The sequence below is a fragment of the Scyliorhinus torazame genome, chromosome 10 (genome assembly GCF_047496885.1).
Source record: "Scyliorhinus torazame isolate Kashiwa2021f chromosome 10, sScyTor2.1, whole genome shotgun sequence".
Lineage (NCBI taxonomy): Eukaryota > Metazoa > Chordata > Chondrichthyes > Carcharhiniformes > Scyliorhinidae > Scyliorhinus > Scyliorhinus torazame.
The window spans coordinates 57,188,638-57,242,663 of NC_092716.1; the positions used below are offsets into that span (position 1 = coordinate 57,188,638).

The window sequence follows — 54,026 nt, forward strand, 5'->3', positions numbered from 1 at the left end:
CGGGGAAAAAGTCTCTGACTGTCTACTCTATCTATTCCCCTGATCATCTTATAAACCTCTATCAAGTCGCCCCTCATCCTTCTCCGTTCTAATGAGAAAAGGCCTAGCACCCTCAACCTTTCCTCGTAAGACCTACTCTCCATTCCAGGCAACATCCTGGTAAATCTTCTTTGCACCTTTTCCAGAGCTTCCACATCCTTCCTAAAATGAGGCGACCAGAACTGTACACAGTACTCCAATGTGGCCTTACCAAAGTTTTGTACAGCTGCATCATCACCTCACGGTTCTTAAATTCAATCCCTCTGTTAATGAACGCGAGCAGACCATAGGCCTTCTTCACAGCTCTATCCACTTGAGTGGCAACTTTCAAAGATGTATGAACATAGACCCCAAGATCTCTCTGCTCCTCCACATTGCCAAGAACTCTACCGTTAACCCTGTATTCCGCATTCATATTTGTCCTCCCAAAATGGACAACCTCACACTTTTCAGGGTTAAACTCCATCTGCCACTTCTCAGCCCAGCTCTGCATCCTATCTATGTCTCTTTGCAGCCGACAACAGCCCTCCTTACTATCCACAACTCCACCAATCTCCGTATTGTCTGCAAATTTACTGACCCACCCTTCAACTCCCTCATCCAAGTCATTAATGAAAATCACAAACAGCAGAGGACCCAGAACTGATCCCTGCGGTACGCCACTGGTAACTGGGATCCAGGCTGAATATTTGCCATCCACCACCACTCTCTGACTTCTATCGGTTAGCCAGTTCGTTATCCAACTGGCCAAATTTCCCACTATCCCATGCCTCCTTACTTTCTGCATAAGCCTACCATGGGGAACCTTATCAAATGCCTTACTAAAATCCATGTACACTACATCCACTGCTTTACCTTCATCCAAATGCTTGATCACCTCCTCAAAGAATTCAATAAGACTTGTAAGGCAAGACCTACCCCTCACAAATCCGTGCTGACTATCCCTAATCAAGCAGTGTCTTTCCAGATGCTCAGAAATCCTATCCTTCAGTACCCTTTCCATTACTTTGCCTACCACCGAAGTAAGACTAACTGGCCTGTAATTCCCAGGGTTATCCCTAGTTCCTTTTTTGAACAGGGGCACGACATTCGCCACTCTCCAATCCCCTGGTACCACCCCTGTTGACAGCGAGGACGAAAAGATCATTGCCAACGGCTCTGCAATTTCATCTCTTGCTTCCCATAGAATCCTTGGATATATCCTGTCAGGCCCGGGGGACTTGTCTGTCCTCAAGTTTTTCAAAATGCCCAACACATCTTCCTTCCTAACAAGTATTTCCTCGAGCTTACCAATCTGTTTCACACTGTCCTCTCCAACAATATCGCCCCTCTCATTTGTAAATACAGAAGAAAAGTACTCGTTCAAGACCTCTCCTATCTCTTCAGACTCAATACACAATCTCCCGCTACTGTCCTTGATCGGACCTACCCTCGCTCTAGTCATTCTCATATTTCTCACATATGTGTAAAGGGCCTTGGGGTTTTCCTTGATCCTACCCGCCAAAGATTGTTCATGCCCTCTCTTAGCTCTCCTAATCCCTTTCTTCAGTTCCTTCCTGGCTATCATGTATCCCTCCAATGCCCTGTCTGAACCTTGTTTCCTCAGCCTTACATAAGTCACCTTTTTCCTCTTAACAAGACATTCAACCTCTCTTGTCAACCATGGTTCCCTCACTCGACCATCTCTTCCCTGCCTGACAGGGACATACATATCAAGGACACGTAGCACCTGTTCCTTGAACAAGTTCCACATTTCACTTGTGTCCTTCCCTGCCAGCCTATGTTCCCAACTTATGCACTTCAATTCTTGTCTGACAACATCGTATTTACCCTTCCCCCAATTGTAAACCTTGCCCTGTTGCACGTACCTATCCCTCTCCATTACTAAAGTGAAAGTCACAGAATTGTGGTCACTATCTCCAAAATGCTCCCCCACTAACAAATCTATCACTTGCCCTGGTTCATTACCCAGTACTAAATCCAATATTGCCCCTCCTCTGGTCGGACAATCTACATACTGTGTTAGAAAAGCTTCCTGGACACACTGCACAAACACCACCCCATCCAAACTATTTGATCTAAAGAGTTTCCACTCAATATTTGGGAAGTTAAAGTCGCCCATGACTACTACCCTATGACTTCTGCACCTTTCCAAAATCTGTTTCCCAATCTGTTCCTCCACATCTCTGTTACTATTGGGGGGCCTATAGAAAACTCCTAACAAGGTGACTGCTCCTTTCCTATTTCTGACTTCAACCCATACTACCTCAATAGGGTGATACTCCTCGAACTGCCTTTCTGCAGCTGTTATACTATCTCTAATTAATAATGCCACCCACCCACCTCTTTTACCACCCTCCCTAATCTTATTAAAACATCTATAACCAGGGACCTCCAACAACCATTTCTGCCCATCTTCTATCCAAGTTTCCGTGATGGCCACCACATCGTAGTCCCAAGTACCGATCCATGCCTTAAGTTCACCCACCTTATTCCTGATGCTTCTTGCGTTGAAGTATACACACTTCAACCCATCTCCGTGCCTGCAAGTACTCTCCTTTGTCAGTGTTCCCTTCCCCACTGCCTCATTACACGCTTTGGCGTCCTGAATATCGGCTACCTTAGTTGCTGGACTACAAATCCGGTTCCCATTCCCCTGCCAAATTAGTTTAAACCCTCCCGAAGAGTACTAGAAAACCTCCCTCCCAGGATATTGGTGCCCCTCTGGTTCAGATGCAACCCGTCCTGCTTGTACAGGTCCCACCTTCCCCAGAATGCGCTCCAATAATCCAAATACCTGAAGCCCTCCATCCGACACCATTCCTGCATCAACTGCACTCTCTCCCTATTCCTAGCCTCGCTATCACGTGGCACCGGCAACAAACCAGAGATGACAACTCTGTCTGTCCTGGCTTTCAACTTCCAGCCTAACTCCCTAAACTTGTTTATTACCTCCACACCCCTTTTCCTACCTATGTCGTTGGTACCAATGTGCACCACGACTTCTGGCTGCTCACCCTCTCCCTTAAGGATCCTGAAGACACGATCCGAGACATCCCTGGCCCTGGCACCCGGGAGGCAACATACCCTCCGGGAGTCTCGCCCGCGACCACAGAATCTCCTATCTATTCCCCTAACCATTGAATCTCCTACAACTATTGCTTTTCTATTCTCCCCCCTTCCCTTCTGAGCCCCAGAGCCAAACTCAGTGCCAGAGACCTGGCCGCTAGGGCCTTCCCCCGGTAGGTCATCCCCCCCAACAGCATCCAAAATGGTATACTTGTTTTGAAGGGGAACGGCCACGAGGGATCCCTGCACTGTCTGCCTGTTTGTTTTTTTCCCCCTGACTTTAACCCAGCTATTCTTGTCCTGTACCTTGGGTGTGGTTACCTCCCTGTAACTCTTCTCAATCACCCCCTCTGCATCCCGGATGATCCGAAGTTCATCCAGCTTCATCTCCAGTTCCCTAACACGGTCTTTGAGGAACTGAAGTTGGGTGCACTTCCCGCAGGTATAGTCAGTGGGGACACCGGTGGTATCCCTCACCACCCACATCCTACAGGAGGAGCATGTAACTGGCCTAGCTTCCATCCCCTCTTACCTTACAGAATATAGCTGCCGTGTGGACTAACTAGATCTCCGCCCTCCGACTCTGCTCCCAGTCAGCTACACTTCCTGTAAACTCCTGGCTCTCTTCGCACTCTTTGCGGAAATGTCAGAAACAAAATGAAAGGAGCACCTTACTCCCTCCTCACCTAACTCCCTCGGTCACCAAACTCTCACTATCGCACTCAAAAAGCACCAAATTCAGCACTCAGTGCAAAACTGAGTCCATTAAATATTTTGCATGGTTTGTTTTGTGAACATCTTACCCTCCAAAGATTATAAATTCTGTGATGGGTTTCAGATTTGAAAACCATACCCAGAGGCTGGAGAAGTTATACATAAAACACGTACAAGTTATTTTTGTTTCCTGAATGCAGAGGTCAGGATAAAGGGAATTTTCAGCACCAGGATTTCCACTGCTACTGTGGGCAGGGGTGTGAGGAGAATTCAGTTTTGAACTAAATCCGCATGTGGGAAAGTTATGAACTGGTTGACTGTGGCAGACAATGCCTCATTCACTTGCTCAGTCTGAGCTGGCATGTGACCTCATGAAAGGACGTTGCAGTGCAAAAGCTTAAGGCAGTTTTGACTTTCATTGCCACAGGAAGGGTAGTCCCGGCCTTGGAGAAGACTGGAGCCCTGCTACACTGCTGGAGCATGCGGGAACACATTGTACACCACCAGTTTGTGAATTTTCATCCAATCAGTTCGAATGGATAGAAAATCATGGGTTGATTGCTTGGAGGGCAGAAGCTCACTCTGTCTACAGCAATGACTGTACTTCTAAAGCAATTGTTTGTTTGTAAAGTACTTTCAGACATTTTGAGGGTGTATGTGATGTTGTATACATTCAAAACCTCTCTTTTCTATTCCTGGAGCATGCAAGGCACATATGGTAATCTCAACTCAAATGAGTTGTGGTGTAGAGATATTTTGGGGATATATCGACTATCAGATATCCAACTCAAGTTCTTTCTCTGCTAAGTGGTCTGCCCTAACCCTGAGGTCAGTGTGGGAAGTAATGGGACGCACTAGTGAAATTAATGAGGCTAAAAGCTGACAAATCGCCGAGACCGGATGGATGAATTGGTTTTGCTTTTCTGGAATCTCCTTGATTATAGAATGGTCCTCCTGGATTGGAAATGGTAACATCACCCTCCTATTCAAGAAAGGAGGTAGACAGATAAAACAGGAAACTACACGCCAGTTAGTCTAACATCAATAGTACAGAAAATATTAGAATATATGACTGAGGATTGGTAATCTGGCACTTGGAAAATGACAATATGATTCGGCAAAGTTAACATGTTTTAATGGAATTCATTCACAAAATCCACAGATCAATGAAAGAGGCTTTGAGGATGTAATTGGCAGGGTAGATAAGGGGAAAGAAGTGGATATAGTATGGGCAGGATGATCGGACCGTTCACATTGGCGGGATCTAATGGTCCGGTTGATGGTGCACCCCGCCGCAGGTTTCCCGGCGTCAAGGGGTGCATTCAATGGGAAGCCCCATTGACAACAGCGGGACCAGACAATCCTGCCGCTGGCCACTGGTGAGCCGCCCTCCACCACTGTAGAACATGTCGTGAAGGGGGAGGAAAATCCTGTCTTATATTTATATTACCAGAAGTCATTTGTTAAGGCACCGCATACAAGATCATGGCCCATTGGTAATTCATATACTGAGGATGGGTTAATGGACAGAAAACAGATAGTAGGAATAAACAGATCATTTTTGAGACAGCGGCGTCTATATACTGGAGTGCCAATAGGGTCAATGCTGTGCCTCAGCTATTTACAATCTCTTACAGTAGTTTAGGTGAAGAAACTGCATGTTAAAAATCCAAGTTTGCTGACGAGACAAACCTGGGTGAGAAAGTAAGCTGTGAGGAGGATTTAAAGCAGGTGCAAGGATAAACAATTGGGCAAAGGGAGGATAATGTAGGGAAGTGTGAAATTATCCACTTTAGATAAGAAGGATGGAAAAAACAGAATATTCATTAATAGGTGAAAGATGAGCAAAAGTTTGTATTTAGAGAATTTGGATGTCTGTGAACATGAAGAACAGAAAATCAGTGCGCCAGCACAGCAAGAAGTTAGGGAGGCAAACGGTATGTCAGCTCTTATTTCAAGGGGCTTGGAGAGTAAGAATGAAGAGATGTTGCTGCAATTATTTGGGGCTTTGATGAGACTGTGTACCGCACTGTAATGGACTCCTTACCCAAGGAAGGATATACGCGCCTTGGAGGAAGTGCAACACAGGCTCGCAAGATTGGTGCTGGGATGAGAGGACTGAAATTATGAGGAGAGATTTTGAAGAATGGAAGTATATTATTTGGAGTTTAGAAAAATGAGTAGTGATCCCATTGAAACTTTTAAAATTCATAGGGGGCTTGAAATGGTAAATGTTGCAAAACTCTTTCCCCAATGGAGAATGTAGAAGAAGAGATCTTAGTCTTAGAATGTAGGGTTGGCTATTTAGAACTCAAATGAGGAGAGGTTTGTCAGAATCTTTGAAATCCTCTATGCTAGAGAGCTGTGGATACTCAGTTGATAAGTATATTCCAAAAGGATATTGATATGATTTTGGGCACCAAAAGAAATCAAGGGATATGGGGATATGGAGGATAAATGGAGTTGGTGGAGGAGTACAGCTATGATCCTATTGCATGGTTGAGAAAGCTCGATGGACCATATAGCCTAGCCCCATTCCTAGATCCTCTGCTATCTAGTGCAAAAATCCAAAACAATGATGGGTTATAGGTTGATGGGATCATTAAATATTTAATAGATCTAGAAAGCTACTTTATGGTCAAGGGAAAAGGAAGATAAACAAAAAGGAAAAGTAAATTATGATTCAAAAGACTGTGATTTTAGATCCCTTGCTTAGGCTGGTAATATATTGCTTTCCTGAAGTAATCCTGCATTGTTAGAGGCACCATCCTTTTGGTGAGGCATTTAGGTAGATGTTAACAATTGCTTGCCAATATTGAAAGAAGAGCAGTGAGTTCTCAGTATCTTGACCATATTCTTTCCTCACCAAAGAAAAGCAGATCAATGCCAATCATTTTGTCTGTGAAAGCTTACTGTTCATTTGGAGTTATGTTTGCTGGAATCAAAACAGTCTGAAAATAATTTGGGTAAATCACTTTAAGGGACATTTCTGAGACACTTTGGGTGTGATTCTCCGAGCCCCGTGCCGGGCCGGAGAATCGCCGCAACTGCGCCACAACACCGGTGCGCGATTCTCCGAGGTGCGGAGAATCGTCACCATTTGCGCCGGCACATTTGACGCGGCACCAGCCTCGGGACACTGGAATTGGCGGGGCCGCTGATTCTCCGGCCCGGATGGGCCGAGCAGCCACGCGGAAACGGCAGAGTCCCATCGGCGTCGTTCACCCTGGTCGCTGCCAGCGGGAACTCTGCGCGAAGAGTCGGGGGGCGACCTGTGGGGTGGGGAAAAGCGTTCCTTCACTGGGGGGGGGCTACGATGGGGTCTAGCCTGTGATCGGGGCCCACCGATCGGCAGGCCGGCCTCTCCCCCTCCGGGCCTACTTTGTTGCGCGGCCGGCCCCTGAACCCCCACGCATGTTACGTAGGGACCGGCGCGCTGAAGAAGTCCCCCGCGCATGCGCAGGTTGGCGCGGCCCAACTGCGCATGCACAGGTTGGCACGGCGCCCATTTGGTGCCAGGAAGGGAGGTTGGAGTGGCATGAAGCGCTACAGTGCCGTGCTGGCCCCTTGTGGGGGACAGAATCGGTCGTCCCCGTGCCCGTTTCGCACTGTTGTGAAACGCAACGGCATTCACGACGAAGCGAACACTTTGTCTCCATTTTGGAGAATCGCCCCCTATAAGGCTCCAGAAAAATGAAAATGTTTCTTTTTTCTGCACATTTCCAGCTTTTTAACATGTCACCAGTCACAAATGCAGTTTTTTTGTATTAATAAAGATTTGAATTCAGAAGCAAGAATTTGATTATTCAATGCGACTTCCAGTGATCAAAATGTCCATCCTAGTGTGTGAATACAGTGAATCAGTACTGGATCAATTCCTGATTGGTGATTCACACATTGACTTTGGTGTTTCATAGAACACTGTGTCAAAGTTGGTGCTTTTGAATCTTGCAGTGCTGATTGAGCTATTTAGGTTGAAAGTAATCTTTGCTAAATAATGTTTGAAAAATAACTTCCCCCCGCCCCCCCCCCCCAGGTTGATTGTGAGGCTAATGCAAGCTCCAGTGAATGTAAATTGATCCAGAATGACCTGAATAGTGTCCTCACAGTCCATTGTCTTCAGTGAATAGCAGTTCACAAATAACGGGCGGGATTCTCCACTCCCACGTCGAAGTGGCCGCGCCGTCGTGAACGTCGTCGAGGTTCACGACGGTACGGAACGGCCCCTGTCCCGACCGATTCAGGCCCTGACAATGGGCCAGGATCGGGGCCACGTCATCTACATGCGCCAGGCCTTGTCGCCCGCGTAAAAGCGGCGCCGCATAGATGACGCGGCCGGCGCCGCATAACGGGCGTCATCCGCGCATGCGCGGGTCGGCCGGCGCCAACCCGCGCATGCGTGGTTGCCGTCCTCTCTACGTCCGCCCCGCAAGAAGATGGGGGACGGATCTTGCGGGGCCGTGGAAGGAAGGAGGTCCTCCTTCAGAGAGGACGGCCCGACGATCGGTGGGCACCGATCGCGGGCCACCCCACATTCCAAGTAAAGCCCGGTGCAGGATCCCCCCTCGCCCCCCCACAGGCCGCCCCCCCCAGCGTTCACGCACCGCCCACGACTGCAGCTACTAGGTGTGGACGGCGCCGGGGGGACCCGCCGTTTTGGCCTGGCCGCTCGGCCCATCCGGGCCTCAGAATAGCAGGGGTGCCGGAGAATCGCCATTTTCGGTGTCTCCGGCGATTCTACGGCCTGCGGCCCGCGAAACGCGACCGGGCCATTCCCGCCTCTTGGGAGAATCGCGGGAGGGCGTCAGACGGGCGTCCCCGGAAATTTTGGCGGCCCAGGCAATTCTCCCAACCGGCGTGGGAGTGGAGAATCGCGCCCTACAGTCTTGTAAGATAATGAAGGTAATGAACCCGCAACAACTGAGGATTGAACAACCTGCTGTCAATACTGAATTAGAGGTAATTTTCATGGCCACAGGTATCATGCAAAAAAAATACTGACTAAATTCTGGCCAGCCATACCATTACTTAATGCAGTTAAGTTGTGGTGCAGTTTTCAGAAACATTATCATTTATCTGGAAACAGTCAGGATGCCCCCTGACTCATTGCATCATTACCACAGAGGAACACACTGTTGAATATTTACCCTGAAACTGCAGCTTCCCTAACTTTCTTTTCTCTCAGCATGATATAATACACTGTGCTGTTATTTAACAGTGTGAGCAGTCTCCTTTGCAGAAGTGAGACAGGGGGCCGGAGAATCCACATGTTTCTCAGCAGTGTGCCATTCGCTGGAGGCCGTATTCTCTCTTCTTGCCGCTTGTCATTGGGATTTCCCATTGAAGTCACCCCATGCTGCCAGGAATCCCCATGAGCGGGGGGGTGTTGTCAGGGGGAAAGGTGAATCACAACGGCTGGAGAATTCCAGGCAGGATCTTTTCCAACTGAGTTGATCAGTTTACTACATGATGTTTACTACAATCTGTTTACTGCATTTCTAAGATATATATATAATGCACACAATTTTATCAGAATCATAGCATCTCTACAGTGCAGAAGGAGGTCATTCGGCCCATCGAGTCTGTACTGACTCTCTGAAAGAGAACCCGACCTTGGCCCACGTCCCCACCCTATCCCTGTAACCCACCTAACTTTTTGGACATTAAGGAACAATTTAGCATGGCCAATCCACCTAACCTGCATATCTTTGGACTGTGGGAGGAATCCGGAGCACCCAGAGGAAACCCACGCAGATACAGGGGGAATGTGCAGACTCCACACAGTCACCGAAGGTAGGAATCGACCCCGGGTTCCTGCCGCTGTGAGGCAGCAGTGGTAACTGTTAAGGGAAATTTACATTAGAGGTTATTCATTAAGAATCTCTCTATTTTTATTATGTTTAATTATTAGCTTATGCCTGCAATAGTGAGTCATTCTATACTAGCTTACTCACCACGGCAATCTAATTCTGCTATGACTTGATAAGTACGGTTACTGGCGAGTCATTCTCTAACTGACATACTAACATCTGCAATGTTCCGATTAATTGCTGAGTCATTCTGTTTCTTACAAACGGACCGTTAACTATTGAGACACCTGTTATCCTTGTAATTGTGGACAAGGAGTTTGATGTGTTGGGTGTTCTGGATCACAAACAGGTCACCAACACTTGAAGTGGTGCAACTCTATTTTATTACAAGGTTACCTATTTAAACATATATTCGAGGAAGAGCTGGAAAGCTGTTTGAAAATCTTCCAGTTGGCCCCGAGGTTGCCGGTGATGCGGAGCGGTGGCAGCGGGCTGATGTTGTCCATGTTGCAGGATGACGGAATGCTGGCGGAAGGCAGATCACTTGCAGGTAGGTCTCAGAAGTGCTAGTACGCAACCACTCATGGTACCATGATGTGTTGGGTGTTCTGGATCACAAACAGGTCACCACAACTTGAAGTGGTGCAACTCTATTTTATTACAAGGTTAACTATTTAAACATACTTGAACTGTGGGTAAATACAATACCAGCTTTAACTATAAACCTTTGCCTATTCCTAACCAGTTGATGCACTCAGCACATGGTGAATGTCTGTGTTGCAGGCTGCGAGCTCTGTGCTCCTTGTTGGCAGCTACTCCCAAGAGCGGGAACTCTGATGTCCCCTGTCTTTATAGTGCGTGTGCTCTCACTGGTGATTGGCTGCGGTGTTGTGTGTGTTGATTGGTCCCACTGTGTGCCAATCAGTGTGTGTCTGCACCATGACTTACTGGTGTATATTATGACAGAGTTGTGCAGGATAGTTAACAGATAGTTTCAGAGGAATGTGATTAGAAGCTAATTGTTGCTAGGGGGACTTAATTGGTTGTGTATGTAACCCCCCAAGCTAATGAGGAACTAACCAAGTGTGTGAATGTATAAAAGAGGCTAACTGCCATTGGACAACTGAGAAGGTGACCACGAGCACTGCGGAGTGCCTGGCTTTCTCCCAAAAGCTTTTGCCAATAAATTGACTTGACTCAACTCTTTGGTGTGAAGAAGTTATTTACGACTTCAGTAACTGTGTCAAAATTTCTGTTGTTATACATGTTGCCACCATTTAGTGATCCTTTTGCAGCATTAGTAATGTCTAAGGTGAAAGCTGAACTGTAATTGTAGCACCCACTTTTATTACTTTAAGTAGCTCATGCTGCAAGATATGTAATGCAGTACTTCCACCACAGCCAGTGTAATGAATCAACTTTATCCACCTGCCATATTCCCCACCTAATTAAAGCCATGCCTTTTCCTCTAACTTACTAGCAACACATTATAAGTTTTGCATTTAGCATAAACTTCCTGTGACACTTTCCGGTCACACTTTTCCCATCACACTTTGTTCATAATGACCCTATTGTTGTGAAACAGCATATCGCACATATTAGAAAATAAATGTTCATCTATATAGATTTTAGCATTAAACAATGATAAAATGTCTAACATGGGCAACATGGGAAAACAAAGTTAGTTTGCTTTTGGATGCGTGGTCAGTCTGATGTCTAACAGACATTACCTAACAGTGCAAAGATGTGCAGGTTAGGTGAATTGGCCATGCTAAATTACCCCTTAGCATCCAAAGATGTGCAGATTAGATTACGGGGATATTTTGGGTGCTCTTTCAGAAGGTAGGTGCAGACTTGATGGCCTCCATTTCTACTGTAGGAATATAACCAGATGTATCCCAAATATTTTTAGTTCCAATGCAAGAAAAGGGCGGCACTGCTATCTTACAGCGCCAGGGACCTGGATTCGATTCCGGCCTTGAGTGATTGTCCGTTGGAGTTCGCACATTCTCCCTGTGTCAGCGTGGGTTTCCTCTGGGTGTCCTGGTTTCCTCCCACAGTTCAAAGATGTGCAGGCTAAGTGGATTGGCCATCATCAATTGTCCCTTAGCGTCCAGGGATGTGTAAGTTAGGTTGCGGGTTACGAGGATAGGGGGGCATGTGGGCCTAGGTAGGGTGCTCTTTCAGAGTGTCAGTGCAGACCCAATGGGCCAAATGGCCTCCTTTGCACTGCAGGAATTCTAAAGTGAAGAGGAGAAGAGGGGCAATAGAAAACTCTGGACAAAGGAAGGAATTAATTCAGTCTACAATCGTCAAAGTTTAGGTAAGAATGAGCTATATTGCAGCAGCTATAGCTATATGAATGAGCTACATTGCAGCAGCTATGGCTATATGAATGAGCTATATTGCAGCAGCTATAGCTATATGAATGAGCTATATTGCAGCAGCTAAAGCTATATGAATGACCTATATTGCAGCAGCTATAGCTATATGAATGAGCTATATTGCAGCAGCTATGGCTATATGAATGACCTATATTGCAGCAGCTATGGCTATATGAATGACCTATATTGCAGCAGCTATAGCTATATGAATGAGCTACATTGCAGCAGCTATAGCTATATGAATGACCTATATTGCAGCAGCTATAGCTATATGAATGAGCTATATTGCAGCAGCTAAAGCTATATGAATGACCTATATTGCAGCAGCTATGGCTATATGAATGACCTATATTGCAGCAGCTATAGCTATATGAATGAGCTATATTGCAGCAGCTATAGCTATATGAATGACCTATATTGCAGCAGATATAGCTATATGAATGAGCTATATTGCAGCAGCTAAAGCTATATGAATGACCTATATTGCAGCAGCTATAGCTATATGAATGACCTATATTGCAGCAGCTATAGCTATATGAATGAGCTATATTGCAGCAGCTATAGCTATATGAATGACCTATATTGCAGCAGCTATAGCTATATGAATGAGCTATATTGCAGCAGCTATAGCTATATGAATGACCTATATTGCAGCAGCTATAGCTATATGAATGAGCTATATTGCAGCAGCTATGGTTCTACTCTCAACTGGAAGTTTAATTACTGCACTCTCCTAAAAAAGTGAAAAACAAAAATGATTTGTCAGGGAGTAAGCTGGCATTTTGAGAGAATATGACCTTGTTGATCCAACTTTAACTCTGTGTATGTGAATGGCTTTTAAATGAGTTAAAATCTGACCCAAGGGGCGCGATTCTCCCAGCCCCACACCGGGCTGGAGAATCACCGCAACCGCGCCACGCTGCCCTGATGCCGGTGCGTGATTCTCTGAGGTGCGGAGAATCGGCGCCATTTGCGGCGGCGTGTTTGGCGCAGCGCCGGTTGCGGGCCGCTGTACGAGGCCGGGCCACCAATTCTCCGGCCCGTATGTGCCGCGCGGCCACGCGGAAAAAGCAGAATCCCGCTGGCGCCATCCACACCTGGTCGCTGCCTGCGGGAACTCTGCGCGAAGGGTCGGGGGCGGCCTGTGGGGAGTGGGGGAGGAGGGCTCCGTCCCCAGGGGGGGTCCTCCGATGGGGCCCACCGATCGGCGGGCCGGCCTCTCCCCCCACCGGGCTTACTTTGTTGCGCGCGGCCCCAGAACCCCCGTGCCATGTTGCATCAGGATTGGCGCGTTCCGTAAAGCTTGTGCGGGTTGGCGCGTCATCACTGCGCACGCGCGGGTTGGCGGCGCACCCAGTGCGCGCCAGGAAGTGAGGCGGCGTGAACTGCTCCAGCACCGTCCTGGCCCCCTGTGGGGGACAGAATCGCTAGTGCCGGAGCCCATTTCGCGCCGTCGTGAAACGTGACGGCGTTCAGAACGGCGCGGACACTCTGTCCCACAATCAGAGAATCGCGCCCAAGGTTTCTCAGTTTCTGATGATAAAATAGCTTACATAACACTCATAGCCTACAATCGTTCAATCTATGCATTAAGATCAATTTATGAAAGTGTTGCTTACTTAAATGCAGGTAGAATTTGGAATTAATAAAGTTATACACTGTTCTTTTAAAGGATAGGCTTGCAGACCATGAAGGTACAAACAAAAGCTTTATTGGAAAGGTGTTTACTCAACAGACTGTAAAGGTTGAGGGTGTAATCTTCCCAAAAGGGAACAAAGTCCCCTAGTGAACACGTCTGGTTCCCGGCACTCAGTGCTGAGAAACACATGACCATTCAATGCGACTTGCATTGACTAAGGGGGCTGCACGGGACACGTGCGGCCGGGGCTGCACATAACCCCGTTTTTTACAATGGGGAGCTCCACTGCGTTGAATGTCGCGAGCTGAGTAGATACTGGGAGCGGGGTCTCCCGGCTTTCACCGTAGAATCACGCCACGACTGACTGTTAGCCCGCCCAAGTTTCCAATGATGTCACCAATACGGACTCTTAAAGTGACCTTGTTCCAACGAGGAACATACATGAATACACAACACTTTCCTCCTCCTTTATATAGAGGTTCCTGCAAAGAAGCACAAAATAACGTTAACAATTATAATTTACAATATGAACAATTAACAAACACAACAATCAACAAACTTTCTCGGGAAACTAAGGAAATTCGGTATGGCCACACTGACTCTTACCAACTTTTACAGATGCACCATAGAAAGCATCCTATCAGGCTGCATCACAGCCTGGTATGGCAACTACTCGGCTGTTTAGACGGCAAGTAACATCAGAGAGTCGTGAACATCCCCCAGTCCATCACACAAACCAGCCCCCCATCCATTGACTCTATCTACACCACCCGCTGCCTTGGGAAAGCGGGCAGCATAATCAAAGACCCCTCCCACCCAGCTTACTCACTCTTCCGACTTCTTCCATTGGGCTGGAGATACAAATGTCTGAGAACACACACGATCAGATTCAAAACCTGCTTCTTCCCCGCTGTTACCAGACTCCTAAACGACCCTCTTATGGACTGACCTGATTAATACTACACTCCTGTATGCTTCACCCGATGCCAATGTCGATGTATTTACATTGTGAAGCTTGTGTTGCCCTATTATGTATTTTCTTTTCTTTTCACATACTAAATGATCTGTTTGAGCTGCTTGCAGAAAAATACTTTTCACTGTACCTCGGTACACGTGACAAGAAACAAATCCAATCCAAGTTAGATGTTTCAGAGGATGTTGATTTATGTGGTTGCTGGCAAACCTCTGGCTTATGCTTTTTTGTGTTTATGGTAACCTTTGGTATTTTTTGGTGTAGTTTGGATATCGCCCATTGTTGCCTCAACCAGAGTCGTCGTACGATTTGGAGTTTGACTCGGTGTCGAAATGTCCTCAACTGAGGAATTGCCTTCCACTGTTATTTCTGGTATTGTCAGGTTCTCAGGTCTTCACTTTGCACAGTTTTTTGTGGACTCTTAGTTGACTCTGTCCAGTGGAGGAGATTGGTCTTGCCTGTGCCAAGACAATGGCAGATATCCACTTCTCACTGGTGGTGTGGTTCCGTACCAATACTTCTTGACCTTTATGAAAAGCACAATATTTGGCCCTGTTCTCATGTCGCAAAACCTGACTTTGCTGTTTCCTCTCAACAATTGCTCTCGTCTTAGGCAGCATCAGCAGACCAAACACTCTGCGTAACTGATGTTTTATGAGTTGTTGAATGTATTGTATTCCTGTGTGTCATCAGGAATTGGCTTAGTCGTTTTGACAATGATCCATGCTCATGAGTTATCTACAATGAATGCTTCATTGGCTGAACCAACCTTTCAGCCAGCCCATTTGTGGCAGATTAATAAGGAGGGGATCGGATGTGTTGGATTCCACTCTCCTTTAGATAATCTGTGAACTCATGCAAAATGAACTGTGGCCCATTGTTGCTAACAGGTTGTTCAGGGTAACTGAATCTTGCAAAAATCTCACCCAGTCTTTATTGTTCTCTCTGAGGATGTAGCCTTCAGAATGGCAACTTGAGGCCATATTGAGTGCACATCGACCACAATGAAAAACATTTGGCCTTCGAATGGTCCAGCATAATCCATATGAAACATTTGCCATGGTCCACTGGCCATCCCTATCGGTGTAATAGTGCTAGTGGCAGCAGGTTTTGAACCTTTGCACAAGCCAAACACATACCCGCCTTCTCCTCGATTTTGCGATTGAGGCTTGGCCTCCAAAAATAGGCTATCTCCTTCATTCTTACTATCCCAGAATAACATTCATGAAGTTGGTTTAGGACATGTTTCCTTAACAATGGCAGAATGATGACCCTCATTCCCCAGAGGAGACAACCAGCATGGACGGATAGTTCAAGTCTTCGGGTAATATTTGACTTCAACTCCGGGTTTGCCGCCGCGGTCTTGTCACGAAGCACCGTGTCCATAACTTCTAACAGTAGTGGATGATTTCTGGTGTGATTCTGAACTTGTCCTGCGGTTACAAGAGTGTTATCGACTTCTTCAACAAAAATATTACCAAACTATTCACTGACGACTCATTAGGTAAAGGTAATCTAGGTCCATCAGTGTTCCCAAGGAGATTTGATTGACGATATTTTATATGTCTATGTGCTGACAACAGCAATTCCCATTTCTGCATCCAGTTCACTGCAAGAGATGGGATACTGATGCGCAGCCCCAATATTGTTGCCAGTGGTCAATGGTACATTAGTAAATTTTTGTGTCCATAAAGATACTGGTCAAAACGTTTGATTCTGAGAATGATGCCATGAGCTTTCTTCTCTATCTTTACATAGTACTTTCCTGCTTTCTTCATGAATCTTGATGCAAACGCTATTAGCTTCCCTCCACCATTGGACATTATATGGGAAACTACTGCTCCCACCCCATTTGATGACGCATCACAAGCCAATTGCAATGGTAACTTTGCATCAAAGTGTGTCAGGACTTCGGACTTTAATAATGCCTCCTTAGCTTGTACAAAAGCCGACTCGCACTGATCCACCCATTTCCATTTCCTGCTTTGACACAATAAGTTGTGCAAAGACTTGAGAATAGTTACTAGATTAGGGAAAAACCTGCCATAATAGTTGAATAAGCCCAAAAATGAACAAAGTTGGGTTACTTTTTGAGGTGCACGTATCTCAGTTATGACTTTTACTTTTGAAGGCAATTTGTGCAATTCTTTTGCTTCTATTGCATGCCACAGGTATTCAATAGAAGATTTGAAGAATTCACATTTATCCTTTCGTACTCGTGGGTCTTAATCTCTAGTCTCTGGAGTGTAGCATCTACATTTTGAAGGTGCTCTTCTTCATTCTTTCCAAAAACTAGCACTGGACTCTTCTAATCTGCTTAGAATTTGATTCATGGCATTTTGTAATAATGCCGGTGCAGACATGATGCTAAATGGAAGTCTTTTATATTTGAATAGCCCTTCGTTTGTCACGATTGTTAAATATTGTTGTGAATCTGGATCCACATTTATCTGGAGATAAGCTTGACTAAGGTCATCTTTATTGAAATGTTGGCCTTCAGCCAACCCAGCAAATAACGCATCAATTCAGGGCCGAGGGTACTGCTCTACACAAAGTACCGGATTAATAGTGACTTTAAAATCGGTACATATGCGTACCGGACCATATTTCTTCATCACGGGTACAATGGGCATGGCCCAATCACTTACATTAACAGGTTTGAGGACCCCTGTCTTGGCAAGCCTCGCTAATTCTACCTCGACCTTAGGCCTGATAGTGAACGGTACTGGCCTAGCCTTTCAGCACCTTGCTTGGTTTCCATACTTAATTTTTAGCTTGACAGAGATATCCTTTATGCTTCCCAGCTCTCCGTTAAAGACAATGGCATGTTTCTTTAAAATCTTCGGTAGACCTGCTTCTGACTCCTACATGAGATTCACCTCGGCCCAGTTTAGCTGATTCTCTCCAGGCAGGTTCTCCCCATTAGGGCTGTGTTATAACCTGCCTACTTACCATTGGCTGGGGACTAATGACTATCCCACAATCCTGTGGGAGTATGAGCTTCCCCAATGAGGGGGGCGGAGAAACTCCTAGTATAAATAAGCTGGCCAGTTCAGGAACCAGGAGGAAGGAGTAGGTAGCAAGGGAAGTTGCTGCTACTGTTATGTATATATGTTATAGTAAATAAATGTTATTACTTTGTATCCTTCAAACTCGTGCTGGATTCTTCGTGGCCCTTACAAAACTGGCGACAAAGGTAAAAGTGAATAGCTGTCTACACTGCTGAAGCCACCTCCCTGGATTTTTGTTGGATACAGGTTGGAAGTTGTTTTCTATTATACCGTGCCTCTGTACGGCCGTTTGGATGTTTTTGATGCTGCGCTGGAAAGCTGGAACCAGTACACACAACGGATGCATTACTATTTCCGGGCAAACAATATCACCGGAAACGAGCGCCAGGTGGTCATATTGCTCACCGCCTGCGGCCCGCATACGTTTGGGGTGATTAGGAGCCTTACGTACCCAGCTGCGCCGGACACCAAAACGTTTGATGAACTTGTGAATATAGTGGGGCAACACTTTAACCCAACCCCATCCACGATAGTCCAGCGTTACCGGTTTAATACCGCTGAGAGGACCCCTGGAGAATCCCTTGTCGATTTTCTATCCAGGCTACGCAGGATTGCGGAGTACTGTGACTATGGTGAGACCTTGTCAGAAATGTTACGCGACTGTTTGGTTTGCGGTATTAACGATGCAGCCACCCAGAGAAAGTTGTTAGCGGAGCCAACATTGACTTTTCAACAGGCCATTCAAATAGTCTTGTCCCGAGAGAGCGCAGAGCGAGGAGTACAGGAGCTACAGGGAATGGAAGTGCATGCCTTGGGGCGCAACCCTTTCCGTCCAAAAACTTCCCCCCGCACTCCTGCGGTACCTTGGGCGAGGCAACGTCCGGACCGACGCCAGTGGCCATCGGACATTCCTCCCCGAAGGGAGCCTTCTCCAGAGCCAATGGATGAGGAGCCATGTCCGTTTCAGACTTGTAGGCGCCGACCCCGTCGCGGACGGTGGTCCTGGGGACGCCAGAGGCGCCGTCGTTCCGACCGAAACTGGGACCAGCCCAGGGGCCGTAACTGGGACCAGCCCAGAGGCCGTACCTTCCATGTGGATGAACCTGTGGCGACTACTCCTGAGGACGTGGAGACGGAGGACGACTGCCTGCAGCTGCATTGTCTGGCAACTCCCCGTGTGGCCCCCATTAAGGTGACAGTACGGGTCAATGGCCACCCGCTTGAGATGGAGTTGGATACTGGCGCAGCGGTCTCCATGATCGCCCAGAGGACATTCGACCGCATCAAGCAGGGTATACAGACCCTTACATTAACCGACTCACAGGCCAGGTTGGCCACCTACACGGGGGAACCACTGGACATTGCAGGAACTACAATGACCCCTGTTGTCTATGGACGCCAGGAGGGGCGTTTCCCACTTATCGTGGTGCGCGGCCATGGGCCCAGCCTGTTGGGTCGGGACTGGTTGCGCCATTTGCGGTTGCAATGGCAGCACATCCTCCAAACAGTTTCTGAAGGGTTGACTGAGGTGCTAGGACGATACCCAGATGTATTCCAGCCTGGTTTGGGGAAAATAAAAGGGGCCGTAACCCGTATCCAAGTTGAACCAGGAGCCACGCCGCGCTATTTCCGGGCGTGCCCAGTGCCTTACGCCTTGCTCGAGAAGGTAGAAGGGGAGCTCACTCATTTGGAGAGTTTGGGTATTATCAGGCCCGTCCGTTTTGCTGACTGGGCAGCACCAATTGTACCTGTAATGAAGCCAGATGCCACAGTTCGCTTGTGTGGCGACTATAAACTTACAGTGAATACAGTTTCCCGACTCGACCGATATCCAATGCCTTGCATAGAGGATCTCTACGCGAAACTTGCAGGTGGACTCTCGTTCACAAAATTAGATATGAGTCACGCTTACCTGCAGTTGGAGCTGGACCCTGCCTCCCGACCATATGTAACGATTAATACACACCGGGGCCTGTATGAATATACACGGTTGCCCTTTGGAGTATCCTCTGCCTGCGCAATTTTTCAACGTGTTATGGAGGGCATTTTGAGAGGTTTACCACGTGTGGCTGTCTACCTAGATGACGTTTTGATTACAGGGACGTCGGAGCAAGAACATTTGGAAAATCTGGAGGCTGTCCTTAGACGCCTTTCGGAGGCTGGAGTCCGTTTACGTCGCACAAAGTGCGTATTTCAGGCAAAGGAAGTAGTCTACCTAGGTTATCGGGTGGACCGCGAAGGTCTGCACCCCGTCGCAGAGAAGGTGCGTGCAATTCAACATGCCCCCACCCCGACTGACACTTCGCATCTTCGTTCTTTTCTCAGTCTCGTAAACTATTACGGGAAGTTCCTCCCCAATCTGGCAACTACGCTGGCCTCTTTGCACCTTCTGCTAAAGAAAAATCACACCTGGGTTTGGGGTCAGCCGCAAGAAACCGCTTTCCGGCGGGTAAAGCAACAATTGTCGTTGTCTGGGTTACTAACCCACTATGATCCTGGAAAGCCTTTGCTCGTCACATGTGATGCATCCCCGTATGGTATTGGGGCCGTCCTGTCCCACAAGATGGAGAACGGGGCCGAGCGACCGATAGCTTTCGCCTCCCGTACATTGACTGCAGCGGAGAAAAAGTACGCGCAGATCGAGAAGGAGGGCCTGGCAGTGGTTTTTGCGGTGAAACGCTTCCACCAGTACGTGTGTGGCCGCCATTTCACTATCGTGATTGATCATAAGTCCCTGCTGGGACTTTTCAGAGAGGATAAGCCAATACCGCCCATTGCTTCTGCACTGATCCAGCGCTGGGCTTTGTTGCTTGCTGCATACGAGTATTCTCTGGAGCACAAACCAGGTACGCAGATAGCAAATGCCGACGCACTGAGCCGATTGCCTTTATCGACCGGCCCCATGTTGACCCCCACGACCGGTGAGGTGGTTGCAACCCTAGATTTTATGGACACCTTGCCTGTCACGGCATCACAGATCCGTGAGTGGACCCAGACGGAGCCAGTCCTGTCAAAGGTTCGGCACATAGTCCTGTATGGTGGGCAGCATAGACAGCTCCCAGGCGAGTTGCGGGCATTTTCCTCCAAGCTGTCAGAATTCAGCGTGGAAGACGGCATCCTCTTGTGGGGGACGCATGTGATTGTCCCAGAAAAAGGCCAGGAGCTGATACTATCAGACTTGCACAATGGGCATCCAGGCGTGACCAAAATGAAAATGTTGGCCCGGAGTTATGTCTGGTGGCTAGGCCTCGACACCGACATTGAGGAGGTGGCCCAAAACTGCTCCATTTGCCAGGAGCATCAGAAGCTTCCGCCGGCCGCGCCCCTACATCACTGGGAATGGCCAGGGCGGCCTTGAGCACGCTTGCATGCAGGTTTCGCAGGCCCTTTTCAAGGATCCATGTTCCTTCTACTAATTGACACCCAGTCAAAATGGCTAGAGGTGAATAAGATGCAGGGGACAACGTCCTGCGCAACAATTGAAAAGATGCGTTTATCGTTTAGTACGCATGGCCTCCCCGAGGTGCTGGTCACGGATAATGGCACTCCATTCACGAGTGAGGAGTTTGCTAGGTTTACAAAGACGAACGGCATCCGCCATATCCGCACTGCCCCTTACCACCCGGCTTCAAATGGGTTGGCAGAGCGCGCAGTGCAGACATTCAAAAGAGGCCTAAAGAAGCAGTCTTCCGGATCAATGGACACGAGACTGGCTCGCTTTTTGTTTATGTACAGGACCACCCCCCATGCAGTGACTGGGGTAGCTCCCGCAGAACTCCTAATGGGCCGGAGACTTCGCACCCGCCTTAGTATGGTTTTCCCGGACATTGGCGCAAAAGTACGCCGCACACAAGAACGGCAGGGACAGGGATTTTCTCGGCATCATCCGATTCGGCAGTTTGCGCCCGGTGACCCAGTATTCATTCGGAATTTTGCTGGTGGTGCCCAATGGGTTCCTGGTGTAATCTTTCGCCAAACGGGCCCTATATCTTACCAAGTGCAAGCCCAGGGTCGTCTCCAGCGAAAACATGTAGACCACGTTCGGTCCAGAAGATCATCCCCTCAAAAGATTCCCCGCCCCCGGAGCTCATTTCAACAGCCGCAGAGACCAGAGACAAGGGAAGGTAGTCCTCACAATCTTCCACTGGTGCCTCACTCGAAGCCTGCGCAGGTCGTTACGGGACCGAATGGAGATAGAGACGCTGACATGACGGAGGCAGCAGACTCTGACTCCGAGATGGAGACACAGGATGCATCAGAGGGGGAATCCTCGGGTCCACGGGCCGTGGATGTACAACCGCGCCGTTCATCATGGAAGCGCCGATCTCCGTCTTGTTACACGCCGCCTGATCCAGCGCCGCGTGCAAATGGCCTGCGGCCAAACGAGTCCGACGCCTTCCTTCGCCAGGGTCTTCGGTGGATTCCTTGGACTTTGGGGGGGGAGGGATGTTATAACCTGCCTACTTACCATTGGCTGGGGACTAATGACGATCCCACAATCCTGTTGGAGTATGAGCTTCCCCAATGAGGGGCGCGGAGAAACTCCTAGTATAAATAAGCTGGCCAGTTCAGGAACCAGGAGGAAGGAGTATGTAGCAAGGGAAGTTACTGCTACTGTTATGTATATATGTTGTAGTAAATAAATGTTATTACTTTGTATCCTTCAAACTCGTGCTGGATTCTTCGTGGCCCTTACAAAAGGCTGGATAGTTATCTTTACCGATGTGCAGGAACAAGTCTGCGGCCTGTCAGTTTAGCTGCACATTTACATCGATACTGTCCCTCAAAGGCACTACGTCCTCGATACAGGTTTTAAGTGTTATCTTTGAGGACTTTAAGCCGATATGCTGTAATTTCTCTTGGTAAACAGTTTCTGGTGCCAATGAAACATCTACACCAGGATCCATCTCTGTTCGTTGCGCCAGCAACAGCCAGTACGTTCAATGACAGTTGTCATCTGATTGTGACCCTGGTCCTTTTTCGCGCCGTGTTATTATCACGTGGATACTCTGCCCTGCTTTCAGTTTTTAACTTCATGTATTTGTTTCTTGCTTTTTATAATTCTCGTTTGAAGCTTGTTTCCTTCTCCAACACGCAGGTGTGATGTGCGCCTATTGACCACAATGTTTGCATTTTGCATCGTTACCCCAGTAATCAGTTGCTGTGGTCACAGTTTTTGCATATCGATAGCAGTATCAAAATAGGTATTATTGAGGGACAATGAAAGTATAGCCATGATAGAGGGTCTTTTGGCGTTTGTGTGCGGAGATGCATTTCGCTGTAAATAATATCCTTTATGTTCCTAATAATCTGCTCTTTGACCAAGCTTTTAATCACCAGTTTTAATTCGCGGTAATAATTTTTTTTTTTACAACCTTTCATAAAGGTGCTGTCTGAATGCAAGGTGCTGTTGTTAGCTGTTCGTCAGTTACAGCACACTGATGTTTCAGATGATCTTTGTCACTTTCACATTCTCAGGGCAGACTGCACGGAGATCACGCGATAGTCGACCTGCTGCCGACCGCTCCCATATGCCAACATTGGAAAGCCGGGGCCGGGGTGGAGGTGACAAGAGTCTGGGAGAAAACAAGAGTGAAGCACCCCTGAAGCAGGTACCCCACAGAGATTAGCATCACTCGCCGAGCCCGGTGGCGATCGCCCGGTTTCATTTGTGTATTTGCAGCGTGGACAGTTTCCGGGATTGCGTGTGCATCTATCGGGAAAGCGGGATTCAGGCCCTGGAAGTTTACACAACAAATGGAGAAAAATAACAAAAAGATGGCGAGCCTTGAATTGGAAAGGGCTTTGTCGGGCCGAGGAGAACAGCAGGGGGGTTGAATCGGAACACGGTGTGAGTGATGGTGGAATGATTACAGTTCCCGTGCATTCTGTGTAGATTGCTGTTGCTTTCAGTGAAACCAATGCTGGCTCCATTGGAAAGCCCGCACAACAGGCGTGTGGACTTGCAATGTTCCTTCCTGTTCAATGTGTCGCCGGCAGCTTGTAGGCTTTGTGCTGCCTGCTCGTCACTGTAATTCTGGTGTGCACCCCGGTCTATGACTGTGCGCCACGGCGGAGGGCAGACATTGTAAAATAGAAAAGGACTGAATAACTGAAAGAACATTGGGCAGAGTGTGCTCCAAGGTCGTCGGACGTTGCACTGGACATTGGAAGTGGGGCAAAGTGCAAATGTTGGGCGCGATTCTCCGGCCTCGTTGTACTTGAGCGAGAGTGCGATGAGGCGATGAATAGCGGGAGAGGCAGAAAATGCGAACTGCACTGTGTGCCAAACAGTTTGCGATGCAACCGGCCACCCCGTAGGTGAAATCGGGACCTCGCCGTAGCGTGGCGAGAAGCCAATAGTCACCACTTAAGGCCTATTTCCATACAATTAACGATAGCCACCCCTTTTCCAACCGCCTCCTGTGATTCAGCAGCCGCCCTCCCCAGCAAGTGCTCACGTTAGCGTCGATTAGTACTCCTTTTTTAAAACGTAACCCTGGCGGAAGGGCTTCTGTGGGGAGCCGAGGAGGGTGAGTAGCCATCCTTGCTCACTGGCAAAGAGTCCGGGGGCACTGGGTTGGCCGTCCCAGTGCTCGGTGTGGGCCACCATGGGACGGGAGAGTTGGCGATGGGGGAGAAACAAGTGCGGCTCTGCCATGCCAACCCCTGGATCACATGTACCCATTCCAGGGGCAGCCCTTGTCCCTGCTCGTCTGCCCCACTGACAACCCACAACCCCCACCAACTGCGGAGGCCTCTAGCCGTGAGGTAAAGGCTATTGCTGAATTGGCAACATGGTTAAGTGAACAATCACACAACTCAAGTGGATTCCTGTGGGTGGATGGGCCATGGGGCAGCACGGTAGCATTGTGGATAGCATAATTGCTTCACAGCTCCAGGGTCCCAGGTTCGATACCGGCTTGGGTCACTGTCTGTGCGGAGTCTGCACATCCTCCCCGTGTGTGCATGGGTTTCCTCCGGGTGCTCCGGTTTCCTCCCACAGTTCAAAGATGTGCAGGTTAGGTGGATTGGCCATGATAAAATTGCCCTTCATGTCCAAAATTGCCCTTAGTGTTGGGTGGCGTTACTGGGTTATGGGGATAGGGTGGAGGTGTTGACCTTGGGTAGGGTGCTCTTTCCAAGAGCCGGTGTAGACTCGATGGGCCGAATGGCCTCCTTCTGCACTGTAAATTCTATAATGTAGCCCATGCTACATTATATCCCATTGGGATGCTAGTCATTGGCTAGCATCCCAATCAGACCGTGATGTCTGGACACTGTGCTTGAACACTGCGGGTGGCAACACCACACACAGCAGTGGAGATCTGAAAACCCAGGGGTTGGGGCCCCAGCACCGGGTACATGTGCAGGGCCGGACGGTGGGTGAGTGCAACAGAGAGGACCAACCCACGGTCCAGGTAACGTTATGTACGGGTGTCAGGGATACAGGGTCGAGGGTCTGTTGAGAAGGGGGCCTGCTGTGGACTGGGTGTGGGGGAGGGGGTGGAGATCAGTGGGAGAATGGAGGGTTCCAGGGTAGGAGCAACTGCTGTTTGTCAGTCTAACACCATCTCCCAATCCCTTACAGGTATTAAATGGTATAGACTGTATTTTGGATACCACTGAACAGGCCCTAGTGGTGCTGCTGGTACACCGGGCAGACAGACGCCAGAGATGGCAGCAGCAGCGTCTGCAGAGGCTCAAGGCGGCGGCCCAGGTCCCAGACTCCGCTTGTCGGTGGCACATGCATAGTCGTGCCACCCTGTCTTGTGTACTGAATGCGAGACGTGGCCTCATCAGAGGGGTGGAACCCAGGGGAGCTGGTGGCCACCATCCCCAGTCCATGGGAAGGGTCTGGGTTGGCACCCAGCGCCCCCTTGTCGGTGCCCAAAGGGCTCTGGGGTTCATCTCGGGATGGAGGGGCTGCTGGATTGAACCCAGGCTGCCCCTGCACCTTCTGGCTCTGCCAGCCCTGACGGCTCCCCAACCTCAGCACCATGGTGTTGACGCCCGCGATGATGCTCCTCAGTGATTGGTCTATGCTCTGCAGCGCCTCGCCAATGCCTACTCGTGACTGAGACAAGCTCCGCAGTGCCTCGGCCATTCCCATCTGAGAGCGGGACATTCCCACAGAACCTCATCAAGATCAGCCTGGTACTGTGGCACGCCCCCACTGAGTTGGATATTCTGCCGAGGCGCTCAGCCATGGCCGTCACTGTGGTAGTCTGTGTTAGGAGGATTACGGTACCTGGTAATGCCGGAATACCATTGGTGGAGATTGTACTTGTTCCCATTGGTTAAGCTTATATGTTAGCTCCGCCCTTCAAGGTGGGGTACAAGAGCCCGTGCCGCCCCTGCAGCTTTCTTCTGTACCTGCGCTGCTGGGGGAAACATCTAGCGTATTAAAGCCTTCAATTGTCTCCAATCTCGTTTCTGGGATTATTGATCATGCATCAGTCACCAACTGCGGCACACCTTGGACACCTCCACTAATGCTGCTTATGTCATGCACCAGGCTCTCCACTCTGGTCACCACCCTAGCAGTGTTGGCCTCGGTGCCATGCATTGCCAGCGACATCCCCTGTACCCGTAACCTCTGGGATTCCTCCAATCGGCTATGGACCTGCTGGAGTTTTGCTGACATCTCCCTCTGAATGTCCCAGCTGCTCCCTGACATCTCCATCAGCTCCGGGGTAGCCTAGTCCATAGGCTCAGCATCTGGCTGGGTCCTGGGATCCAGCAGACCTCCGACTGCTGTTTCACCTGGGTGTTCCTGCCTTCACCTGATGTGCATTAGCAATTGTGTGGGGCTCACCAGATTGTGCCCCAGAAGCCTGACCACTAAAATCGCCCACTGAGGTGTGTGTCTCTGTGCTGGTGAAGGGTGGGGATGACAGTTGTGACGTGTCGATTGTGGTATCCTCGGAGCTCTCCTCTGAGGTGGTCTCCTGGTAGGTTGGAGAGGGGGCCACCCGGGAAGGGCCGGCGCCATCGGCTGGGGGACCTGTGGCAGAATGGACATGTGGCCAGTGGAAGGGATGGGCAGTCTGTATGGCAATAACAACTCCCGTTGTGTGACAGGTCCTCCGGGTGGGTTGTGATGCACCCTCACCTCTTATGACGTACACCGAACTCCGCATTGGTGACCGCTCTGTCCTCTGCCAGCCCCCTCACCTCCAGGGCCCGCTCCTTGAAGGTTGTGAGTATTTTTATGATCGGCACCCCTCAGCCAGTCTGGGCCGTTTCCCAGCAATTGTGGGAGAGCTTCTCCTGCAGAGACACAGAGGGCAATGTTAGTCACACGCATGGTTCACAGTGGCGGGGGGAAGGGGGTTGGAGGGGGAGTGAGGGGAGCGTTGGGGGAATGTGTGGGTGGAAAGGTCTCAGGGCGGGGGGTGGGGTTGAGAAGGTTGCATCAAATCACCATTACTGCCCGATGTAGGTTGTTGACCTTGCGGCACTGGGGGCCAGTCCTCCTGGTCACGTTGCCTGAGCTGACAGTCGCTGCCACTTTGTCCCAGGCGGCACTGGCTGCCCTGTGGCTCACCCTCCGGGACCCTCTGGGGAACAATACATCCCTCCTGGTCTCGACCGCATTTAGGAGCCTCCCCAGGTCCGCGTCTCCAAACCTTGGGGCTGGCCGACTTGGCGCCATGGTTGCGAGCTGAGTGGGGTTGGCTGTCCAAGTTCTGTTTAAGTGCTGCTCGACCTTGTTAGCAGAGGGCTGGCGAGCCTGGTCCTGGCGAATTGTCTGGCGAGCCTTCATTTGTGGCATGACACCCGTGGGACCTCGTTAAGTCGATCAATTAACGTATTGCGTTGCCGGCCTCACCAGGTCGAGTGCTGAGAACCTCTCAGCAATTCCCACTCGCTACCACACTTAGAAACCTTTTCAGACAATCGCGCCCCTTGTGTCCACTGCTGGCCTGGACATTCTCCAGACATACCTGTGTCCACAACTGGCCTGGAGATTCTCCAGACATACCTGTGTCCATAGCTGGCCTGGGGATTCTCCAGACATACCTGTGTCCATAGCTGGCCTGGAGATTCTCCAGACATACCTGTGTCCACAGCTGGCCTGGAGATTCTCCAGACATACCTGTGTCCACAGCTGGCCTGGGGATTCCCCGGACATACCTGTGTCCACAGCTGGCCTGGACATTCTCCAGACATACTCTTAAGGTAAAACAACCAGATACCTGTGGCTGTCCGTGTCAGCAGTCAAGTTAATATCTGATCCGAGGTGGCTACACTTAAGATGCTAGTGGTGCCTGTGTTGAACTGGAAATTTACAATTGTGAGATAGTTGGAGGAGATTTGAATGTACCTCTTTACCGGTGGTGGGAGGTCCAAGAAATGTCAAACTTTATATGAACCTTTGAAATAGTCCTCAGACCCCAATTTCTGATGAACATCTGACTTGGGTTTTTTGGTGGGTCTAAGTCAAATGGGTGCAGAAGGAAATGTGAGTTAATCAGTTTGGTTTAGAGTATTAGTAACTGGTCACTTTTAATATATTTAATGTAACTGACTAGCTAAGATAAGTGTGTAGTTATTACTATCCATGCTTTTTGAGTTGTGTGCAGTAAAATTATTTTGTTGTAAACAATCAACCTTACGGGTTAATTATTTTAGTCAAAAAGGAAGATGATGGCCTGGCGGGAATGTCATTGGACTCCTCATCCAAAAACCCGGCTAATGCTGCAGGAACATCCCATCATGGCAGCTGGTAGAATTTTAATTCAATTAAGAAAAATGTCTGGAATTAAATGCTAGTCTCAGTAATGGTGACCACAAAACTATCATTAAAAACCTATCTGGTTCATTAATGTGCGTTAGGGAAGAAGTTCAGCTGTCCTTACCTGAACTGGACCTATATGTGACTCCAGACCCACAGCAATGTGGTTGGATATTAACTAATCTCTGAAATGGCCTAGGAAACCATTCAGTTTATGGGTATCAAATGCTGGCCTTGCCGATGATGTCCATATCCCAACAAAGGATTAAAAGATCCTTAGTTTTAGGAGTTCCAAAAATAAAACATTACTGATATATAGGGAGATCATAACACAATAAAATATATCTTCAGTATGTGAGTAATGCAGGGGGATTATTACACAATGTATAAATGTTTATAACAATCATAAAATATATTGATACAGGAAACTGTTAAAAGGCAAAGGTTATATGAACAGCCCATCCCGATATCTACAAGATTTAATGTGATCAATCTTGAGTGGGCTTACGGTAATACAGGAATGTGTTTAATCTCACTCCAAGGATGTTCTATACTTTACGTCTGCCATGTATAGATTAAGTCAAGTATATTAAAGCAACATGAGACTGCTTCTTGTGTTTCCTCAAGCCAAGCAACCTTCTACTGATGCCTGCACATTCCAAAATAGGAAGCACCAGTTAGCCCATGGTTTCCACGCTATGATTCCATAAGATAACTGCAATGGACAAAATGTCCTCTGACATGGGCATTATGCACTCGCTGTCAGTAGCAGCTTTGAAACTGAATGGTCTAATTTTGAAAAGAGTGTAGAAGACCACTTCTCCCATACTCTGTTTACAAACAACAATAATCGTCATATTGGGGAATATAAAAATACATATTTAGAAATGCTTTTCCAATGACGTTTGTTGAAACTACATTTTGTTGGGCAGCACGGTAGCACAGTGGTTAGCACTGTTGCTTCACAGCGCCAGGGGCCCAGCTTGGGTCACTGTCTGTGCAGAGTCTGCACATCCTCTCCGTGCCTGCGTGCATTTCCTCCGGGTGCTCCGGTTTCCTCCCACAAGTCCCGAAAGATGTACTTGTTAGGTGAATTGAACATTCTGAATTCTCCCTCTATGTACCCGAACAGACGCTGGAATGTGGCGACTAGGGGATTTTCACGGTAAATTCATTGCAGTGTTAATGTAAGCCTACTTGTGACACTAATGAATATATTATTATTATAGTTGACCTCCATTGACATGTGATTTCTGAATCCTTTAGTTCACAAGATGCCTGTGCACATTGATGACCTGATGCGTTTGGTGTGCCATATTTCAGAGGTGGAGAAGTTGCAAGTTGCAGTGAAATGTTCTGGCAAGGGGGCACTTGTGGCTGGTGCAGCAACATTTGCAGGAGGCTTGGTTGGTGGTCCTCTTGGATTAGCAGTTGGTAAGTGTTTGTTATTGGCTAAGATAAAGTAGTTTGAGAATGACTAATGAGTTAAATAGATAATGAACGTGCTTGTTTTAAGTTATCCTGACAGAAACAGTAATCCATGGAATAAATGGGTAAATGTCTTCTTTAAATACAGTGCACAGGAATTTGGTGTGAGCACATTGAGCATTTGTACGACATCATCACTGACGGTAACTTACCGGCTATTACCTTCAAAAAAAGTTTGTAAAGAAATGAAGAAAGGAGCTTGCAAAACATGTACTTTAAGGATTAATGTGGCTCTGGTATCCATAACATTTGTCAAATAACTGAAGCTTGGGCAGGTATATTGCAAATAAAATAAGTAAATGACACCAATTTGTTTGAGGAAACTGGAGAGATGTAGCATTGGTTTTAACTGGTTATGATAGTCCTGGTAGTTATGTCTATCAGCAGCAATCCACAATGGCAAGTTGAGTAATTTGATTCAATAAATCTGTTAACCAGATAAAATAACCGAAAAAGCTGCAGGAGTGTTGCAAAACCTGAACTGTATAATCTCCCTGAGAGAAATAAACCCTCCTGCCCTGCCAGCCTAGCCTGCAATGTGGCATCAGTCTCACCCTACATACATTGTTCAATTTTAATCACAGTAACAAGGATGAGCAATATATCTGGCCATGTCAGCATCCTAAAAACAACTATTAAAATTAAACTGATATCAGCTGAGATGAAATAGCCTCAAAGTGGGTTGGTAACACTCCAGCTGCCCCATTTTTACAGTGTTGCAGGTGGAATGTCCCTTTTAATATGCAAATTGTGATCCTACGCACCTAATTTTAGAAGGAAACTGTTGGAAGCATGGAAGCATGCACTATGTGCTCTGACCATTAGTAATTGTGTATATATACCAATTATCGTAACTTTTTTCTGATTATTTTCATATAACCTACCCCTTTATACAATCCCAATTCCTCCTGCCTATCTCTGCGTTTTTTCTAATGCAAACACATCCCTCTTAAAGTATGATAACCAGAAATGGGCACATCATTCCAAATGTGTTCTGACCAGTGGATCAATAAATCGCATTGTAATCTCTGTCATTGTATATTCTCCCATTCTGGCAAAATATCCCAATATTTTGTAACATTGCTGAGCCTGATGTCACTTTCAGGTTCCTTTCAAAATCTCCCTGTGCTAATTCAGTCCACTTCAGTATATATGTGCCTTTGTAGCTTGATCTTTGTTCCATTGGGCAATAGTTCAATTTGGCAGCCTTCCATTTCATTTGCCACCTGTCTATCCAATGAACAGACCCAAGTCCTTTCACAAAACTTCAACACTTGTTCCCAGTTTTGTTCCTGATGTAAAATCCCTCTGCAAGTTTATGTTTTTATTCTGTGTCCCAGCGTGCTAGGGCACTGTGCACTCACAATTGCTATGTATGATTTGACAGAGACAAGGTGGGCTTCCCCCACAAGGCAGTGCAAAAATATGCTGAACATTGCAGATTTGATTGACAAGAGTGTTTAATGTGAGTTAAAAAGGGATGGAGACGATAAGAGTTCAATGTTTTGCAGGTATTTGTGGCATTCCCCTTTTACAAATTTCCTGCTACATTTAAATAGAAGTGGCTTCTGATCCTTGTGAAATAAATTTGAAGTCCACAGTGAATAAGCTTCCCTTACGGTTCAGTAGATAAGTCCAACATTTACGTAGAGTTTGAGCCATGTGGACCCGGAAGAATTTGATCATTGTTAGTGCTGAGTTCACTGATTTTAGTTGGTGTTTAGAACATTTCAATTGCCTTCTGCATTGCAAGCTAGGGAGAGGAAAATAATACTCTTGCAGAGCTATTGGAAAAGGGCAGGGAAAGGGACTAATTGACTATAAATCTTTCAATAAGCTGATTGGGCTGTATAATTCTTTGAACTATGTTAGAAAGTGCTGATGCATGGCTTCTAGGTGAGAATACATGCGCACTTACGAACATACGAATTAGGAGTGTTCAGAAAACAAATGTAGTTTTGTTTGATTCATATTTGAGTTGGTATATATTTGAAATAATGTATAGTTTTAAATGGGTTTAATTTAATGTTTCTGTGTAAGGAAGGGTAAAACCTATAGTTAAGAGTATTTGTGGGGGTTTGCTCAATTCAAACTGTGCCTCTATTGTGCTTAGAGAGGGTTACGACGTGAAATGTAAATAATCGAGCAGAAGCATGTGACCATTGCTTAGCAACTGGAGGCACTTTTAATGTAGAAAGGCTTTTAAGTTTAGTTTTAGCTGAATTTATTTGCAGTTGAAGGCAGGACTGACCGGGGAGTGAACTTCTCTCAACTCTGTCTGGAATAGACAAGCTGGACAGGACAAGAGAGGTAGCAAAATGGCAGACTTCTCAAAGAGTCAGATACAGTCCAAATAACCAGGCAATTGGGACAGAAAACATGGGCGCGATTCTCTGACCCCCTGCCGGGTCGGAGAATCGCCGGGGGCTGGCGTGAATCCCGCCCCCGCCATGTCCCGAATTCTCCGCTACCAGAGAATCGTCGGGGGTGGGAATCGCGCAGCGCCGGTCGGCGGGCTCTCCCCGGCGATTCTCCGGCCTGCGATGGGCCGAAATCCCGCCGCTGTCAACCCTCACCAGCTGGCGTGGATTGAACCACCTACCTTACCGGCGGGAGCAGACGGCGCGGGCGGGCTCCGGGGTCCTGCGGGGGGGGGGGGGGCGCGGGGCGAGCTGGCCCTGGGGGGTGCCCCCGCGGTGGCCTGGCCTGCGATCGGGGCCCACCGATCGGCGGGCGGGCCTGTGCCGTGGGGGCACTCTTTTTCTTCCGCCTTCACCGTGGTCTTCACTATGGCGGAGGCGGAAGAGACCCCCTCCACTGCGCATGCGCGGGGATGCCGTGAGCGGCGAAGTCCTTTCGGCGCCGGTTGGCGTGGCGCCAAAGGCCTTTCCCTCCAGCTGGCGGGGCGGAAATCACTCCGGCGCGGGCCTAGCCCCTCAAGGTGAGGGTTTGGCCCCTAAAGGTGCGGATCTCCGCACCTTTGGGGCGGCCCGACGCCGGAGTGGTTCCCGCCACTTCATTACGCCGGATTCCCCGCCCCGCTGGGTAGGGGAGAATCCCGGCCCATGTGTTCGGAAGACTGAAGTTAAGAGAACAGAGACCAAGGAATTGTTCAGAAAAATTCAGACCAAGTGTTGTGAGTGAAAGAAACAGCTGCAGTAACCAGAGTTAACGTGGGAAAGCAGATTTCTGAGGTGAATCAAAAGTTTGATGCCATTTCAATAGAATCTGGGAATCAATCGTTTAAAGAATTGTGAACAGTTTGTACAACAGTCAAGACTCCCCCTAAACGGGGCATTGTAAAACCTGGATGTTGAATTCTTTGTTAAAAGTGGAGCGGAAACGTTGTTTGAAAGAGTAATTTAGAAAACATGGGCTGGATTTCAGAATGCAAACCACTGAAGGAAAGCATTGTTGTGAAAGAATATTTTGAAGTGTGTTTTTTTGGGAGTGGAGTTTGGAAACTCTTATGTGACAATCATCTGGTGGAGACTGGGGACACACCCATAGGCATTTACTTGGGTTCAGAGCGGAGTGTGTGTATTTTACCACAGTCAACTTGTGGGTTTAAAGGGACTTTGTGTTACTGAGACTATTGCAGTTTAAGAAATACTTTGTAATTCATGTTAACCTTAAAATCTGTGTGTATTTGTGAAGATAAGGGGGAGTAAAAGAGTGTTGTATCATAATCCACTTTTCATGTTTAATAAATGTTTTTTTTTTCTCGCAGTTAAAACTAATTAGCGGTCAAGTCACTCGGTTCCTCCATGTTTTCTAAAACAAAAAGTAAAAGTTACAGTCTTTTGAGCCAGGGTTCCATTCTGGGATCTTCCCATCCAGGTTTAGCATCAGCTGGGATCATAACAGGAGCAGGAATATCTTACTTGGCCCTTGAACCCGATCTTATTGTAACCTTCTGCGTACTCCCCGATAACCTTTCACTCCTTGTTTATCAAGAATTGATCTACGATTGTCATAAAAATATTCAAAGACGCTGCTTTCACTGTCTTTTGAGAACATGAATGCAAAAACTCACAACTCTGTAAGAGAAGAAATGTCTACTCACCTTGGTCTTAAATGGGGACGTGCTTATTTTTAAACAGCCCTAGTTCTAGATTTTTTCACAAGAGGAAACATCCTCTCCACATCTACCCTGTCCCGATCGCTCAGGATCTTCTAGGTTTCAATCAAGTAGCAGTTTACTCTTTTAAACTCTAATGGATACAAAGCTAAACCATCCAACATTTCCTCATAAGTCAGCTCACCCCATTCCAGGTGTTGATCTGGTAAACCCTCCTTGAACTGCTTTCAACATATTTACATCTTAAATAAGGAGACCTATTCTGTAAACTGTATTTCAGATGTGGTCTCACCAGTGTTCTGTATAAATGCTGAATTCGGCATAACCTCCCTACCTTTATATTCAATTCCCCTTGTAATAAACAATAACATTCTATTAGTGTTCATAATTGTTTGCTGCACCTGCATATTAACCTCTTGTGAATCATGTAATAGGACACCCAGGTACCTCTGCATCTCTGAGCTCTGCAACCTCTCACCATTTAAATAATATGCTTCATTTTTGGTCTTCTTGCCTAAATGGACAATTTCACATTTTCTCACATGATATTCTGGTTTCTAGGTCTTCTCCAATCACTTAATATATCTCTGTCCCTTTGTAGCCTCCGTATGTCCTCGTTACAATTTACTTTCCTACCTATCTTTGTGTCATCAGCAAATTTAACAATCATACTTTCTGTTCCTTCATGCAAGTCATGATATCAATTGTAAAAAGTTGAGGCCTCAGCACTGATCCCTGTGGCATTACTCCTATCAATCAGAAAGAGACCCATTTATGCCGACTCTTTGCTTTTATCCATGCCAATATGTTACTCCTACACTATGAACTTTTATTTTCCAAAATTACCTTTACTGTGTCATCTTATCAAATGCCTTCTGGAAACCCAAGTACTATACATCCACCGGTTTCCTTTTATCCGCAAGGCATGTGATTCTTTCAAAGAACCCCAATAATTAAACATGATTTTCCTGCCACAAAACCGTGTTGACTCTGCCTGATTGCCTTAGATTTTCTAATTGCCCTGCATAACATCTCTAATAATAATAGCTTCCAACATTTTCCTGATGGTAGACGTTGTTACTTGGCCTGTAGTTTCCTGCTTTCTGTCTCCCTCCCTTTTTCACTAATGGAGTTACATTTGCCCCATGATCAGATCTAGTTGTGATATTCTTCATGATTATACACCTGCTGACACTCCCTATTCTGGCTTCTGTCTAAAAAAGATCAACTCAAGGGACCTGACGATTGCTGTTACTCCGAGACACATAACCAAGTGAATATGAATCAACATGTTCAGGAAAAAAAGGGAAAATGCATTTTTAAAAAGAGGAGAATAAACAATTTTCAAGTGTTTGTTTTCTTTCTCCCTAGGTGGTGCAGTTGGTGGGTTGCTTGCTGCCTGGGTGACGAGTGGACAATTTAAACCATTACCTCAGATTATTATGGAACTCCCACCAAATCAAAGACTGATGTTGTCTAATGATGTGCACAACATTGTCCAACGTTTGGACTGGACTGATGCAGCACAACTAATATCATTAGTGATGGGAAACGCTGGCTTGCAGAAGGAGGTGATGGCAGCAATAAGTGCATTTTTTTTAAAGCAGCTCAATGCTGAGGTGCGACACTTTGACTGAAACTTATATAAGACGCCTTTTCTAGAAATGTCAATTAGATTGAATATACTGGAACATAAAAAAGAAAGCGATTATTTTGCTGACAGAAATTCAATGATCCTGTGGAGGATGTAATTTGGACTATGCTACATTGGCATTGGGGAATTCATGTGATGAATTCTACTGGCTAAGTGTTCATGCACAAATAGTTAACTGACTTCAGAACCAGGATTTTTAGGAATCTGTTTTAATTTTTTGATGGCCACATCTCTTGCTGTTGAATGGCCAGTGGCCATTTGGAATTAAGCCTGGTTTGTGAGCAAAGAATAATTCTGCTTGGGTATATAGGAAAATTAAATATAATTGGACCTGATTTTCAAAGGCTTGTTAATACTGTTTCACTTATATTGCAAATGGTGAGCCATGAATTAAATTGGCAATACGTCACAAACTTGGTATTTATATCAAACTGTGATCATTGCTAACACAGGATATGGATGCAGGCTGATGTTAGAGCCCAGGGTCACTCCTGAAGTATAAAATATTGAACTAACGATTCATCTGAGTAAAGGTGATGCAAAGACAAGTAAATGTAGATTCTGACCTGAAATCTTAGTGAGCAAAATGTAATTTTGAGAACAATATGCCGGGTGAGGTGAATCTGGTACTCCATGCTGTACCAATGCAATTTTAAACAAAAGGTTACAAGGGTGATATGCTGCTGAACTTGACACCCATCTCCTCAAATAAACAAAAGAGTTCAAAGAACCAATGAAGCATGCCCAGTGCCCCGGTTCAAAGAACCAATGAAGCAAATTGTAAAAATGGGGTTATAACAGGATATCCGTTTACTATGTGAACCAGACAATCAAGTGTAACTAGCCAGAGCAACCAGTGGCTGAATCTGCTGGATAACAAAAACTTCTAATGTCTTTCTGAGTCAATCAGAAGATGTAAATCCGATCAGGAGCCTCAAGAATCACACTCTGTTGTAGAAAATCCATAATGCAATTGTAGCCCCTCCATTTAGCACAAGGTGCCAATCAGCCAGCTGTGTCAATACTGGTCTTAGTGACCAGTAACTATTAACCTGTAACAAACATGGAAAGATACCGCCCCTCCAGGAGTGCTAAGGATAATCCTGAACTGATATAATGTCCTGCCCTAGAAGAGATAGTCCAGAGGATGAGGTTAATAGGGTGCTAGAAAGTTTCAGAGCATGTGCCTATGGACTATCATAGAATCCCAACAGTGCAAAAGGAGGCCATTTGGCCCATCAAGTCTGCACCGACCCTTCAAAAGACCACTCTACCTAGGCCCAAGTCCCCTCACTGTAAACCCAGCATAAGGGGCAATTTAGCATGACCAATTCACCTAACCACATCTTTGAACTGTGGGAGGAAACCGGAGCACCTGGAGGAAACCCATGCAGACATGGGGAGAAAGTGCAAACTCCACACAGTCACTCGAGGTCGGAATTGAACCCGGGTCCCTGGCACTGTGAGGCAGTGGTGCTAACCACTGTGCCTCCATACCAACCAAAAAGAAACTACAAATGAGGTCACCAAATCAACAAGTAGATCAAGAAGAAAACATACATATGATGGATAATAATAACAGCAACGGCAAAGTACAGTTTGGTGGTGCTGCCAGTGAACAGAAAGATGCCCCCAAATGTTTTATACTGCTGTGAAGCAATAGACACTTAACAGCAAGGAAAAGAGAAAGTGTTGAAGTTGTGGCAGGCGACCCCTACTTGAGGAAGAGCATCTGAAAACGGAGTGAGAAAGTGGCGGGTAGATTGGATTTGGGGGAGGCCTATCACACAGCAGGCAGAAGTTAATCCACACAATGGCAGTCTCGGAGAGCGGTGAGAGCTTCCGATTGGGGGGGCTAGGGGGTTTGGTAAGGGAGCTTTGTGTGTGCTCCTCCCTGATGCTGGGTTCCGTGACCAGGCACCGAGTGCCTGTCAATGAGGGATTCCACTGGAACCTGGGCTTGTATTTCGGGCTTCCTGCGTGATGACTGCTGGTGAATACTAGCTGAGATGGACTGAGGCATTTGAGTCACCATTAATTGCTGACTTAAGCACCTCAATTGGCATTGGGCAGGAAGGCTGTCCATGAGCCTGCCCATAATCAGGACAGAGGTGAGAAGATGGCAGGGTCCCCACCTCATGCCATTTATCCCAACCAAATGCCCCATTCACCCCCTCAACGTCCCTCAAGAGAGGGTATTGAATTCTGCCCAGCAGGGGTGTAGTGGCTGCAGGAATGGTCTGTTTAACAGTTGCTCTACTCCTTTGAATTTTGTCAATGCTTTTTGTCAATGTATGTGCAAGATGCCAACTTGTTTGAAAATGAGTCCACTATATTGCTAAAAAAGTTACCTATTAATCAACAATCAATACTATTTATGTATAAAATAACCATAGTGTGGTTTAACACTAATAGAAATGTAAAAAAGCGAAATCCACAATAAATACAGAAAATGCTGGAAATACTCCGCACTTCTGGCAGTATTCATGGAGAGTTCATGTCGGTGACCTCTGTCAGGCCTCTGTTTCTTTCTCCACAGATGCTGCCTGACCTAATTATTTCCACCATTGTCTGTTTTTTAATGTGTGGTTTAACATGACTATTAATGAATTGAGTTGAGGTGCACACATTGTGGAGCGATCCAAGGACTGTACATGCGTCTTGGATGGTAGGGGAAACTGCCTGGCAACAAATCGGCAGCCCACTTACCATTGGCCGATTTTCTTCCAATGCCGAATGAATATTGACGCTCTGTGTCCTCACTCCAGATGAATTCCATGCCCAAGTGTTTTCCAATGGGTAAACAGTAATTTTCGTTAAAAAATACTGACAAAAATTAACTTCCGATATTGCGGTCTATGCTGACATAAACAATCATTTTGAGATCCTGGATTTCTCATGCCAATACTGCATTTGGAATTGCCATTCAAATTCTAAATTAGCCTTTAAACAACCTGAATATGGATATCGGTGAGTGTTCAATGATATCCCCTCTTCTGATTTATATTTAACTTTTCAAAGTAAATCCAGACAAGGCATTAATTTTTGGCGCGAAATCTCCATCAAAATCGAACTGAAAGGTGCCCATGTTAAAAAAGGCGGGATAAGAATATTCCCGATGGAGGGGATGTCTGGAACCAGGCGTCACAGTCTGAGGAAACGGGGGAAACCATTTAGGACTGATATGAGGACACCTTTCTTCGCTCCGAGAGCGGTGAGCCTCTGGTATTTACTACCATAGAAAGCAGTTGAGGCCAAAACACTTTGTTTTCAAGAAGTAGTTAGATATAGGACTTGGGTGGGTGGGGTGGGATGGGGGGGGGGGGGGGGGGATCAAAGGATATGGGGGGAAAGCGGGATTAGGCTTTAGGGTTGGTTGATCAGCCGTGATCATAATGAATGGCTCAAAGGGCGAATGGCCTTCTCCTGCTCCTATTTTCTATCTTTCTATGTGGTGCACATGTTTTGAAATGAAAACCAGTTAAGTAAATTGATGAATAAATGCTGCATAGTAAGACATTTCCAGGTACTTTGTGTGAATTACTAGCATCCAATGAGAAGTTTGGGAATCAACCGTGAAAGGGTGTATGTTTTCTGATGTCCACCTATGGCCTTCATTCAAAAGCAATTCATTTATACATTGTAAATAAATACTTTCCATCATTTGTGGAGCAGTAATTTGGCATTATTTGAGAAATTAATGAAATCCCAATGTTATTGCCCTTTGCAATTGGGTGGAAAACTCCTAAAAAGAACTTAACTGCTTTAATTGTTGAGCTGCATCAAAATGCATGTTCTTTAGCATTAGTCTGCATAATGTTTACATTGATTTCATAAAATGCAGTATAGTATTGTCTTTAACTCTCCTGGCACAGAGCTTTATTCCCCAGAAACACATCAGAAAGTCGGTCACGCACTGCCCATAATTCTCCATCCATTATGGATGAAAATTGTGGGTAACCTTTGCCCAATTTCAAATTGCATAGCTCGACTTGATGTAAATTATTGCCATGCACCACATTTGATTTATTGAGTTATGAAATCTTGGTTTGAAGGCAGAGCGGATTGATAGGATGAAAATTACTTCCGTCCAGTACTAAGTGCCTTATTTGAGGTAGACTTGGGCATTTTAATTCTCAGCGTGTACGAATTATTGGCAGGGCAAAATTGCCCACAATGGAAAATAAATTGTCCCCAAGTTGAACAAGATCACCCAGAGTGTAGTCGATTTTACTTTTAAGAATGGAGGCAAAATACTTCTCTCTGGTAAAATATATTCTGAAAAGAATACTCTGGACAAATGAATTTTGGTGGAAAAATTGAACCCATTGCTGGAAACTAGAATGTATGGAATAAAAACAAAAATGCTGTAAATACTCAGCATATCTGACAGCATCTGTGGAGAGAGAAACAGAATTAACATTTCAGGTCAAGCACTGAGCAATTATGGAGTTGATCCTGCACAGTAATGGCCCACATCATAACTATCACGATTTGGAAGACAAAGTGGAAACATTTCATTAAGGAATTTTTCCATATATAATTTAAAGAATGTATAAATTATTGATGAATTTGTGAAATAAAAGCTCACTTTATTCTCAATACCTTAACACACAATGATATGTTCCATATCACTGGATACAGTCAGTGAGAAATCATGTGCTGACTATATGCCATGTGCAATTTTGAATGAAGTTCAAATAGATTGAAGAAAATATGTAAAACCATATAAAGGCGCTGCTGTGATTCACTGAACAATCTCAATTAATTCAAACAGTGTTGCTTAGGGCTTAGCAATGCACCACATCAACTGCACCTGTCTGATTGCATCATCAAGACACCTTGTTTATGTTCTCAGCTTATCTGTTTCATGTCTAATATTTGTCAATTGGTATGAAATTGCCGAAGCATCAGAATTTTCAACCATTTCTTAAAGCACACAAAGATTGTGCCCTTATTTATTTCATTTATAAAACTGGAAACAAAGTCTGCAGCTTTTAAGGATGTTATGCAGATCCAGTTTACTGCACCTGTGGGCCCAATTTTAACTCTTGTAGGTGGTTGGGTTTTGAATCAGTAAAATCTGCATTTCATGAATCTGGCATTTTGTGAGGCATTGTTTTCTTTCTTGATGAGTAACAAAATAATAAAAATACAACTTGTCAGTGACAATATAGAAGTGGGTGTGTGATGACGACACAATCTGTTGCTATTGTTTACATAAAGGATCTGATGTTGTTTCAAGTTAATTAGTGTCACCGTAAATTTGCTGAATTTATTCCTTTAAGTTGAAGACCATACACGAGAAAATTAAATGGTCACTTGTCATTGGAAGTTACTTTCAATCTTTCCCCTGCCTGCCTTGCCCCATTTTAGAAGAAAATGATTTTGATGGAAAGTCCTCCAAGGTTCAGTGATGATCAAACTTCTTGTGATCAACAAAAAGCAAAGAACTTCCTTGAGATAATCTGGATTTTATTGGCTTGTGACCAACTTTGAAAGCGAATGAACTTGTGTGGGTGGAATTTCTTTTTCTTCAGAGTATCCAATTTTTTTTTTCCAATTAAGGGGCAATTTAGCATGGCCAATCCACCTAACCTGCACATCTTTGGGTTGTGGGGGTGAAACCCACGCAGACACGGGAAAATGTACAAACTCCACACAGTGAGTGACCCGGCGCTGGGATCGAACCGGGTCCTCCGCGTCATAGGCAGCATGTGGGTGGAATTTCAGCTGTATACCATGGTGGTGATTTTAAGAAACAATAATTATTGTCGTTACAATAACATTTGAGAGAATCATTGAATAAATGATGAAGGTGTAGATGAAGTTCATTTTTGAAACCTAATATTTTAATTGGAAATCATTCAAACCGTTGACCAGTTTATAAATTGTGTTTTTCTTTATGTAATGTATATTATCTATTAAGTTATATAACAGAACCATTGGTAAAATATTCTTCCAGTGTGTTGTATAAAAAATGGAACTTAATAAAAAAAATTACATTTGACACTTTGCTTGTGTCAATCATTTGTTTCACCTGGTTTCTTATTTTATAAATTTGTTTCGTAAAGAAGCTACATTTTGATGGTGATAACGCTACAAGTAAATGTAAAATTTGTACTTGTGTCCCACAGCATTAGAGTAAGCCAAATTTTCATTTCTGAAAAATACTACTATATGTAGAGCTTTGCTAGCAATGGTTTACCATCTGAGGTCTTCAAGTTGGGGTTGAAAGATCCATTATTACACTAACAAGGTTACTGGACGCGTAATACAGCAGACCCAGAGTAATGCTCTGGGGACCCAAGTTCGAATCACACCATGGCAGATGGTGAAATTTGAATTCAAGTTGGACAAGAATGGTTCCAGGGGATGAGAGCACAGGAGCGGCTATGTTTTTTGCATTTACGTCTTCTCAGCATGCATAGTTTTTACTATGTCCTGAGAATTGTTGGTCAATATTTCAGCTGTTGAGCCGAGACAAAATGCTTAAATCCTTGTTGATTTGTGGCGGCTGGAAGGAGTTGGGATGTCGCAGCTGATTTTGGGACGCTTCCTGCCTTGACAGTGCGGTGTGTTCTGATGGATGATGGCTGCTAGCGGTGATGTTGATCCATCCGAATGTCTATGCTCTGCAATGCAGGATGTCAAAGCCTAATTTCAAGAGTTGTGAGGTGGTGGAGGTGCACAAAGAGGTTCCTATGACAGAGAGTACTGTCCTTGGTGGATTGAGGGAGCACATTTAATCCTTTCTCCGAGGCCTGGGGTTGGGTCGGACTTCTGACCCCTGGTCCTATGTATTCCTGTAGTGTTCCTGTAGAGTCCTCATCATCTTTGATCCTGCTTTATCCTCGATCCCTGCTTTCTTTGTGCACCAGTGGAGAAGCCATTATCCTGATAGCTGCCTCGCATCTCGGTTGTTATCCTGGACTTCATTCCCTGATGATTATGTTGTCATCTGTTGATGTTGTCAATTTGTTTGCTTTCAGGGTAAGTGAGTAATTCGGGTTTGATTTCCTGCACTGCTGGTTATCCTGATTTCATAACTATATTATGTGTTAAGCTGAATGTTGAATACATGATTTCTGCAAAATGTCTTTATCCTAATGTATTTTGGGGATGTGAGGGAGATGAGCAGAGCCGGAGGGAGTGGGAGGGCGGGTGGAGAGATGGAGTTTGTAGGATTAGTTCTGACCTCACTATGTTTGAAAAAGGTCCCTTGAGTGAGGGACTGAGTTATTTTACTTTTGGCTTTGTCTTTTCTTCAAGCCCAGGCGAACTATGTAGTATCCGGTTGAGGATCGGCATTTGTTGGACTCCCCTTTAGGGGGGGGGAGTCGGTCATTTGTCCTAATGTGGGTCTCTCTTTTTGACTGATATTAGTGCCTGTAAGGGCTGGCTGTGGTGGTGTTGGGATGTGAGCCTTGTTGTCACGGACACTCAGATACAGACCTACATTGGCATTTGGTGACCGAATGATTTCTTCTTTTGAATGGTCCTCGTTTTGAGGGGCGGGGATTCCGAGGTTCTGGGGGTGGGGGGGATGAAGTTCAGCCCTCCCTCTCCAGGTACTCTCCAGTTTGGGGTTAGCTGTTACTGCTCTCCCGCCCTGGACCGGGGTTCTCCATGTTGAATGAGGTGAGGATCCTTGAGCTTGGCTGGGATTATGGTGTTGAAGGTAGAGCTGTAGTCAATAAATAGGAGTCAGATGTAGGAGCCCTTGTTGTTGAGATGCTCCACGGATGAGTGTGAGGAAATAAACAGAAAGGCATGATGGGTAGTTAGGCCAAGTTAGGAGTGAAATCTTACTACAGTAGAATAAGGAGTTAGGTTAGCGGACTTTTAAACATCTCTAGCGTAGGGTAGCAGTCTAATTGCCTGTAACTGGGATTTCGCAAAGCATGAAGAGGGGCCCCATGGGTAAGGAATATGGAGGAGCCTATTGGGATCAGTAACTGCAAAGATCACTTTATATGGCCAGGTCAAGGAATGTGTGGGAAAGCCTATGCGAGCTTTGCATTTGCCATCTTGCCTTATTTGGTCATGTGTGAAACTTGATTCTATGTTCATGTGTATAAGATGTTATGTGCTTTGTTTTCACTCACTTGCTCTGGGGATCTCAGGAACAGTGTTGGTCCTGGGTTATCAGAGTGAGGGTAGCTTGCAAGCTGTTTGAAATAAAACAAAGGATTACCTATAAATCCGACTCAGCCTTTGACTGAGACCAGACTGAGGGCAGAAAGAACTCAATTTCATCATTTGGTGGCAGCGGTGGGATTTCGAGAGCGAATTCCCGACTATCCACGAAATCAGAATTAAACCAGCCTTGGACGGAGAGAGGGGAAATGGGCCCCCGGTGTGAGTAGATTATAAAGGACCACGATGGTTTTCCCCTGCCTCTTTGTCCGAAGCGGGTTTGGTCATTGGCCTATGGTTGGGTAAGATCGTTCGACGAAATCAAAGGTCAGTCTGGCGGATTAGAAAAATTAATTTCAGTCGATGTAGGTACAGCTGAGGGTTAAATGAGAATTGAGGGAATATCGGGAGATAATTCAGTTATAAACTGGGAATATTGCAGTGATAGTTCAGTTCCGTGCATGTCGGTTGAAAATTAAAATTGGTTGCATTAAATTACACTTTAGTTCGGTTAAAGTCTTTAACGGGTTGAGGGAATGTCACAGAGACAATTCAGTTAAGACCGCTGATGGAATGTTCTGGAGACAATTAAATTCCGTACAATTAGAATTGGCTAAGTTGGATTTTGTTCTTGGGAGATCTGTCTTATGAGTGAAAAAAAGTTGAGAGATGAATGGCCACTAGGGGGAACCAGAGACTTGGAAAATTCAGAACCGTATCGGGGAAAAAAAGAAGAGGCTTCAGGATTGTTTAAATTTACTTTACAGTTTTGAAGAAGGGAAAAGGGAAAAAACACATTGTGTTCCTGTGCAAATTCCAACTTTTATTGTCCAGTTGGTTGAGATGAATGAAAGTATAATGCTTTGAATTCCTTTTGTTTGAGTGGACATCTCGGTGGATGAATGAGTGTGTGTGTTTAATAAGAATTTGTGAACTTCCTCTGGTATTCCTATTTTTTTAAATGTTGTGTTTTGCAAAATGAAGTTGCACATCAATTAGGAGGTATACACGGCAGTTAAAGTGAGATTTAAAACTGGGTAAGTATTTGAAAGTTCTTTAGAAAATCAGTAATAATGATTAACATTGTGGAAGTTATTTAGAACACAATTCTCAGGAAGTAAACAAAAAACAGAATCAAAATGTTTAAATTGGGATTTGTAAATGATTAGTTTGAACTTGGCATAGTTTTGGCTGCCCTTAAAAAAAGGAGAGACCAAAGGATCTAAAATTGAAATGCAAAGACCAGGCATTCGGTGTGAAGTGAGTCCATGTGCTCCTCTGTTAGAGGCAGCCATGATGTACCTACATTTAAAAATTTTGTTCGGTGTGTTCCAAATTTGCCGAGATTTCAGTATTTTCTCTGTAAACTCACGACACATCAAATTTAAGATGCGGGGATTTTCATACAGCAAAGACTATGGATTTTTAAAAAACTTTATTTTAAGATTACACAGGAGAAAGGCAGATCCCAGTAGAAAGGAAGAAGGCCATTTTAGAGATGCCCAAACCCCAGGCCGTAAGAGCGGTTAGGCAAGTACTGGGGACTATTCGACTACTGGAGGGCCTTGGTGTATAAGCACTCAGAACTTGAGGGGACGCTGCAAGCACTGACCCCGGGGGTGGTTCGGCAGTCCCGCGAGTAGGTAGAATGGGGACTAGCTGGATACCGCTTTCAAGAAAAAATTAATTAAAACATGCCCTCACGTTATATTGGGATAGTGGAAAGGGGCATTGTGGCAGTAAGGGGCGAGAAACACGGGGACCAATCGAGACCAGTATTAGGAGGTAGTCAGTGGAAGTGATACGGCACAGCTCCACCGGGTCCTAGTGCCCGCTGACTTACAAGAAAGTCACGAGCAGAAGAAATGAAGTTTAGAATGTGAACTACATTGCAGACGGAGCTTTAGGGAATAAAGATATGGGACCGGAACTTAGATTAGGAGTATTACTTGCAGTATCAGGAAATGAGAATCTGATGGCAGGGAAAAAATAAAAATAGATGCAGAAATAAAAAATTAAGATATTAAAACCAATTGATAACGTAAAGGAAATAAGGAAAGCAAACCTAGCAATAGAAAGAATGACACCAGGTTAATCAGCACACAATTCCAGCACACAATCCAGGGAGGCCGACACAGGGAGTGCCAAATGTGAGCTGGAGATAATGATCAAAGGAGTTAGAACAGCAGGGAATCATTCAAGAAGTCACATATGCATCGACGAATAGCCCACTTCAGGCAGTTGGCAAGCCTGATGGTACATTTAGAATGGTAACGAATTACAAAGCATTAAACAAGGTCACAAAAGAAAAGAAGGATAAACGGTATTTAATAAATCCACAAACAACATTGGAGAAGGTGGCAGGCAAAACTTACTTAACTAGTATAGATTTAGCCAACGGATTCTGGAGTGTTCCGTTAGACCCAGACAGCAGGGAAAAGACAGCATTTACCTTTGGCACTAAACATTACGTATACGGTAAATTGCCACAAGGATATGTGTAAACCACTTTCAGGCAATAGTAAGGGAGCTGATTAAAGATGATTTGGCTTTAGTATATACTGATGATGTGTTAATTGGAGATGATGATCAGGGGGACACATATTGAAAGAGTGACCAAAATTATTAAAACACTTAGTGAAGCAGGATTTAAAATAGGGTTAAAGAAATGCCAGATTGGGAGGAGCAAAGTCGACTATCGAGGATATTCAGTGTCAAAGGCAGGTAGGGAAGCCAGTGTTGGGATGAGAGAGAAAGTTGCTAGAATCACTGCGCCCGTTTCACGAAACGGGGTTCAGCAAATCATGGGAATTTTGGGGTATCTGAGACCAGTAGTGGTAGACTTTAGTCTTTATGCTAGACCCATTTATGAAATTTTGAAAGGGGATTTTAGGTGGACCAGTGAAGCACCGAGGCGTTTGGACCAGTTAAAAACAGCTGTAGCAACATCCGGGCCATTAGAGGAGAGACATGAAGAGGACGATTTGAGCATCAAATTTGATCTGTATGTAAATGGATATGGTATGGTGCTTGTTAATCATAGTACTCAGACACCTATCAAACATTGACAAGAAATTGGTCAAGGGCTGAACAAAAGTTTTCGGACATTGCAAAATGTCTGGCAGCCATAATAAAAAGGATAGCAGAGATTGAAAATTTATCAACCGGAAAGAAAATTTATGTCACAACTGAATTTTTAAAATTGACAGAGGTGACCAAGAGATAGGGTTGCCAGCAAGGCGTGAATACAGCTCGATGGGAAACCCTCCCTTAATGTTTTTTCATAACATTAAAAAGGGACAGAAACTTGATAAATCAGTTAGCAGAACAGAGTTGGTAAATGCTTGGGTGGTATATACGGATGGTAGTAAAGTTAAGGAGGACGAAGAACAAGCCAGATGGGCATCCATTAAAGAAAAAATTCAGGAAAGAAAATTGGTGGAGAAACAGGGAGCAGCATAAAAAAAAACTGAGACACCGACGGAAGAATGGTCATTAGAGTATGCAGGCCCTCTTTTTCCTAGGAGCAGCAAAGGTAATTTGTACTTTTTAATCAAAGCTTTTTAAAAATATATATTTATTCAAAGTTTTTCCAACAAAAATTTTTCAGCCAGTTACCCCCCCCCCCCCGGTAACAAAAAGAAAAAAGATACAAAAGCAAAACAATACGTAAACATATCAAGCAAACATAGTACAGAACCCATACAATGGGTTCCTCCCACACATATTAACCCTCCCCTATGTTTGTACAAATACTACCAGGGAAAAAAACCCTCCCCCACCCACCCAAATATCCCCCCCTGACCGAGCTCCTTCTAGTGCACCGCGAGATAGTCCAGGAACGGTTGCCACCACCTGAAGAACCCCTGCGCAGATCCTCTCAGGGCAAACTTTATCCTCTCAGGGCAAACTTTATCCTCTCCAGCTTAATGAACCCTGCCATGTCATTTATCCAGGCTTCCACACTGGGGAGTTTCGCGTCCTTCCATAATAGCAAGATCCTCCGTCGGGCTACCAGGGACGCAAAGGCCAGGATACCGGCCTCTTTCGCCTCCTGCATTCCCGGCTCATCCGCCACCCCAAATAGTGCCAGCCCCCAACTTGGTTTGACATGGACTTTCACCAGCTTGGACATAGCCCTCGCGAAACCCCTCCAGAACCCAGTCCAGTGCCGGGCACGACCAAAACATGTGGATGTGATTCGCTGGGCTTCCCGAGCACCTCCCACATTTACCCTCCACCCCAAAGAACCTGCTCAGCCTCGCCCCCATCATATACGCTATGTGAACAACCTTAAACTGTATCAGGCTGCGCCTGTGGAAGAGGAAGAGAAATTGACCCTACTCAGGGCATCCGCCCACAGACTCTCTTCAATCTCCTCCCCCAACTCTTCCTCCCACTTGCCCTTCAGCTCCTCTACCAAAGCCTCCCCCTCTTCTTTCATCTCCTGATATATCGCCGAAACCTTGCCCTCTCCGACCCATACACCCAAAATCACCCTGCCCTGAATCCGCTGTGCAAGGAGCGACGGGAATTCCCTCACCTGCCGCCTCACAAATGCCCTCACTTCCATATACCTGAACGCAGTTCCCGGGGGTAACCTGAACTTCTCCTCCAGCGCCCCGAGGCTCGCAAACGTCCCGTCTATGAACATGTCCTCCATCCATCTGATCCCTGCCCGATGCCAGCTCCGAAACCCCCCACCCATCCTCCCTGGGACGAACCGGTGGTTCTCCCGGATCGGGGACCACACCGAGGCTCCCATCTCACCCCTATGTCGTCTCCACTGCCCCAAGATCTTTAGCGTTTCCGCCACTACCGGACTCGTGGTGTACCTTGTCGGCGAGAGCGGCAGCAGTGCCGTCACCAGCGCCCTCAGGCTCGTTCCTTTGCAGGACGCCATCTCCAACCTCTTCCATGCCGCCCCCTCTCCCTCTATCACCCACTTACGGATCATCGCTACGTTGGCTGCCCAATAATAGCCCTCCAGATTCGGTAACGCCAGCCCTCCCCTGTCCCTACTATGCTCCAGAAACTCCCTCCTTACCCTCGGGGTCTTGTTCGCCCACACAAAGCCCATGATGATCCTACCTACCCGCTTAAAAAAGGCCTTGGTAATCCTAATAGGAAGGCATTGGAACACAAAAAGAAACCTCGGGAGGACCGTCATTTTAATTGACTGTACCCTGCCCGCTAGCAAGAGTGGCAACACATCCCATCGTTTGAAGTCCTCCTCCATCTGCTCCACCAACCGCGTCAAATTAAGTTTGTACAGGGCCCCCCAGCTCCTAGCTACCTGGATCCCCAAGTACCGAAAGCTCCTTTCCGCCCTCCTCAATGGTAGGTCGTCTATCCCTCTTCCCTGATCCCCCGGATGCACCACAAAGAGCTCACTCTTCCCTACATTGAGCTTGTAGCCCGAGAAGTCCCCAAACTCCCTTAGGATCTGCATGACCTCCACCATCCCCGCCACTGGATCTGCCACATACAGCAACAGGCCGTCCGCATACAGCGACACCCGATGCTCCTCTCCCCCTCGGACCAGCCCCCTCCATTTCCTGGACTCCCTTAATGCCATGGCCAAAGGCTCAATTGCTAATGCAAACAGGGGGGACAGGGGACACCCCTGCCTCGTTCCCCGATACAGCCAAAAATACTCCGACCTCCGCCGATTCATAGCCACACTCGTCACCTGGGCTCTATAGAGAAGCTTAACCCAACCAATAAACCCCTCCCCAAATCCAAACCTCCGCAACACTTCCCAGAGATACTCCCACTCCACCCGGTCAAAGGCCTTCTCCGCGTCCATAGCTGCCACTATCTCCGCCTCTCCCTCCACCGATGGCATCATAATCACATTTAGGAGCCTCCGCACATTGGTATTTAGCTGCCTGGCCTTTACATATCCCGTCTGGTCCTCCTGAATCACCCCCGGGACACAGTCCTCAATTCTCGTGGCCAGCACTTTTGCCAGGAACTTAGCGTCCACGTTGAGGAGCGAGATCGGTCTATATGACCCACATTGCAGAGGGTCCTTGTCCCGCTTCAGTATCAGAGAAATAAACGCTCCGGACATTGTCGGGGGCAGGGTCTCCCCCTCCCTTGCCTCATTGAAAGTCCTCACCAGCAACGGGGTTAACAGGTCTGCATACTTCCTGTAAAACTCAACCGGGAACCCATCTGGTCTCGAGGCCTTCCCCGCCTGCATACTCCCCAATCCTTTAACCAGCTCCTCCAACCCAATTGACGCCCCCAAACCAGCCACCTCCTACTCTTCCACCCTCGGGAACCTCAGTTGATCAAGAAACCTTTGCATCCCCTCTTCCCCCGCTGGGGGCTGAGATCTGTACAGCTCCTCATAAAAGTCCTTAAATGCCTCATTTACTTTCACCGCACTCCGCACCGTAGTTCCTCTGCTATCCTTGACTCCACCTATCTCCCTCTCTGCCATCCTCTTACGGAGCTGATGTGCCAGCATCCGGCTCGCCTTCTCGCCATACTCGTACGTCGCCCCTTGTGCCTTCCTCCACTGTGCCTCTGCCTTCCCCGTTGTCAACAGGTCGAATTCCATCTGGAGACTTCGTCGCTCTATAAGTAGTCCCTCCTCGGGGGGCCTCTGCATATCTCCTATTCACCCTTAGGATCTCTCCCACTAACCTCTCCCGTTCCCTGCCCCCTCTCTTCTCCCTGTGAGTCCTGATGGAGATTAACTCTTCCCCTGACCACCGCCTTCAGCACCTCCCACACTACCCCCACCTGCACCTCCCCATTGTCGTTGGCCTCCAAATACCTTTCAATGCACCCCTACACCCTCCCGCACACCACCTCATCCGCCAGTAATCCCACATCCAGACATTCAACGGGCGTTGGTCCCTCTCCTCTCCTAACTCCAGCTCCACCCAGTGCGGGGCGTGGTCTGAGATGGCTATGGCCGAGTACTCCGTTCCCTCGACTTTCGGAATCAGCGCCCTGCTCAAAACAAAAAAATCTATCTGGGAGTAGGCTCTGCGCACGTGAGAAAAAAAAGAAAATTCCCTGGCCAGGGGCCTAGCAAATCTCCACGGATCTACTCCCCCCATCTGGTCCATAAACCCTCTAAGCACCTTGGCCGCAGCCGGCCTCTTCCCCGTCCTAGATCTGGAGCGATCTAATGCTGGGTCCAGCACCGTGTTGAAATCCCCCCCCATTATCAAGCTTCCTGCCTCCAGATCTGGGATCCGCCCCAACATGCGCTTCATAAATCCAGCGTCATCCCAGTTCGGGGCGTAGACGTTCACCAATACCACCCATACCCCCTGTAACCTACCGCTCACCATCACGTATCGACCCCCATTATCCACTACAATATTCTTGGCCTCAAACGACACCCGCTTCCCCACCAATATTGCCACCCCTCTGTTCTTTGCATCCAACCCCGAATGGAATACTTGTCCTACCCATCCCTTTCGTAACCTGACCTGGTCTGCCACCTTCAAATGTGTCTTCTGAAGCATGACCACGTCTGCCTTCAGTCCCTTTACGTGCATGAACACTCAGGCCCTCTTAACCGGCCCATTCAGGCCCCTCACATTCCAAGTTATCAGTCGGATTGGGGGGCTTCCCCCCCACCCCCCCTGCCGACTAGCCATCCCCTTTCCTAGGCCAGTCCCGTGTCCATGCCCCCCCCACATCCTCCAGTCCCCCAGGCTGGGGACCCCCGTCCCGACCACCTCTTCTGTTTCCAGTTCCCCATCGGCCAATGCAGCAGCAACCCAGTATCCCCCCCTCCCTCCCCTCCCCCCGCTAGACCCGTGTCTAGCTCTTTTGCTCCCCCCATAACACTCCCGTAAGTCAGCTGACTCCTGCTGACCCCGGCCTCCCCCGCCATCCCATTGACCCCCCCCCCCCCCGTGTAGGAATCCCCTCTCCCCCTCCTCCCCGACAATCAGTGAGCGCTCCTCCACCCCCCCCCTTCTTTCCCTAACGCGGGAAAAACCCCGTGCTTTCCGAAGCCGGCCCCGCCCCCTCTGGCGCAGCTCCTTTTGCGGCCTTATCCCAGTTCCCCGAGCCCCTGGGCCTCGCCTCCCTCCAGCACCGACGCCCACATTCACACACAATCTCCCCATCAGACCTGTTCCCCCATCCCCATCCATCACCCAACCCGTGAAACAATCCTGACGCATATTTGAAACCCTGTATACATCCGACATCCCCCCCCCCCCCCCCCCCCCCACAACCATAGACCCTCAGTTTGAGTCCAACTTTTCAGTTTGGATAAAGGTCCAAGCCTCCTCAGGCGTTTCAAAGTAGTGGTGTCGATCCTGAAATGTGACCCACAATCGCGCTGGCTGCAGCATTACGAACCTCACCCCCTTCCGGTGGAGTGTCGCCTTGGCCCGATTAAAACCAGCTCTCTTCTTTGCCACCTCCGCGCTCCAATCCTGGTAGATTCTGATCTCCGCATTCTCCCACCTGCTGCTCCGCTCCTTCTTGGCCCATCTCAAAGCGCACTCTCTATCCACGAGACGGTGAAACCTCACCACCACCGCCCGTGGCAGCTCATTGGCCTTGGGTCTCCTCGCCAGGACCCGAAGAGCCCCATCCAGCTCCAGGGGATACGGAAAGGCCGCCGCCCCCATCAGCGAATTGAGCATCGTGCTCACATATGCTCCAGCATCGGCCCCCTCCACTCCTTCAGGGAGATCCAGAATCCGAAGATTCTTCCTCCTTGACCTGTTCTCCAGGTCCTCGAATCTTTCTGCCCACCTCTTGTGCAGTGCCTCGTGTGCCTCCACCTTCACCGCCAGGCCAAGATCTCAGCCTCATTCGCCGCGGTTTTCTCCCGCACCGCCTGGATCGCTGCCCCTTGGGCCTTCTAGGTCTCCAATAACCCCTCGATCGCCGTCAGCATTGGCACCAGCACCTCCTTCTTCAGTCCTCAAAGCAGCGCTTGAGAAACTCCTGCTGCTCCTGCACCCATGCCACTTGATCTCCGCCCGCTGCCATCTTGCTTTTTCTCCCTCGCACTTTTCGCTGCTCCAAAAACACTTTTTTGACCGCTCCACTCCTGGTCCAATCCATATACTATGGAGGGGGGGGGGACCTTGCTCACCTTCCCACACTAGAGGTTGTCGAAAACATTGCCGTTGGGGCTCCTCAAAAGAGCCCAAAAGTCTGTTATAGCGGGTGCCGCCGAATGTGCGGCTTAGCTCCGCATAGCCGCAACCGGAAGTCCCCTTTTTAATCAAAGCTGATGGCAGAATGGGGGAAGTTGAATTAGAGAATCAGTGGCATCTGGAGCAAAGGAAATTGTATCAGACCTAAAACATCTGACCCAATTAAATAATAACAGAAGGATTATTATAATCCATAGGCAACCTTTCGGCAGCAAGCAAAGAAATGTAATCAGTAAGGAATTGAGAATATGGGATGATAGATCAAGGGCTGTTATTAATGGACCCCAGTTTAAAATGATTCATTGTCAACATAATGAAACATCGTGTCAAGGATGTGGCACATTTTGTAGCCCAGTAGTTTGGACAAGGAGTAATATGAAACCTAGGAGAATGGCAGATATCGAACATTCAGGTGAGTTGATATTGCATTTAGAACGACAGAAATGGGGAAATGCTTCGGCTCCCAGGGAAATTTGGGGAATTCAGTTTGTCATGATTGGTTTGTGAAACATCAGGCAACACTGATGATTGAAGTTTGGGACCACAAGATAGATTTTGGACTTGGGATGGTGTGATAATGATAAATTGTAATTACTGCAGAGAAAACCAAGCTGACGACGATAAATTGGGAAAGGATGTGCAGGATTGTGGAGAAGTGACAAACTTGTGGTACCAATTAGTGAGGGAGTACGTAGTTTAGAGATGTTGGGATGACCCGGGGACGTAAAATTAGCCTAACAGTGTTTTGAGACTGTATCACTGCAATGATGCCGTGCCACAGGATAGATCATATCCCCAAACCGCTCGGACAAGGGAAAAAGGAATGTTTGGTTGGGAGTGTCAGGGGATTACTGCACTTACTAGTATTATGTAATCAGTGGAGCAGGATGCCAGGGAATTGAAACCTGTTAGCAGCATCGATAGGACAGATGATGAAGTGAAAATGTCATGGTTGGAAATTACTTTCATAAAAATCCGGTCGTAATCAAAATTAAAGTAAATGAAGTAGGAATATCCGACATGTATCAGGGAAAGGTTCGACCCGCTTGGATCACTGAGTGAGCAAAAGAGGAGGAGTTTGAGATTCTTTGAGTCTCACTCAGGGGTGCAATGATAGGAGGAGGAGGCC

The 54,026-nt window shown here is 46.9% G+C and overlaps 1 protein-coding gene across 3 annotated transcripts; it reads left to right on the plus strand.

The window, feature by feature from the left end:
* Window positions 1-22,973: 22,973 nt before the first annotated feature.
* LOC140430581 (protein C19orf12 homolog) lies at window positions 22,974-36,333 on the plus strand. Of its 3 annotated transcripts, XM_072518157.1 has the most exons (4): window positions 22,974-22,991; window positions 23,118-23,251; window positions 29,647-29,814; window positions 35,321-36,333. In XM_072518157.1, the coding sequence occupies exons 3-4, from the start codon at window positions 29,655-29,657 to the stop codon at window positions 35,584-35,586; spliced, it is 426 nt and encodes a 141-aa protein (XP_072374258.1). In that variant the 5' UTR covers window positions 22,974-22,991; window positions 23,118-23,251; window positions 29,647-29,654; the 3' UTR covers window positions 35,587-36,333. The 3 variants fall into 3 exon arrangements, with proteins under 3 accessions (XP_072374258.1, XP_072374257.1, XP_072374259.1); XM_072518156.1 differs by lacking the exon at window positions 22,974-22,991 and having other exon boundaries at window positions 23,061-23,251; XM_072518158.1 differs by lacking the exons at window positions 22,974-22,991; window positions 23,118-23,251 and adding an exon at window positions 23,281-23,488.
* Window positions 36,334-54,026: the final 17,693 nt, after the last annotated feature.

What these genes read in the sequence shown, in the direction of transcription:
- LOC140430581 (XM_072518157.1), top strand. Translation starts at nt 29,655, where the DNA reads ATGCCTGTGCACATTGATGACCTGATGCGTTTGGTGTGCCATATTTCA. An exon ending in TCCTCTTGGATTAGCAGTTG is followed by an intron (nt 29,815 to 35,320) that starts GTAAGTGTTTGT and finishes CTTTCTCCCTAG; the next exon opens with GTGGTGCAGTTGGTGGGTTG.